The sequence below is a fragment of the Chenopodium quinoa genome, unplaced genomic scaffold (genome assembly GCF_001683475.1).
Source record: "Chenopodium quinoa cultivar QQ74 unplaced genomic scaffold, ASM168347v1, whole genome shotgun sequence".
NCBI classification, from domain to species: Eukaryota; Viridiplantae; Streptophyta; class Magnoliopsida; order Caryophyllales; family Amaranthaceae; genus Chenopodium; species Chenopodium quinoa.
Genome location: NW_018744996.1, coordinates 385,598 through 457,686, shown reverse-complemented (window position 1 = coordinate 457,686; position 72,089 = coordinate 385,598). Strand labels below are relative to the sequence as shown.

The 72,089-nt window shown below is 35.5% G+C and overlaps 2 protein-coding genes across 2 annotated transcripts; both read left to right on the top strand.

Annotated features, from left to right (window-relative positions):
* The first annotated feature begins 29,691 nt into the window (after nucleotides 1-29,691).
* On the top strand, nucleotides 29,692-36,233 carry LOC110707211 (transcription factor bHLH130-like). The gene is made up of 6 exons (XM_021885217.1): nucleotides 29,692-31,104; nucleotides 34,640-34,905; nucleotides 34,988-35,140; nucleotides 35,214-35,279; nucleotides 35,359-35,427; nucleotides 35,707-36,233. Exons 1-6 carry the CDS (start codon nucleotides 30,705-30,707, stop codon nucleotides 35,746-35,748), a joined length of 996 nt encoding a protein of 331 aa, XP_021740909.1. The 5' UTR covers nucleotides 29,692-30,704; the 3' UTR covers nucleotides 35,749-36,233.
* A 4,804-nt stretch (nucleotides 36,234-41,037) lies between these two features.
* Nucleotides 41,038-46,018, top strand: LOC110707210 (ras-related protein RABA4d-like). The gene is made up of 2 exons (XM_021885216.1): nucleotides 41,038-41,657; nucleotides 45,111-46,018. The coding sequence occupies exons 1-2, from the start codon at nucleotides 41,431-41,433 to the stop codon at nucleotides 45,559-45,561; spliced, it is 678 nt and encodes a 225-aa protein (XP_021740908.1). The 5' UTR covers nucleotides 41,038-41,430; the 3' UTR covers nucleotides 45,562-46,018.
* Nucleotides 46,019-72,089: the final 26,071 nt, after the last annotated feature.

Sequence of the window (72,089 nt, the reverse complement as noted above, 5' to 3'; positions counted from 1 at the left end):
AACCAGCAAACTTTTTGATATGGGGTTTAAATAAGTAGGCTTCTCACTTGAATTTCATGGGGAAACCTAAGTTTGATTAAATCAAACTCAAATTGAGAAGAATATGTCAAAATGGCACAAATATGAATTATATGATAAGGTAATGTATAACTTAGGAGTTAAGTATTGAAATAGAGACTAAATTTTGGGTAAAGTTACGGCCAAGGGACTAAAATTTGGTTACACAGTTTAGATGGAAGTTATTGATGACAATTTTTCTTTTTTTATTTTTCTTTTTCTTTTTATTTTTATCCATTTAGTTGTTAAAAAAAAATTAATAACACTTGCATACAATTTTCAGTAAGTTAGTTTCCACCTAAATTTTTGCTCCAATTCTAGTGAAACCTTAGATTGTGTGAAAGCTCAGGTTAAAATTAATCCTTGTAATAAACAAAAATTATTTATTACATGACATCTTGTTAAATAAATTAAAAATTTGATCCAGTCATTATTACAGTGGGGTTCGCTTTTAAGGAAAAAATTATTGATTTATTTACGAAAATGTCATTTCATTTACCATAGTGATAAACTTATATTTTCTCCTAGATTATTTCCCAAGACTAATCTTAATAATCATCACAAGTAAAACCCAAAAATAGAAAACAAGTTGAGACGAAAAGCGAAAACTAAAGCAAAGGGAAGGGAAGTTTTTGAGCAAACATTTTGGTACTTTTTTTTTTTTTTGGTAATACCATTATAAATTTCTCGTTTTCGTAGCATAAATGGGCACATGACCAATCGACCCTTCATTGGAAAGTTATTGAGATTTGAGACAACGTTTCACCTCCAACCAGAATCGCTTTAAAATCATTTGTAGATTGAGAAATATATATATGCACCTTCAATAATTTCAAGACACGATTAACAATTATGAATGAATAAAGTGCAATAAAATGACTTCATACATTAAGTATACGAATTTAATGAGTGTAAAAATATAGTACACTAGTTAACTTTATAACCAATTAAGTGTAGGCTCACTTGGTTAAATTCTTAACTTAGATACTAGAAGTTTGGATTCGAATTCTATCAAATGAGGGTATCTGGGGTAAATGAGGGTAAATTCTGGGAAAAAAAATAGAAATAAAAAAAAAAACCTACCGTAGTTAACTTTATGAAGTGTAAAAGTAATTGAAGACATCCAAAGCAATATCCATAGGAATACGTAACTGTAACAAAGGCGGCAATCAATGAGTGAGCTACCCATTTATTGAACATCAAAATATAGCCAACCCTTTTTTTTTTTTTTTTTTTTTATTTCTTTATTTTATTAGTATTGTTTTATCACGTATAAAAGAGAAATGGACTATCACGATTTTACAGTACAGATTGAAAACGACGCGTATCCGATACTAGTCTAGTATTGCTTGTGATCCGGTGTGTGCGCACATCTCTCTCAATGTCACGGGGGTTAATCTTGTAGCACCTCTATAACTCTATTTTATTATCGGGTTAATTTGTTAAAAATTTAAAATATACTTCATTCATTTTTAAATATTTGCTCTATTTTTCATGCGGTGAGATTTAGGAGAAATTGGAGAATGCAATAAAATATGGAGGTAGTGGAATAGGTAGAAGAATAAAAAAAATGTAAAAAACAAAAGTAGTTGAGAGAATTGGAGGAGAGAGAATATGAAATTAATAAAATATGATTTATGGTGGGTCCACTAGTTGAGAGAAATGAATTAAATATTGTAAAATCTTTCCAAATACGGAAATGGAGCAAGTATTTAAAAACGGCCGGAAATGAATAGTGGAACAATTATTTAAAAACGGAGGGAGCATGAAGTACTCCGTAGTTTTTTTTGTTTGTTTTTTTTTTTTTTTTTGACAATAGCAAAATCCTAACTATTACAAACTAAACGATCAACAACACACTAAAATGAGCTAAACTCGCTCTTACAAACCAACATAAACAATAGCAAATACTTAAAAACATCTTGTTTGAAGGAACTCGGTTGCTTGAAACCATAACCACGGTTCTTGGATCGTACTTCTTTCTAGTCGTCGTCACAAGAACTAGCACAACAATTGAGATAAGGACAGAGTAACTTTTGTTGTTGAAGAGCAAACCATCTATAGGCAAAATACTTGGTAAAAAGAGAGTGTCAAGGTCACACCGGGTGAGAATAGTCACAACTTGTGACTTAGTACCATAACCAGGTACTACTTTTTGTCCCTTTTCAAGAAGAGGGACAATAAATGACATGTTATGAACCCCCAAACTTTGTATCTGGGGAGCCGCCTTCAGGGCAATAATTAGAGAAACCATTGCAAATTTTAAATGAGAATTAGACAAAGTCAATTCTCCAAATAACTTCCGACCAAAGAAATCGGAAGTGAACACGAACAAAGACCACAAAATCTCAACCAAATTTTTACCGAAAACTACAACCAACAACTTAGAACCAAAAAAGGCATTAAAAATACCTAATAATCCTTTTGGCAGAGACTAACACAAACAATAGCTCCCACACCAGCACTCTTTTATCCTTTAGAAAACCAACTACCAAAAGAAACCTCCAAACAAGGCATGACCATTCCACCTTAAAGTGAGAAAAGCACCACGGGTCTACGTCAACCAACCCATAAGATACCAAACTTCCAAATAAAGTACTATTAACAAGGAAAATACAACTACCAAAGAAGAACAACAAAACCTAGAAAAGAAACTCCCACATCACAAGAGGAGTAGTTACAAAGCTTAAACCAAAGAGAAAGTTAAGAAAAACGAACCAGAGGAGCAGCCCAACGACCATTACCCAAAGCAAAGACCCCCAAAACCCTAACCCTAACTTCACCGATTCCGTCACAAAACATTCTTGACGGCGGCATTAGGCCTAGCCATCCAACGCAAGGAACCCGAAACCCTAACCCTAACTTCACCTTCCGTCACGATCAAAATCACCGATAACCACTGACGGCGGCGTTGGGCCTAGCCCTTTGTCCTTGTTTTGCTAAAGCACCCCCCCCCCTTCTTCTTAATCGGGATAAAAACCTACAAACACACCTTTAAAACAAATCTAAGAAGAAATTAAACTCTTAGAAATGGAAGGCTAGGGGCCAAAGGTTTGTTTGTGAGAGAAGAAGCAAAAATAAAGGAGAAAAACAGAGGAGAAAAGAAAGAGGAGACTCACCGGAGTACGGTTGCGGCTAGGGGTGTACAAAAAATAGACCAGATTTGAAACCCGACCTGAACCGACCTGAATCGGACCGGACCTGGACCGGACCTGCTGATTCAGGTCCGGTCCCGGTCCTTGAAAATAAGCGATTCCGGTTTTCCGTTCCGGTTCGGGTAAGACCCGGAAAACCCCGGTCTGGACCTGAAACCCTGAATTAATAATTAATTTTTTTTATATATATATAAAATAGCAACTCAGCAAAACCCTATAACTAATATCCTATATCAGAGTTTCTGATGGTCCAAATTCTCTCCTCTCCTCTCCTCTCTCTTCTCAAACCCTAGATCTAATCTCCTCTCCTTGCCCAACACCGACAACCACCACAAGAAAACCACCGGAGTAGACCAGCAACCATTATTGCAACTTCCGGCAATTTGGCGTCAACCACAGCAGCCGTTAGCCCGTTACCACCATTTAGCGTCGCAAGAAAACCACCGCAACAACCTCTCCTTCTCCTTCATCTCGGACCCAAGAAAACCACTGTGATGGGTGGTTTTTATTTTTTAATTTCAGATTTTTATTTTTTGTTCATTCGTTCGTCAATTTCCAGATTTTGATTTCTTATTCATTCATTCGTCAATTTCCAGAATTTTTTTTTTCGGATTTTAATTTTTCTGTTTTTGAATTTTTATTATTCAATTTTTATTATAGATACGTTTTTGTTCAATTTGTATATTAGATCTATTTTTTTTTTGTTAATTTGTGTATTCAATATTCTGATCTTCTTTTTAAAGTCGTGAATTCTTGACTTGTCTGCAAATTCAGACCACTTGTGTGGATCGTGTTTTGCCTGTGGATCGTGTTTTGCCTTTTGTATTCTTAGTTCTCGGAATATGATGAAATTAAGAGTGCATAAGTGAAATATTAGTGGGCTTTTGTGGTTGAATATCAGTATACCACTAAAGGCACTAGTCTTCATTTGTACATAATTGAAATGTAAGTTCTGTGTACAGATTATATTTTTTAGTTTTGAGTTACTCTCGATAATCAATATATATATACAAAACAGGTCCATTCAGGTCTAAACCCGGACCGGACCTGTTAAATCAGGTCCGGTCCCCGGTCCTTAAAATTACCTAATTCAGGTCCCCGGTCTAAACAGGTCCGGTCCAGGTCCGGTCCGGTTTTGGACCGACCCTAGTTGCGGCGCCGAAACTCCGACGAGTTCCTAAGGTTACTGGTTGTTGAGGCAAGAGAGAGAGAAGAGAGAAAAGGTTTTAGATAGAGAGATTTGTTTTTTTTTGGAGTGTGTTTCTCTGAAGTTAAAGTCTAACTATTTCATAGTTGTGAATCAAATAAATTTTATTTCCTATTAATTTTATTTCGTTTACAAAACAAATAAAATTATGAGCAGTAAAATGAGCATAAGATATTCTATCAATTTTATTCATTTACATAACTATGAAAACGAAAAAAAAACTACGAGTAATAAATTGAGCATAAAGGAAAACAAAACAAAACAAAACAAAACAAAAATAAAAAATAAAAAAATAAAAAAAAATCATGAAAACAGTCATACTCTCACTTTACCCGAACATCAATGTCTCAAAGATTTTGTATTAATGCTAATGTCAAGTACTTCATTTTTTGTATCACCATTTACTCTCTTCGTTTCATGATGTTGGTCTCGTATGGAATCAATCACATCAAATAAGAAAAGAAGAATATTTGAAATCTAACATTAAAGTACAAAATAATTCATAATTAGTTTACCTTATTTAAGTTAGTTTTTTTTTTTTTTTTTTTTTTTTTTTGGAAAAACATAAGTTATACTTTCTCCGTTCCACAAATATTGCAACAAGAATGAAATTACACATCGTAAAACATATTTTATATGTTAAATATCTATAATTATATAAGAGTAAAATTTTAAAAAGTTGATATTATGAAAGTATTTTACGAGACGAATCTAACAAGACTCCACATGACAATATTTTACTTTACTTATAAATCATAATTTGTGGTCAAACAAGCATGATGAATAGTGCAAAAGTCCAATTGTTGCAATATTACTAGAACGGAGGAAGTAATGCATAATTCAAGGTATAGATTTCCATACTTAGAGTCATGTCATCAATCCACAACCAATTAATTCCAAAAAAATTAAGTAAAAAATGGAACATATTTAATATGGGTAGATGTTTTTGAAACGCCCAAAATAGTATATGAGATTAACATTATGAAACGTAGGGAGTAGTATTCATGTGGTTAAATTCCTGTCAAAATTTTAATAATTTTTGCTTAGAAAAAAAATAAAAAAAATTCCTGTGAAAAAAAAAATTGTGATTAAATTTACACGGTTTTATAATATTAATTTTTTTTATAAAGTTTATTATTATAAAAATAGATACTCATATATTAATAACCAAAGTCATGGGGCAGGACCACGCCAAACACAAATAGGTAAATAGATACTCATATATTAGTATTATTTTTTTCTCATCATTAATTTACTGATGTGCGGCAGCACAATTACGAATGAGCGGTGGAACCTCGAATTTTATGCCTTGAACGAAGAATCTGTCTTCATTACATGACAATTTTCACACTTATTTATGCCTCAATTAATACTCAAAAGTCTTTTGTCAAACATAAAAAAATTAAAACACAAACCAAAATCTTTATAATCTCAATAAATTTATTTTGCTTCGCCAAAAATTCATGGCTTGTATTTCTCACAAGAAAAGATTTGAATTACGATTCTTTTTTTTACTATTAATACTCTGTAATTTTTTTTTAATATATATTTTGAAAAATAATAAACATAGGCTATGATTCAAATGAAAAGATTTGAATCTTTAATTTTTACTATTTATCCTGTCAATTTTTTTTTTCTCCTATTTATCAATGTATAACTTTAATTAAAACTCTTTTGTACATCCATTTACAGTAATATTAATGTAATTGTAACGCCCCGACTTTTCGTAATCTTAATTGGCGTTACTGGACCATACTTAACACGTTATTCGCAGCGAAATTAATCATAAATAACCATATAATAACCTGTGGATTATGGGCCCACAAAATAAACATTCCTCTTAATCAGAAACATTCCTTTTAAATAATACAACTCCAAGCTACATTACTGAAATAAAAATAATCTATCTCTCGATAAAACGTTATCTATAATACATAACCCTTGATTATGTAATTCCTCAACAGTATAAACTCTTATAATCACTTTGTCTTTGACTAACTCAAACTTCGTCATCATCATTCCTGTAAATATCCATAAAAATAGAAAACACAGAAAATTCCAAAAATGAGTGGAAAACACAGTGATATTACTCTAACTTGTAAAACAGTTTTTCTTTCAAAATCATTTGGACACATATCATACATACATAGTTGTTCAGAAATAATCTAGTATCATTATTTTTAAAGTTGCGGCAAGGATCATTCCCTTTACACAGGACCATATGTAAGTTGTTTTGGATATAACATAACTTTCATTCATGTGGGATTAATTCCCCATTTCATTAACATACTTTCCTCCACCTATGACTCACCCATTTACCTGGTTCAGTTCATTTTTTCAATACCGACAAAAATAAAATCTTATCATAAATAAATCATTTTAGAACAACTTCATACCTCATATAAATGCATAGCACATTGGTACATTTGATAATCATTCATTCATAACAATTAAATAAAGTCATCATGGTCATTAACATTTAACAGGGGTAGGACATCTCCGACTATCAGGGAGTCGTTGCTCAATCATAACAGATCATGTTTAGATTTCTATTAAAATAATAGAATAACAAGAAACACCCGTCATTCATAACACCTTGTAAAATGGTAAGACATTTTACAATCAATCACACATTTCAGCATATCGTAAAACTCATCAATACAACATCCTTATGAGTTCTCATAAGTCTTTTAATAGAATTCAAGTATTCATAACCTTTTTAATGGACATGTTAGTCGCTGGACAGTATGACATGGCGGAATGTCTTCCGCGATGGGCAGGTGCCCATAACATAGAATATTTGGGCTTATGCCCCATGGGTACATGCATTGCATGACCGAATAGTAACCTGTAAACATATACTGCCAGACGGACTAGGTTTTTCACCATTATTTATCATGTTGTGTAACTTTTAATGAGTTATTCATAGATTATTAACATACTTTCGTGAGATCCAAAGATTAATAGAACATCGTATATTCATAAAATCATTTATATATATCATAAGACTGAGACACGTCAATAAACATGCTTTCATACCAGATCATGTTTACGTTTATTTATAAGGGATCATATATCATGTCTTTGCACGTAACATGCTTTTAAATCAATAAATGCCAAGCATATCATATGGGACTAAACGCATCTGCTAGACATAATAGTCACCTCATTCGATCATTATTAATCATCTCACTTTCTCAATAATCGTCATCCGAACTCTTTACCCCGTTATTAATTCCTCATTGCCATGACTCATTCAATCATACCCAATAATAACTTATTAATTCAAAACCTTTGATAAAACAAGTATAAACTTATTTTCAAAGGATAAAACAAGTATTACATAATTGAGAGTAAAACAAACACTAGTTTGAAATAGGTACTACAACTATTCATATTATTAAAAAAAAGAGTTTAAAACTATAAATACTCTACTTAAAAGGTTTATTGAATACTATTTAGTGTCAAAACTCATTTCTAAATAGTTAATAATACGAAGTACAAGACCATCGTTTCTTATGCAAAATAATTTATAAAAAATGAACAAACGTAGCAATACACTTTTAAGAGTAACATATATACATAAGCACAAACATAAAAAATAGATATTGCTCTTATATTTTAACATCATTTTATAATCCCAAAAGTAATATACGTCATCATTTTTTTATAAAGATAGTAAGAGTTGTTTTCAAAGAATTTGATGTCAAACTTACTGCCAAATTAAAAGAAAAGGAACGGAGCTAACTTAGTTTGGGTATATTTAATTCAAGAACTTGGTCTTGTAAGAGTACTTTTGTCTCGATAAGTATAGACTACGAAAATGGAGGAAGAAGAAAGGTGGCCTGCACTCGTGGGTCGCGTCGGGGTGACTGGTCGACGGCAAGGGGTGGCACAGCCTTAAGCAAAGAGGGGTGGCAGTGGTCGTGATAGAGGTGGACGGTCATGGCGTTTTCTTTAGCTGTCGAAATGTATATGAACTGTTTATTGCTAAAGATTACAAGATAATAAGAAGGAAAAGATAGAATTTGCTAAGTAAATTGATAACTATCATGAGGTTTGGGGAAAGGATTAATCAACGAATAGCAAGACAACAAAAATGAGATTTGTTTCGGAGTTTTTGAAATCCCTCGGAATACAAGTCTTGAATATAGTCGGACGGTTGCGCACATCTGCAAAACAACGAATATTCCGTTTGACGGAATATTCGTCTTCGACGATCATGTTAGTGATCGGAAAACGAAGTAATTTTAGAGAGAAGTTGATACAATTTAATAATCTTGAATGATATGTCTCAATCCACCCCTCCCATCGTAAATGATTGGGGTATTTATAGGGTTAGGAGTGTGTGCCATCTAGGGTTTGGTGACCTAGATTGGTGTGCTTTGATTGGCGGCGCAATCAGGTAAGGACAAGTGTCCTTTGGGGGCACAGTTTTAGTGCCTTTCTCGGGATTTGGGCCTCCTGATGTAAGGAGGCCTTTCTCTTATTCAGGTGCTCTCCTGTTTGTCACGTGTCATCTTCCTATTGGGACACATGTCGCCTTGTTATTGGACCACATGTCTCTATAGGATTGGACCACGTGTCAGGGGTATTTTTACCCTAAACATTTGCTCCTCAGAGGGGGTGGCTCGTACCATATGGACCGTCTCCTCTGATCTTCACTCGTTTAGGATCGTTCGACTATCGGGTTGATGGAGCATTGTTATTAAAAAGAGGCGGACTGTACCGTCCGTCTTGACATGGGATTATCCCTTTGGGCTAAATCCATTAGTCGGTCTGCCTGATTTCACTGGTGGACTTAAGTCTTGAAATCAGTCGGACGAATGGTGCCGCCTGGTATCAGGTGGGAAACCTGTTCCATATTTCTCGGGCTAGTGGCTTGAAGTTGCTGACCTGGCCGTCTATTTTGACGAGCCGTTTGGGCAAATGTACGTCTTCCCCGTCTATATTGACGGAAAGGTTAAATTAATCGTTTAAGCTTCTAGATTATTTTTTTTTCAAAAAATAACCGTTTGAGCCTCTAGGCGGGAAAAGTGGTTTTACCATTTTGCCCTCATAAATTTGCCTATAAATAGGACTTGTTTGACTTCATTTTGTCACTTTGGAACTTTGCGAGTTTTAGAGAGAGGTCAGAGCTTTTTATAGAGAAAAAGTTTCCCTCACATGCATCATCAAGAGCTCCGCCGTGGATTTAGAAATTTCCATTCGAGTTTGTTGAGTTTTCCAGTCAACCTTCAAGATCTTTAAAGTCTTCCTAAGTTTTCTACTCGTACAAAAGTAACCGTCTGCTTTTCTTTACTTTTTTCTATTTTTATACTTGGTTTATTTTTTAAACACGAACTGGCACAATACTCGGCTTCGTCTTTTTCTCCTCATGAGGTTGGTCGTTCGCCTGAGACTGAGGAGTCTAGAGTGGACGGAGACGACTCCTCCTCTCTTTGGAGTGGGTCCATTTGTAGTGTATACCAACTCACCTCCACCTATTATTCTCTGTCCTTGCAGTTGAGCATGGCGCGTACGAGACAAACGTAGGAGCGGGGTGCTCCTAGAAATCCGAACGACGGTTTGGTGGACCCCTTAGTCCCTTTTGACCCAGGTTAGTGGTAGTGCCTATTCTGTGGTGGAGGTGACCGCCTCTTTTTCTGAGCGGCAAGCTCAGCAAGACACTTCTTCTCAAACCTCTTCTAGGGAGGCTTCCGAGCGAAATCCGGTATAACGCCTCTCCCAATATACAAGCTCGGTCCTAATGACGTCCGAGCTGCCATCTTCTAAAAGGCATCCTTTAACAAATCTGGCGGACGCTAGGTCTGGCTAAGGGGGATCGTTTGACCAAAATCTCCAATAACCCTCAATCTAAACTACCAAGTCGACCAGGCCTAAAACAAGAATACATATCTTTGAGTCGTCCATCCTGCCCCCTCGTAGTGCTCCTCCTTTAGGAAATCAGGCGGACACTGAGGGGAAGAATGATAAGGGTAAAAAACCCTTGGTGCCTGAGGGCACCATCGTTTCTGGAAGCCGGCCAAGGCTCCAAGAGAGGGAGCTCGACCGAGGCTGCTGCTTTGGACACAGTGTTGTCCTTTGAGTTCGGCTCGTTAAAGGCCCGTGAACCCCAAGCCGCCGAACAAGAAGCTGAGAATCCGGATGCTGATAAGATGGCCGAAGAAGCCAATGCTGAAAATTTCAAGGACCCATACGCCTGTACAGTCGGCGATGTTGCCTTTGGCTTCTTACACCATAAATTTGAGGAGTTTAACCTCCAACTTGGGGAAGGTTACTAAATTGTGGCGTCTAGCCGCTCATACTCGTTTGGGAAGGTAGGAGGCAACGGAGAAAATGCTTCAGCGTTTACTGTGCCGCCTTAGATGTGGGCCTTCGCTTCCCCTTACATCCATCTGTCCAGGCTTTGCTAGACGAATACAACATTGCAATTTTCCAGCTGGTGCCGAACAGATGGGTAAACATTTTTGGCTATCTGGTGACGTGCCTTTGGCAAGGCTTCAAGCGGGACGTCCCAGTTTCTTGTGAGATACACTCGATGGTCCGACTAGATTATGATCGAGATGGACAACTGTTTTATTCTGATCACCAAGAAAGAGTATCTGGTGGTTCTGCACAGGTCGTCCAAGTGGCGTGACTGGAAGCACTGATATTACCTCATCAGAACTAACATCGAAGAATTTAACTCGCGGATGAATAACTTCAATGCCGAGCCTATCCAGCTCGGACGTGGGATGCACAAACCCACTAAGCCGCCCGTCCACCCTAACCACACTTTTCAACTTGAGAATTTTAGGGTAAAAAAGGTGGTTAAGAATGGGAAGTCTGCGACTGTGCTGTCCAACTAGATCCCATTAGCCAACTGGCTTAGGAACCCGGTATTCATGTCGGCCTACGGCCTATACTGGAACTAGGGGTGAGCAAAGACTAAGGGTACCCGGTACCGGATCCGAAACCGATTAGGACCCGGAACCGGTGAGACAGATTCCGGGACCAGTTCCAAAATTCCGGACCCGGTTGATACCGTTTCCAATTTCGGATCTTGGAAATTCGGACCCGGTACCCACCGGGTACCCGGTTATTTAATATGTTCCAATTTTTTTTTGTAAAAAAACCTCTCTCTTTCTCTTTCCTCCCTTTCCTCTTCTTGCCCTCATCAATATTCACTAATCACTCACCGATTCACCGCCTCTCTCTTTCTCACTCCTCTCTTTCCTCTTCCTCCACTCCAATCTTCATTAAAATCCCCGCCTCTCGTTGCTCTTGATACTGGCAACCGCAGTTATCACCCAACATCCAGTCATCCACCGTCCTCACCTTCGTCCTCTCCCCGACACCGAAAAGTCCTACTTCTCTCAATTCTTATTTTTTTTAAGTACAAATTGTTTCAAATCTACTAGATGAATGGTTATCGGTTGGACCACAAGCCGTTTGCCCATCTTTTATTATTTTAAACTTACTGTACTTCAATTGAAGCAGTCTCACATGTCCATATATATATACAAATTCCTCTTTATCATATTCTGGATTCTTAATCCAATGATTGTTACTAGCAATGACTCAATGAGTTTGAAGGAGCTTTAGTTGCGAATGTAGTTGTGATTTAAGGTCTAAAATGGTGGAGTTATCTGACTTCCTGACTGCAATTCAGGCTCCATTTCTCTCTCTCTTCTTTGTCTTGCATTATAAGGGGTTTACCAAAAAATAAAAAAATAAAAAAAATTGAGAGAAGTAGATCTGAAACAATTTGGGGGTGGGTGGGATGAAGATTGAAGATCCGGGTACTCGGTCTTGGAACCGGTTCCAGCCAAATCCGGGATCAGTTCTGAAATTCCTGGACCCAATACAACCGGTTCCGGGACCAGGTCCAAGATCTGGATACCCGGTACAACCGGTTCCGGGACCGGGTCCTGTAAACTTAATCGGGTACCCGGTTCTGCTCACCCCTAACCGGAACTACCCCTAAGGTGGAATCTTGTGACTTGACTGTTCGAATGTTCTTTATAACATGAAAATGTTCTAACACTTCTTCCTTTTCCTTTTCTAGACGAAGCTCTTGCAATGTTGGACCTTGAACAGAAAGAACAGACCAACATGTCCGAGTTCGACATGGCGCGGTACAAATTCTGCCAGCAACAGTATAACCAGGTTAAGGTGGTACAAATAACTTTCCTTTTTTTTTTGGTATGTGGCCAAGCTGGTATGTTGGAAAGGATATCCTTTCCAATTTCGCTCGAACGCCACTTTTTTACTTCATCGCCTAGCTAATATGTTGGGAAGGGTATCCTTTCCAATTTCACTCGGACACAACTTTCTGTAACATGATGCCGAGTTGGTATGTTGGGAGTGTGTCCTTCTAAATTTTATTCGGACGCTGTTTTATTTAACATGATGCCGAGTTGGTATGTTGGAAGAGTGTCATTCTCAATTTTATTCGGACGTTGTTTCTTATTTTGGCTTTCTGTTCCTTTCAAGCATCCACTCCCATTCCTAGGGCAAAGAGGAAGCATTCGACTTATGCTTCCAAGGACGGGCAACCTTTGGAGTCTAAGAAGACAACAGCCTCAAAGGTTAAGTATTCCCCTTAAGCAGCCACGACCACGCTGCAGACTACTTTAAAGCAGTCAAAAGGAGAGTCCGTGGTAACGCAAACTAAGGCGGTCCATGATGAATCCGTCTGCATGGGAGAAGGGGGAAAGTCATCCCCATCCAAAACGATCGGCAACACAGCCTCGACTCTACATGTCGAGGTGGTTAAAATATCTAAGTGGCAAAAAGGATGCCACTCAGTCGGCCGAATAGCAGCTCAGTCGTACTCAAGAAGTAGGGGATCAACCGCTGCCCCCTCACTCGGCGATGTTCAATATTCCATCCTTCTCGGACGGTATATAAGACATAAGCATCCTTCTTAATTGTGTTTTGATAGATTGTTTTAACAATCTAACTTCTTTTCATGGTTGACACAGATAGAGGCGAGGAGATGAATATGAAGCTACCTGGTCAGTCGCTTACTGGCGCTGACCGGAAGGCCATCAGGGAGGCTATGCTCAAGGCTATCCCTAAGGAGCAGCGGAAGAAGTTTCGCGGGATTGACGAGGGCTTCCTCGGTCCCATGATCAATTGTAGCGCCGAGGTAACCGCACTTTGCCTAAGCTTCAACACTTGGCTTTATTTTTATACTTTGCTCTAACTCATTTCCGTCCGAATGTAGATATTCCTTAGGCTCAGTGCTTTCCTGGACTGGAAGGTCAAAGAGAATGAGAGGATCAGGGAGGCCTCGGCCGAAATAAAACGTATCTCCATTGCAAATATCGGAACAATTGCTATGCAAGAAATTTGACACCGGTCGGCCATCAACGCGCTATCAAAGAAGTCAGCTCGGAAAAATGAGGACATATTCAAAATGGGCGATGCCCTTGAGCGAGAGCGACTGGCTCGGGAGGCTTTTCAGAAAAAGAAGGAAGAGGCAGAGGCCAATGCTTCTCAGTGGAAAGAGGGCTTTAAAGCCTCTAAGAAGCTTAAGACTAAGTTGGACGCTACCCTTTAGGTTCTCGAGGCGGTCCTGGACCAAGTGGACTCCCTTAAGCTTGAGGTTGAACATGTCCAGAAGCAATTAAAGGCGCCGCAGCCGATAGATCCTAAAGAGGTCGTCCAAATTGAGCATAAGGCCGAGAAACGTCTGAAAAGCTACTTCTATAAGGCGTTTTCTATGATGGTTGATGCCGATGAAGTGGCTTATTATCAGGAGCGCTTTGCCCGCTGACTAGAGCACGTCTCCTTCAAAGAGGAGGCCTAGGCTATCGGCTTGCCCCCACCTGAGTTCGTCGAAACTATTTCTGGCTCTAAGGACGACAAAGATGATGATGAAGGTGATGGGGAGGAGGAGAAGAATTCGGCTGAGGAAGAAGAGCCGGGTAAGGGAGAGGAGCTGGCAGAGACCGACAATGCCGCCAACACCAATGCTGATGAGGCGCCGTTTGAATGAGGAGCCTGGGTCCCCTTGCTGCAGGGATCAAGCTTTTAGTACTTTGTTTTTATTTCCTTAACTTGAACAATTTCAACTTTTCTGCCGCCTGTTTGTGCGGTCTTGTATTATACTTAGCATATGCAAGATTTCTTCTTTCTTCATTCATACTTAGCATTTTTTGAGCAATTTTTCATGCCTTTGTGTTTTTTGCGTACGAATGATTATATACTGGGGGGTATTGCCCTTTATTCGACATTTTTTCTAGTCCATATTCCTAGAGGTTTGATTAATTTAATAGGTTTTATACCTTAAAGGGTATGAGAACTAGTAAGTTAGTCAAATCATAACAATGATTGCCCTTGGATTAGGAAAATGCAGAATGAATTATTCGGCCGTTTAATTGGCTTTTGCCGAGTTGTCCTTTGACATTATGTCTCGAACGTACTCATGAAATTTCAAATATTATCACAACCTGGAATTTCTAAGTGTTTATAGGGATTGATAACCTAGGTATGCCCTTGCCCTTGAGGTTGAATTGCCTCAGACAAATTTTAGGCTACCTTAGTTCTTAATCGTTCGACCAGGTCTTAGTCGAATGGTCTTACAGACAACCTGGCCATTGTGGCCGAGTTGCTTTGCTTGGAGAAACCTTGGTTAGTTATTTTTTCCCGGCCATTCAACCCTGCCCTTGTTAAGGGCCGAGCTGCTATGTTGCAAACAACCCTTGTTCCCGTTTTTAGGCGGCAACACAGTATATATGCGAAAAGTTTAATATCAATGTTTGGCTTTTTCATTAATATTGTCATAATTACTCTTTGGCCGTACGACTTTAATTACATAGATCGGTCATCAAACCTAGTTGTATATACAACTTTAAGGCTAAGTACAAAAAAATTTATACATCGTATTTCTTGAGATTGTCCGTATTCCACCTACGAGGAATAGGACGGGCATCCAAGGCTTCGAGACTGTAGGTACCATCTCGTACTTTTTCTTCAATTTGATAGGGCCCTTCCCAAATTAGGGGTTAACTTGCTGTCTTTTCGCTCGGCCTACCGCTTCCATTTTTCTTAGAACTAAGTCTCCTAACTTCAGCGGCCGCTTTGACACTTTACGATTATTCACCCTTGTCATTATTAGATGATATATTTAGTGTCTAAGCTCCGCATTGCCCTTAGATTCTGGAAGGAAGTCTAGAGCGGTCTTCATGGCCTCCCAATTGGCCAATTCATCATATAGCATCACTCGCAAAGTGGGCTCGTACATTTCAAATCGGGAGCATGGCTTCAGAACCATAGACCAGAAAGAATGGGGTTTCCCCTGTTGAACTCTTTAATGTTGTTCGAATGGACCATAGCACATTAACCAACTCATCAGCCCAAAGGCCGCCTGCTTTCTCAAGCTTTCGCTTGATGCTATTGGAGATCAACTTGTTATATCCTTATACTTGGCCTTTGGGCGTCCGACCAAGGAAAAGCAATGTGCTATGCCCTGGTCACTCAACCAATTTCTAAGATGGTCGATCTCAAATTATGGTCCATTATCAAACACCATTGACTGAGGCACACCAGAACATTATGTTTTTCCAAATGAAGGCAGATACATCTTTCCACTTAATTCCTCGGATGGTCTCAGCCTCCATCCACTTTGTGAAGTAGTCAACAGCTACTAACACGTACTGTCGCTGCCCTGATGCAGGAGTATACGACCCCAAGATGTACAGGCCCCATTTTGCAAAAGGAAGTGGACTATTTATGGCTGACAAGATGTTTGTCGGACGATGAATGAGGGTTGCAAATCTCTGGGACTTGTCACATTTTTTCACCATCTCTATAGTGTCCAAATTCAAACTCGCCCAGTAGTACCCCAGGTGGGTTACCTTTCTAACTAATGTTCGTCTGCCTACATGTGATCCGCAATGCCCTTGGTGGAGGTCGTCCAATACTTCATGCCCCCTCTCGGACGTAACACACTTCAAGTATGGATTTACAAATGATTTCTTGAACAAGCTGTCACCCTTCATCTTAAACCAAACAACCTTTATTTTTTCATCACCCAACTCTCCTTTGGATTGTCCGGGAGAACTCCATCCTTGAGATAAGAGATTATTCCGTCCATCCATGTGGAGCTTCGATCAATGACTTGAACAGGCTTGACATCAATGAATCGCTTCTCTTTAACTTCCCAAAACACAGATCTTAAGGGTATCACATGATGCAGAGGAGGCTAGCTTGGAAAGAGCGTCCGCTTGATGATTCTCGGACCGAGTAACTTGCTGCAGCATGAAATGCTCTAGGCCCTTGGCCTCATCCTTCACCATTTGTAAATATTTCATCTTTGTCGACTCTCTAGTCTTGTAGTCCACCATTCACTTGGCTGACTATCAGCTGAGAGTCCGAGCAAGCATCAATTTTTGTTGCTCCAGCCGCTTTACACATTCTAAGGCCAGCCATGAGGGCTTCATACTCGACCTCATTGTTGGAGGCTTGAAACTGAAATCTCAATCCATATTCAAACTTATCTCCTTTCGGAGATAGACAAATAATATCAGCGCCACAACCGGTCGCTTTTGTACTTCCATCAACAAAAACTTTCCAAATCAAATCCCTGCCGGCTGTAGGTTCGGCTATGTCATTTCAGCCAAAAAAATCTGTGAAGGCTTAACCCTTGATCGTTTTCCTGGGTTCGAATGTAATATCGAATCCCCTTAATTCCAAGGCCCATTTTAGCATTCGGTCGTCGGCCTCTAATGTTGTGAACGACTTCTTCAACTGTTGGTCCGTGTAGACCACAATCAAATGAGCAAGAAAATATGGCCTTAGCCTTTTTGATGCCATGAACAATTCCAGGCCGAACTTTTTAATGGGTGGATAATTAAGCTCAGCATTATGAAGAACATGGCTGATGAAATACACAGGGATCTGATGGTCGTCCCTTTCAACAAGCAGGACGACATTTAAGGAATGATCATAAATAGCCAAATACATGTATAGCTTCTCATCTTTGAGCGGACTGACGAGCCAAGGAAGTGTATGAAAATGATTCTTCAGTTGTACATTGCTTTTTTCTTAATTGTCTGGAAAAAATAGAGGTACTTATCCCCAGATCTTGACAGAAATCGTCCGAGTGCAGCTAAGTAAACGGTCAGTCTCTGAACTTCTATTATGGTTCTAGGCGATTTCATTTCTAAGACCGCCTGGATCTTTTCAGGATTGACCTCAATGTCGCGCTAATAAATCAAATCCGAGAAATTTGCTGGACTCAACACCAAAGACACATTTCTTTGGATTTAACATCATCTTATGCTGCCTGAGTTCGGTAAATGATTCTAGGAGGTCACTCAGATGATCGGTCGACTTCTTTGATTTAACAATCTTGTCATCAATATAAGCCTCCATATTCCGGCCGATCTGATTTCTAAAGACCGTATTCACAAGTTGTAATACCCTGGAAATTTATTTTCTTGCAAATACTCCATTTATCCTAACTAAAACCCTTTTTAGGAAATAACCAAAATATTACCGCCACCGTGATAACGGCTAAGGCAAATTTTAAAATCTTACAGCATAAGTTTAAAACAAAAACCAACTTTTAAAAATATAGCTTGAGTTCACAACCTCAAAACAAAAGCAAAATAAAACATCCACAAGTTGAAACCAATTCAAACATATGACCCTTCTTAAAACCAATTAAAAACAAACATAGTAACGTTAGTCCATATACAATAACCAATAATTCAAAAACATAAAACTAAGAAACATAACAAGTAACTCTCCGCACTCTATCCCATCATGCTCTTCATGCTTCAAGTATCTGTTACTTCCTCTTTATTTCAACTCTCTACTCACCATATAAAAATGGGTCATATTAGGGCCAATCCTAAGGAAAGCCAAATACAAACACAAAAGTACGAAGCAACAAAGCTCAGTACATATGCACCACACTAACATGAATATCCTAGCATCAAAATAAAAATAATAATTAAAACATGCTCGCCACACAATCACAAGTCAACTTACCTTTTGACTCATATTTAGCAATATTAATTATTAATAATAATTTTGGATTATGCATCGAATGGGTTTCCTTCCTTGAAAAAGCCCATATAAATATTGAGCTTATAATCAGGGAGCTACCCCAATTGGCACCTACTATGTCACACTTGGTGACAGAATTCCAGCGCATTAATAATAAAAGAAAGTACAGTGTCTTGTACCCCTGCAGAAGCTATGGTTAAATATAAAACCCCATAACTCCCCCCATATGTTCATACTCAAGGTATATACTTTCCAAGAGTTTTAGTGCGTATCCTCTTACACTTTACGTGATTTACCAATTTAACTTGTGATGACTCAAACCAATCAATCAAGAACAAACATAACAACATTCAACACATACTTCCAATTCATTCTTGAATTAATTAGTGAGCACATACTATTTATTTTAATTAAAGTTCCTTGCCTAGTTTTGTGCACAAAGTTGCACGATTACTACCTTGGTGCATAGAATGCACTACTAAACTTCCTTGACTCAAACTCAACTTACTTAAGTGAGTAAATAAATAAACTAACTTCTTGACTCAACACCAATAATAAATGGGTGAGAAATAAATTCATGAATCATGATCAATAATTCTAACTATAGCTCTTAACTCATATATAAGCCTTCTTATTAAATACATGCTTTCTTGATACTTGAAAATAAAACATACTTCCATGATTCATACATACTCAACTTGTATCATGCCTCAAATAACATATTCACATGCTTGCATAGTAATTCGTGCGCAACCAACATCAATTCCAAGCATATAATCAACCAAACATGCTACTAATTCATCATTTAAATCATACTTTACAAATCCTAGCATGATACTACGCATACACAAATATTCTTGTGCACATACGTACCTTGAATAATGACTAAACTCGGCCACACTCGCTAAAAATCACCTAGCTCAAAGCTTCCTACAAATAAGAACACATAACTCTAATTAATCCACTATTCTCACAAATTTCCAGCAACTATTATACTCTGTAAACCTTACTAATTAACCCTATTTAATGACATAAAAGCCATAAAACCTTTTCTTTAAGTGGGTACTTCAAATCCTTTCAAAAAGACTTAATTTTTATGACTTAAATAAAATTCTAGCATACTTATTTAATATAAAACATCACTAATAGACTAGAAAATCATATTTAAATCATTAAAACCTTTTTCCCTTTTATGGGTAATCAAACCCTAACTCTAATTAAAAAGTAGTGTGCATAGATAAATTTCAGCATTAATTTGAGGGCTTAAAACTCATTAAAAACATGTTTAAACCATTAATTAAACAACAACATCAACCTAGAATCAAACTCTAACCATAAACATTTAATTCCCAAATTTTAGGGTTTGTAAATTGGGGTTTTTGATCGAATAAAAATCTAAAAATAATATAAATAATTTAACAACATCAAATACCCAAAATCAATACCAAAACATAATCAAAATCATGCTTTAAATTAATAAAAACAATAGAATTAAATTAGGAAGAGAAAAATAATATATATTTTTTTAATTATACCAAACCAACCGAAAAAACCAAAGGAGAGAGAAGGAAAATCATGTTGTCGGCTGCTACTGCTGCCGCCGGTGGTGGTGGTGGCGCCAGTGGCTGCCGCCATGAGGGGAAAAGAAGAGGGAGAGAGAGGTGTGGGGAAGAGAGGGAAAAAGAAGAGGAAAATAAAGAGAAAAAGGAGAGAGAAAATAAAGAGAAAACCTTTGAAATTTTTGTGAAATCTAACATATATTATTTTAGAGTGAAAAATCATAAGGCTTTGAAGTATTTATACCCCCCTTTTAAAAAAAAAAATCATAATTACAAAACTGTCATTACTAAATCCTACTCCCCCTTGACTTCTTCTTTTGGGGCCAACTTGTTGGGCTTTTAAGTTCCTGAATTCCCTAACAAGTTGATCCAACTATAAAAATAAATATAACCCAATTCAAAACACTTTTATTGCTTCAATTAATGACCCATGTTATTTTATGCACACTTACATAATATTTAAATAATCAATTTTTTTTAAAAATGAAATGAATCATTTTAATTTATAAAATAATTTATATAAATAAAACTAGTATAAAAATACGGAGTATTACACAAGTCTCTGAAATGTGGCAGGGGCATTCTTTAGGCCGAATGGCATGACTTTGTAATAGTACAACCCCTGCTTGGTAACAAACGTTGTTTTTTCTTGATCTTCTTCCCACAAAGGGATTTGATGGAAACCAGAGTATGCGTCCGGAAAGCTCTTCAGGGCATGCCCGGCCGTTGAATCAACTAGGCGGTCAATTTTAGGCAAGGGAAAGCTATCCTTAGGGCATGCATTGTTGAGATTAGTGTAATCTACACACATCCGCCAAGGTCCATTCGGCTTCTTAACCAGATCTACATTGGCCACCCAGTCAGGGTAATAACATTGTCGAATGAAACCAGCATCCAGCAGTTTCTTCACCTTGGCCGCGACCGCCTGATTTCTTTCTTCAACATGATTTCTCTTTTTCTTCCCTACAGGCTTTACAGCCGGATTCACAGCCAGCTTATGGACTGCTAAGTCTGGGCATATACCCGACATCTCATGAACTTCAAATGCAAACACATCTCTTTATTCCCTTAATAAATTCATCAAGTCACCTCCAAGCAAACCCATGGCCATAGTACCCACTTTGACCGTCCGATCAGGCTGGTCTGGGTCGAGCATTATGTCGGTATGATCGCCGGCCAGCTATGGCCTCAACTTTTCTGGTCGGACGACGGTCATTAACTGCTATGCTTATTCTTTCTTGATCGACTTTCGTTTCTTGCCGACCTGGTATGCTTGGAGAGACCCTTCTTCGGAGTTTTGCTCCGACGTTTTTCCATGTCCGTGTGATGTTGGCTTCATGGCCAGTTGATTACATTCTTTTGCCATCTTTTGGTTTCCCTAGATGGAACCTATCTTTCCATCTGATCGCTCAAACTTCATCAGCATTAAGTGAATCAGCATCAAGTGAGGGACGATTACAACCTTTGCTGAGTTCAAAGTAGGGCGGCTGATGATGACATTATAGCCAGTGAGCTCTTTAACAACTAGGAATCGAACGACCATGTCCCTTCTTTCTTCCTTCTGCCCAAATCGGACGAGCAAGACTATTCGTCCGACCGGGTGGATAATGCTCCCACTGAACCCAACCAACAGGTGGGAGATATCTTTCAAGACATCTTTTGGAAACTTCAGATTCTTTAGACAAGCTAAACTGATTATGGTGAACGAGCTACCTGTGTCTATCAACACTCGTCCAACCTTCAAATTGGCGACTTTGAGAATGAACACCATGGGGTCATTGTGGGGGGCTTTAATTTTGCCTTGGTCTTCCTCGCAGATTGTCACCTCAGGAAAAGGCTCAGCCTTGACCCCTTCCCACTACTAAAAAACAACCCATTTTCGACGGAAAAATTCCATCAGAAACACCCTGTTTTCCGTCGGAAAACCCGTTTCCGACGGAATTTCCGTCACAATTTGTTGTCGGAAACGTTTTTTTTGGAAAACGACCTTTATTGATGGAAATTCCGTCAGAAATACAGTCGTCGGAAGAGATTTTACGGCACCTGAAAAGTCCGTCGAAAATTTCTGACGGACACAATTCCGCTGGAAAGTTCTGACGGAATTTTTGTCAGAAAATGTTATAAAAAAATAAAAAATAAACCACAGCACCACCTCTACCAGCCCCCACCGCCACTACGCGACCAACTAACCGCCTTAACCCAACAGACCCACCACCGTAACCCACCACCTTAACCCACTTAGCCTTTAACCCAATAGACCCACCACCTCAAACCACCAGACCCCACCAACCGTAACCCACCTCACCACCTACCAAAACCCCCACCTAAACCAAATCCCAACCCTTATCACCAAAACATCACCAGCCCCTAACCAATATCACCACCACCACCTCTAACCCACCATTATAAACAAAAAAACGTGTCCCCTCACCACAAAAAAAAATCAAAACATATAAAAAAAAGCAATTATTAAAAAAAAAAGATCTAAAATCAACACCAAATTGGAAATTTAACCAAAAAATTATACTATACAATTATCTCAAATATTATACCTTAAATATATAATCATGTTAAAAAAAAGTATACACATAAAATCTGACCAAAATAAAATTATATCTAATTCTAACCAAAATTAAAAGTAGATCTAGAATGACAGGCTAAAGGTGTGGCTGACGATGATGCGCGACTGGAGGTGACAGTGTTGTTGATGTTGTTGTTGAGCAGTTGTTGATGTGTTGTTGATGTCGGTGGTGGTTTTTGCGGTTGTGGTGGTGTTTTTATGATGTTGGTGGTTGTAAGTAGTGTGAGAAAGAAAAAAGGCAAAGAAAAGGAGAGAATAAAGAGGTGAGAAAGATCTAGAAAGAAAAGACAAAGGGGAAAAATAAAATGAGAGAGAGAGAGAAAGAGAAGGGTAAATGAGAAGAGGCGGAGAAGGAAAGAGAATATGAGAGAGAAAGAGAAGAGGAGAGATATAAGGGTCTGGCATTAAAAGAATTTTTTAAATTAATATTTCGACGGAAATGAAGTCCAACGGAAATGTTAATTTCCGACGGAATATTCCGACGGAAAGTTCATAAATTCCGACGGAATCAAAATCCGTCGAAAATTTCGACTTTTCCGACGGAAAAAATGTGTCCGTCTAAACTTGTCCGTCAAAATTAGGTTGTTTTCTTGTAGTGTCCGCGTGCATTACATTCCCCAAATTTCCAAGCGTCTTGCTTGATTCCCTTCATGGTTGGGTCGCTGCAGTAAAGCCGACTGATATGACGGCCATAAACCTTGAGTCCATGTTGTTTCCATCATAGTCTTTTCCTTTCTCCTTATTCTTCTCAGAATTGTTGTCTGTTCGAGAGTAGGTAAACTTGGACTTCAGAACGTACGAATTGAGCATGCCCTTCTTGGCCAGCTTATCCAGCAACCTTTTCAAATTGTTACAGAAGTTCGTATCATGCCCCACATCCTTGTGGTAATAGCAGTACTTGTTCTTTTTTCTATACTAGGCCGGCCCGCTCAAAGGTTGTGGCTTCTGAAACTTGAACTTATCTTTGATTTCCATCAAAATTAAGTAACAATCCTTGTTGTATTCGTACTGTGGCTCGTACGTCTTGTCTTTATTCGACTTGGTCTGTTGGCAATTAGCCACCCAGACTTCTTTTCCTTTGTTGTTTCCTTCTTTCTTTTTGTCGACCGAGTCTTGCTAAGAAGGTGATTTCTTCTCGGCGCCCTTGGCCGGCTCTTTTGACTTTGTCAGCAAACAGAAGTCAGCTACCTCAATATATGATTCGGCCTCCCGCAAAACACGTGCGTATGTCCGAATCTTTTTTCTGATCAAATCAAACTTGAAGCCATTATTCCTTAGACCTCGAAGAAACTCTGAGTAGGCCATTTCATCCGGCAGATTCTAAATATGTGCTTTTTCTAGGTTGAACCTCTAAACGTACCAGTCCAACCCTTCCTTCTTTCCTTGGACAATGGTCACCGAGTTAAGACTAGTCTTCCGGGGTGGAATATTATAGGAGAAGTTTCTAACAGGCTAAGAGTAGTAAAGCAATTTATGCATTTGGCCGACAGACAGTTAAACCAGTCTTGAGCCACACCCTTGAGAGTGGCTGGGAAGCATTTACACCAGGTGGCATCATCCACACTTTGCAAGTACATCAAATTTCTGTACGAGGTAACATGCTCTTTTGGATTGCCGCCCGTACCATCATAAGCACCCACAAGTACACTTTTCACTTTAGCTGGATGAGGAGAGTTGAGAATTTCTTGAGAAAATGGAGGCGGCTTGTCACCAAGATTTAACAAGCGTATTTGCCAATCAATAGGCTAAGGTAGGGCAGCCGGTCCGACCAGGTAAGCTGCCCGATCCAGCCCAAATACAAGGGGAGTAGGCGGCAAAATTGCACCATAGTTATGGGGCGTTTGAAACTAAAGAGGTTGAGTTAAAGGAACTAGAGTTAGAGTACGGTGAGCTTGACTCCTGCTGGTCCTGGCCAAGCTGGTATGCTTGGAGGGGGTGTGGTTGGAGAAATCATCCGACATGGTAGGAGTGGAGGCAGTGTCCGAGTAGTAGGATTGTGCTCGCTCCTGCCGCTTGTGCCGGAGATGGTCTCTAGTATCCTTCCAGCGTCGGGACGGCTCGTTTGGCTGCCTCAAAGGCTGCTTGGTCTACCCCCCAGCTGACTGCGTTTTCCCAAGTAGCATGGACCAGTTCATCCGAGGCACCCTTTGGGACCTCTTATGTCTTTTGAACGGGGTATTCCTTGTATCCTCAGTGTTAGTTGTCTTGTTTTTGGTTTTTTTTTTTTTTTTTTTTTTTTTTTTTTTTTTTTTTTTCTGATACCCTCTTCTTCTCTTCTAGACGGCTGTCTACAAGAAGAAGGTATCTTACCCTTAAAATATTTTCGAAGCTTGTTCAAGGCGGCCTGCAAGGAGCCGACAATTACTGGGGGGGTCCTCGGCCTCATGGAATGAGGTAATCAGAGGATCACTGGTGTTGATTAGCGACTATGTTTTCTACGTAGCCGTCCTGACATGACCAGGTGTCTGACCATCTTTTGCCATTTTAGACATGTATCCCAACAGACGGCGCCAAATATTTTAAGGTTTTCTGGAATTCCTCGGGATACAGGTATTGAATATAGCCGGACGGTCGTGAACACCTGTAAAACAACGAATATTCCGTTTGACGGAATATTCGCCTCCAATGATCAAGCTAGTGATCGGAAAACGAAGTAATTTAGAGAGAGAAAGTAGAGAGAAGTTGGAGCAATTTAATACTCTTGAATGATATTGTCTCAATCCACCCCTCCCACATAAATGATTGGGGTATTTATAGGGGTGGGAGTGTGAGCCATTTAAGATTTTGTGACCTAAGATGGTGTGCTCTGATTGGCGGCGCAATCAAGTAACGACAAGTGTCCTTTGGGGGGCGTCGTTTTAGTGCATTTCTCATGATTTGGGCCTCCTGATGTTAAGGAGGCCTTTCCCTCATTCGGGTGCTCTCCTGTTTTCCACGTGTCATCTTCCTATTGAGACACGTGTTGCCCTGTTATTGGGCCACATATCTTTATATGATTGGATCACGTGTCAGAGGTATTTTTACCCCAAACAAGATTGTTATGCCATCACTTAACCGTGAAGGGACAAACAAGGAAGAGGTGGGTTTTGTTTGCTAGTTGGATGAAGCAAAGTCTATCTTTTCTTAATCATTTCTTAACTGTGAAGTAGTAGGATAAGCTCTAGGTTGAGCTAAGCTTATTCAATCAACTTTGATTGGTTTGGTAAAATTAGGCAACAAGTAAAAGAATTAAGCAAAACCAATATGGCCTTTAATACTTAGCCGTGAAGAAGAAGAGGTAAATGGAAGAGGTGGATTTTGTCTCTAGGCAAGGGCATTTCAGTCATTTCACTATCTCGGGTAAAAATACAGATTTTGATGTAAATCTTTGAACATTATTTGATACAACATAAAAATATTACTTAACCAACATACATTTTAAAATAAGTTGCTTTCCTTTGTAAAATTAGCTTCCAAAATAATATAACCTTAAAATATAACCTTAAAATAAAATTAAGAATAAAATTAAAAATACAGATTTTGATGTAAATCTTTGAACACTATTTGATACAACATAAAAATACTACTTAACCAACATACATTTTAAAATAAGTTGCTTTCCTTTGTAAAATTAGCTTCCAAAATAATATAACCTTAAAATATAACCTTAAAATAAAATTAAGAATAAAACATTCGTTCTTGGTAAAATAGGAATTGAAATTTAATTAAGCTAATAACATTAAAATTAGAAAATAATAAATCAACTTTTAAAATCTCGCGTATTACAGTAATTCAAACAATATTCTGAAATTGGACCTGAACTTATTTGAACATAACTTAACTTATCTGAATTTATTAGACCTTATTAAACTTATTCGAACCTATTTTAACTTATTGAACTTATTGGAACTTATTACATCTTATTGAACTTATTGGACATTATTAAAACTTATTGGACCTTATTATTAGACTTGATTAGAATTTATATGGAACTTATTAGACTTTTTTTTTTAACTTATTGAAACTTGTTAGGCCTTATTTAACTTATTGGAACTTATCAGATCTTATTGAACTTATTAGACTATATTAAACTTATTAGACCTTATTGTAACTTATCTGAACTTATTAGACCTGAAACTTACTTTAATGAGATGTAATTTATTTGTGTTATAATTTATACGAAATATATATATAATCCTAACTTTATTCATTTTAAAATTAGTTTTTGATCATTTAATTTAGGACAACTTCATAACCGATGTACAATATTTATTAAAAGTTAGTGTAACTTTTATCATACACTTTCTTCGTATTGTCGGTATTATTATTTTAAATAATTTATAAGTTTAAATTATCTAATCTAATATATCTTTATTAAACTGGTGCTATTGTGGTGTGGATAAGTAAATAAAAATGGAGGAAGAAGTTTTTACTACGGAGTAATAATAGAGCTATTAATGATTAAACAAATGCATTAAATTGGAGACCACGGAATAAATGGCGCAACTATATATTAATGAACTGAGTATGTCTAAATTATTTCCTTTCTCTTTAGCTTGAGCAGCACAATTTACATAATGATGTTAAAATTAATAGAGGCTCAGTGGCAGATTCTAAACAAAAATGTAAAGGGTTTAAACCTCCAACCTCTACTTTAAAATATCTGATAACGTATAAAAAAACAAGGTATACTCCTATCTAATACTCCCCTTAAAAATTACAAGGAGTTGAGCCCTTATTATGAGTTGAAAATCCTCCCTTTAAGGGCCTAAGGGCTAAGGCAATGAACTAACCAAATGATATTAATGACCAAGAGGTTAAAATTATTATTATAATAAGAAACTAGAGATTTGACACATTCTCCAGAAAGTTCACAGTTGAACGCCAAAACCTAATCGAAGTCAAACGTAAGCGATTGGCTCTTTCACCTGACTTATGTACTCCCTTCATTTCATATTTTTTGCAACAAAAAAGGGGAACACGGTTGTTAAGCCAAAAGTTTTGAAGCATAATTATATAAAATTAAGGGCATGTAAATGATGTAATTAAGGAGGAGAGAGGGTGAATAATTAACTAAACAACCAAAAGTCCAGCACCACAATCAATGAATGCGCACGCAACCCAGAAACCATCCAGAACCACCCGAAACCACCCAACGAAACCACTTCTACCCGAAACCACCCAGATCTAGAATCCACGCCACCCACAACCACCACCCAGACCCACGCCACCAAACCCACGAAACCACCAAAACCCCTCCTCCACCCCTGTGAAACCACCGACACTACCAGATTTCGACCCTTCGACATCACCAACACCACTAAAAACCACAGATCAACACCCACGAAACCACCAAAACCACCTAGACCTACACCACCAAACAAAAACCCCTCCTCCACCCCTGCGAAACCACAAAAACCACCAAAGCTAACAAAACAACCAAAACCGCAAAACCCCACCGACGACCCACCAGAACCACCCACGACACCACCAAAATCACCGACGAACCACCAAACTCACCAACAACCAGATGTGAGACCCACTAAAAGGGTGGTTTGGAATTTGATTATGAGAGATGAGAGATGAAGATGATGAAATGAGAGATGAAGGACGAGAGAGAGAGATAATGGGTCTGATTATTTGGGTGGGATTTCATAGATAATTAATTTAGATTAGGGTAATAATGGGTTGTAATTATGTGGTAAAAAATTTTAAATAAGTGTATATTGGTCATTTTGACATAAAAAAGTTTTTAAATAAGAAAAAAAAAAATTTGTTGCAAGTAATGTGAAGCAACCAAAATAAAACTTTGAACTTATATACTACTATTTTTTTATAAACTTTTGTGTTATTATGAGACTTATGGGAAGAAATTGTGAGGTTAGTATTTAAATATCATCATAGTTATAGTTTGCATGTATTGATAATTATGAAAAAGAAATTTACTTCTTCACATAAAGAAGAAGTGCCATGTTTTTTTGAGCTTCTAATTATAGCAGAGCAGACATAACATAACAAACAGAGGTAGAAGGAGGGAGGAATAATAGAGGACACCCTCCCCCCCAAAAAAAAAAAAAAAAAAAAACTTTAACAACAACAAAACTTTGTATTCAAACCCAATTTTCTTTTTTTTTTTTTTTTTTTTTTTTTTTTTTTTTTTATTGTTGATTGTTTAAATCCTAATGTTAGGGTTGTTAAGCTGTTAGCTTGGTAAATATGTTAAATTGTTTGATAATTTTGTACGTATGATATGTTAATTAAATTATTATTGGTTCATAATTTTCAGTTTAATTAAGACATATCAAATAATTCACCTAATTCAAATAATTCCAAGACAACAAAGCAACCTGATCTTCTGCAATTCATGTTTAACTCCTTCATTTAGCTCCCTCAAACTCAAGAAAATAATGATAAAATAGGTGATTCAAGAACTAGTAATGTACCACAAGAGGAGGATGAATTGGTATACGATGTTGAACTTTTCTTCATGATCTAGGGAAAAAAATGAACATAAAATATTATCCTCAAAACCAAATAAAGAAACTTAAGAAAACTTTATGTAATTTTTTTCATCTTCTTTTAATTGTATGACTAAGTATATATATTTTGGGTTTTTGAGTAGTAAAACTTTAACTATTAAACTATCTATGTGTTCACTTTTTTAATATTTTTTTTTTGTCAAACTATGCAATGTTTGGTTGTCGTCCCCCTGGTCAAACATCGCTATGGTTTTTCGTTTTCTGGTTTTTTGTTTTTCAAAATCATATGATATATATCATATAATGAATCAAAAATTAGTCAAACTCATTAAAATCATGAAAATTTTGAAAACTGTCAATAGAAAAGTGAAAACATCTTTTTTTTTTCTTGTTTCTGGTTTTTTGTTTTCAAAAAAAAAAAAAAAAAAAAAAACTGAAAGACATAAAACGATGCCAAACAAGCCCTTATTTTTCTGTTTTAGGGTTGAATTTCAGTGTTTTGGTTTTTTGCACACCCCTACGTCAACTACCTTTCTTACTTAGATATATAACATAGAGCTGAGTACTCCTCTATTTTTCTATACTTCGACTTTTTGCAATTGTGATAGTTGTGAAGTAGTGAATTTGGCTTGAATTTTTGACAAAACAAATGATATAATGCAATAAATGGTTAGAATAGTTACACTAAAAAAACCAAGGGAAGTATATGATATTGGCTTTTATAGCCTTAGCTTTACCCGTCCGGCCGTTCCATAAAATATAAAAAACATTAAAAAAAAAAAATGGTTCCTAATTTATTTTAAAAGAAAAAGAAAAAGAAAAGAGTGGTGAAGGGTGGCGGCGGGATGAGCAAGACATGGAGACAACCAAAGGAAATAGGAATAAATGAAAGATATGCTTCGCATTTGTGGAAACTACTTCCTCTTTAGGAAATACATTTTCAAACTCTCATTATTTTCTACAATCAATTAAATAAAAACCCACAATTTCTCCTTTTATTTCCATTTTTTTTCCTTTAATATTTTTTAATTTTCTGTGGCTGTCTTCTTCATTGTTATCACTTTCATCAACCCACCCACCACCTCCGCAGCCTTCGCTTTCTCCTACCGCCTCTCTCTTTCTCCCTTCCCTTTGCTTTTACTGCTGCTCTCATTTCGCAACGTTAATCGATTATAGGAAAATGATATACACAGCGCTAACAATCTAACATATTATTACTATCTTGTATTTGTATGTACCTCTCATTATCTCCCAAATCTAGCGATTAGATTCGGTGTAGACAAAATCTAGGCCCCCTTTGTCCCCTCCTACTTTTATTCCTCTCTCCCTTACACCCTTTCAATCCTAAACTTACCCCAAACTATGACAAATCTTGTAAGACATAGTAAGGTATCGCAGCTATTCTGAAACGGAGGGAGTACAATATCTCGTTGACCCGTGTCAACTTTGTCCTTCTTTTCCTCTTTTGAAGTTTGTTCCAATTCATATTCTTAGATCCATCACCACTCATTTGTATCAGTGGTGATTATTATTAGCTAAAGTCAACACTTAGTTGTAGAATTTTTCCGATTATAGAAACCTTTGATTATTTCTTATTGTTCAGTTTTTTTTTCAATCATCTAAAAATAGTAAAGAAAATCTTTGCAACAATATATACTTTCCTCTTTTAGCTTTTGTGTTATGGATTCTTATATTGAACCCCAATTCCTTAGTCATAATCATCATCAACAACAGCAGAATAATTCCGGGTTATTGCGATTTCGCTCTGCTCCAAGTTCTTTATTCAATGAATTAACCCAGAATTCCAGTGATTCTGAGAAGTTTAATGGCAGAATTACAGATGATTTTTTTGAATCATATGAAAGAAAGCCTCAGAATCTAATGGTAGGCGGTGGCGGCGGCGGCAACGAACAGAGTAGTCAGTTACCTCCTCAATATCCGAAGTTAAATACTTCAAGTTCAATGGATCGATCAACAATCAATCTCTCGACGACGAGACAGGGGAATTGTGGTTTGAATCTTAATCGCCAGAGTAGCTCCCCTGCTGGATTTTTCAATCATCTTAATAACACCCAAAATGGTAATTTTTATTTTTGCAATATTAGTTTAAGTTTCCAGATTGAGTATTGGTGTTATGTTACTCCGTATGCACTATATTTGTTCAGATTTAGTTGTCATGTTGCTTGGTAGATTTTCAATGCAAAGAGAGATTAAAAAATTATTCATTCCATATTACATTATCAACTAGATAATTAATTCCAAAAGTTAAGAGTGATTAGCAATGATGTTGTGAATGCTAGCTAGCTTAATTGTGTTAGTTAAATTTAGTTGATTAAAGTCTTAAGGAGTGGTTTACAACTGAGATCAAGTCTCGTCTACATGACTATTTTTGGAGACTCGTTCTAAAAAAAACAATAATAATAATAATAGGGAGTAGTGGGTAAGGTCACTAAGATGTACAGTACATAGTACACCATAGTTATTATATGGCTATTTCATCAAATGACACTAAACACTTTAATAATTCACCAAATGTCATCAAGGTTTTCAAAATTCACCAAATGTCACCGACTTTTTAAAAAATTCACTGAGTGCCATTAATGACTAACTACTGTTAACTCCGTTAGTCATTAGGATTAAATCATGACACATGTCATAATATGATTAGTTCATTTTAATCATTTATTTTAACTAATAAAAATAACATTTTTTTTTCTCAATTTTCGTGACGAAAATTGTTCAGGTTAAGTTTTGGGGGTTATTTTGACCCTTTATGGATTCAAATTAAGCTTGGAATTGGCAAAAAAAAAAAAAAAAACGTAAATGTCCCGTTTTGTGTGTTGAAAAATATCTCGATTAGCGAGTCATTATTTTTTAACCCGGACAATTGATCGGGTAAGGTTTTGGAGGTTGTTTTGATTCTTTATGGTTTCAAACTAAGCTCGGAATTGGCAAAAAAATAACGTAAATGCCCCATTTTGTGTGTCAAGAAATATCTCGATTAGCGTATCCTTTTTTTAACCATTATAATTGAACGGGTAAGGTTTTGGGGGTCATTTTGACTGTTTATGGGTCTAATTTAAGCTCATATTTTGCAAAAATTAACATAAACATCCCGTTTTGCAATTTTAACGGTAAAAAAATTACGATCTTAATACGCAAAACAGGGCATTTACATTATTTTTTTTGCCAATTCCAAGCTTATTAATGACTGCCAAAACCCTACTTGGACAATTTACATAGTTCAAAAAACCGACACGAAAATTGAGATATTTCTTGACACACAAAACGAGGCATTTATGTTATTTTTTTGCTAATTCCGAGCTTAATTTGAATCCATAAAGGATCAAAATGACCTCCAAAACCTTGTCCGATCAATTTTCATGGTTAAAAAATAATGACTCGCTAATCGAGATATTTTTTGACACACAAAACAGCGCATTAACATTTTTTTTCCCAATTCCAAGCTTAATTTGAACCCATAAAGGGTCCAAATGACCTCTAAAACCTTACCCGATCAATTTTCATGGTTAAAAAATAATGACTCGCTAATCGAGATATTTTTCGACACACAAAACATGACATTTATGTTATTCTTTTGTCAATTCCGAGCTTAATTTGAATACATATAGGGTCAAAATAACCACCAAACTTTATCCGAACAATTTTTGTCACGAAAATCGAGAAAAAAAATGTTATTTTTATTAATTAAAATAAATGATTGAAATGAACCAATCATATCATGACATGTGTCATGATTTATTTCTAATGACTAACGGAGTTAACGGTCGTTAATCATTAATGACACTCGGTGAATTTTTTAAAAAGTCGGTGACATTCGGAGAATTTTGAAAACCTTGATAACATTTGGTGAATTATTAAAATGCTCATTGGCTTTTGGTAAAATAGCCGTTAATTATATATCCTTATCATGCCACCTTAAGATAGGGGCTTAATTTTATTTTATTATTATTTTTTTTTATTTACTCAAAAGGTAATTGATGTTTATGAGATTTATTTTTAAGTCTTGGATGTCGCCTTTTAAGAATTTAACCCATTGCCAATTTTACATAGTGTGGACCGTAAATTATAATCTTTTTCAATGGGCAGGAAAAAGCAAAAAATCAATTAACAAATCAGAAGGAAAAAAAAAAAAAAACAAACCTTATCTAAATGTGAATAACCAACTCCGCTTGCCCATTTTCTATGTTATTAGTTACACAACATCCTTAAAATTTTGTGGGCTTGGGTGGACCATGACCCTAATAGGCCCGCTCTTGAATCCGCCTATGTTTTAACCAACTAAAGTAATTAACATCACACATATTGCCCTTAATGCAATCATTATTGCATAATTCTTCTAATTTAGATTAAACTTAAAACAAAATAATTTCTTATTTAAGTATTTTATAGGGCAGTTTTATTTTGTGGAGTAGGAGGCTAGTTTTTGGTGGTGTTCAATAGAGGGTCCACTAAAATCTGTTTAGATCGACTTGCTATATAATTTTGTACTTTTCTTAAAATTTTTAGATGTAATCTATACAATATTGATTTGACATGTTTACCAATACCAATGCACAAGTTTGCCTATTTATATTTATAATCACCTATATGTAAAATTTAATAAAGTTTGATATTATAAAAGTACTCCGTATATATTAAAGTGAATATAATGAGATCTCAAATCAAACAAAGGTGTTTAAAGTGGAGGACGTGAACAGTAAAAAATTGTCATAGTAAAACTGAAAAATTAAAGGAAGTACTACACTACTACTGTGGGTAGGAGGGAGCAATTGGAGAAGAGTTTAGGCTAATTGCAGAGCAATGTATAGAATTTAGATCTTGAGGCAAAAATAAGGAAAGCTGCTAGGTTAATCTTAAGTTAAAGAAGGCCTGAAAAGGCGTAACTCAAGCCGTTACTATTAATCGACAAGAGGCAAAAAAAAAAAAAAAAACGTAGAAATGGCTTTTTATAGCAACATCAAGGGAGTTCAATAAATTATTAGGCAGATTTCTTTTTCTATCCTTGTTTTGAACCTTTGTTTATGGACCATATATCTTTAGCAATTAATCCCATTTCATGCAATATCTTAAGTTGGTCACGTTAGCAAATCTTGGTGGTATCCATTCTTGGTGTTACCGGTTCTTGTGTTTCTTGTGATTACTAGAATTACAGATGAAAACTGCTTTCAAAACATAATTATCTAGGTAGATTGCTCAATCTTGGCCGCTTGATAAGTGTGCATTGATTGTTCAATCTAGAGATGTCACCGGCTTTTTAGGATGAGTAGCTCCAAGGCTTCATGTATGTGTAACAAACTTGTAGGTTATTATGCTTCTATAGTTTTGACATGTATTGGGCGTTTGGTTAGAGAATGAATTTTGATTAGCAGTTTGGGCTTATCTGAAATCGTACTTAATGGCAGTGCTTGGATGATGTTGAGAATATTCCATATAAGCATCGTGTGAATATAATTTACTAATATGAGTAATTTCTCGACACATCTGCCTCTAATCTGTGGCTTTTTACCGAAGTTCTGCACTATATGTGTAAATGTAAACGTCAAGTAGTATTTGGCTTAAGATAATTCTTACCTCTTCATAACAACTTTTAGGGTACACAATCATGAGGGGTATCGGGAACTTCAGAGTAGGGAATGGTACTAGTGGTGAATCTAGTCCTCGTGCAAGTAGGCTGAATATGGGCCTTTTGCCACGAATTCCTGAGCTCGGAAATGAAATTGTAAAGGAAACAAGTCCAGATGAGGTGAAGTTCAGAAACCATGAAAATGATGCAGGGTTTGACAGTACTAGTCCCACAGGATACCCTTATGTTCCTTGGAATGATTCTACTTCAGATGCATCTTTTCATCTTTCTGAGGTAAACATCTTAACAGAGGAATGTACCCTTCTCGCACTTAATTCATATAGCTCTCTAATATTGATGCTCAAATGATTACTAGAATGGTGGGATCACAAGCCGCTCTGCTGGATTGACACATCATTCGGCTGAGATGGCTGCTGTCGAGAAGTTGCTGCATTTCCAGGAAGTGGTTCCTTGTAAGGTCAGAGCAAAAAGAGGTTGTGCAACACACCCTAGAAGTATCGCTGAAAGGGTAAGCTTGATACGACCATTGTTAATGAAATTAATCATGTAACAGATACTGACAATTGTATGTCTGATTTCAGATGAGAAGAAACAGGATCAGTGAACGAATGAGGAAATTACAAGATCTCGTTCCAAACATGGACAAGGTTGGTTCATGTAGAATATGCTTCCAAATTAACATGTTTCTGCTGTAAATGCCTAATAACGTTTTTGTTTCTGATATAGCAAACCAATACATCGGACATGCTGGATTTAGCTGTTGATTATATAAAAAATCTTCAAAATCAGTATAAGGTAAGAGGAGCTTGTTCTCCTAGTTTTTTTTTTCTTGTAATCATACGCACAATGAATTTGTATTCTCTTTCAATTATTAGGAAAATATCTGGCTAGCTAATAGAGGGCGAAATGCCAATAGTGCCGTAGCAATTTGCTCATCAAGTGTGTTAAAGACATCGCTCCCTTCTAGAAGCCTAATCACTAGCTCTGCAAATGGATAGTTTTTTTGTAAAAAAACAACCAAAACGGTCTTGGGGTGTTATCCAACTTATAATGACAGTGTCCGTCTGTTTGCAGGTTTTAAGTGACAGTCGAGCCAAGTGCAAGTGTGTTATCTAAATCAGCAGTTCTCAACAGCATAGCATAGTAATAATCTTATTCCCTTGCAAATTGATGCGCTTAGATGGGTGATCAAGAGAAAGCAGTAGCAGCATGGAAGCATATATACATACACTCCGTAATATGTAGGGTATTTTCGACTGTACTTCAGGTTCTTTCTGCTCTCGTCCAAAGGATGTAGAGGATCTTTGTACGTTGTTAGCAGTTTAGGGTTTGTTGAATTATTATTGCTAAATCTCCATGTATTTGGAAGAAAAAATAAAGGATCAAAAGTATGCAATTAATTTGTATAGAAACTAGCAATTTCCTTACTAGAGATTCACGTATCTCAATAATAGGAGTTTTTTTTTTTATTTTTTTTTATTAGACTTTCCAATCTTGATATCTTTGAGGCACAATCAACTTGCTTAGATTTTGTAACTAACTTGATGATTGACTGATTGTAGCAATGAAAGTTTAAGAAAACAAGAGCCTTGGTAAGTGCATAGTTTGATTGCTGTCTGGTTGGTGAACTAACATGACATCATGGTATGAAAGACTAGAACAACAAATTGTTACTCCCCTTGGTCCCTTATCGCACCATTTAATTTGCTTTTCACGATCTCTGTAAATATGATTAACTCATACACTCATGGGAATTCAACTATCAGCTTAAGATATGATTGTATTTATACTCTATTATTGACCAATAATGTCTTTAATTGTATATCACTAAAATTATACAAAGTTGATACTTTTAAAATATATGTTTATGTTAAGCTAACAAGATTCCATATTTTTTTCCCTTAATATATCAAAGGGAATGTGCAATCAAAGTTGAGGAAGTTTGACTCAGTAAAAGAAAATAAATTAAAGCAAACTATTATGGATGGAGAGAGTAGGATTAGGGGCTTACAAATTAATTAAGCATAGCATTTAAATTGTCAATTGATTTAAGGACAAACATTTGGATTGGATTATTTTCAGGTTCGAATTTATTTGGGTGGTCATTTCGAAATATAGGTCAAAAAGTCCTTGAAATTAATCTAGAAAAACAAGTTTGGGTCTACTCATTGGGTTTTAGTGCTTATTCATTTTATATTGATTCCCTTGGTCATTGTAAAGTTGACTTTTCAATAACGCTATTTTCTTGAAGTTTTGATCTACAAAAATTATTCAGGAGAAATAGTTGCCAGCTACTAAAGCTCACTCGCCAAGTAACATCAGGTCAATTGATCAATTTAGCTGAACTAGGGGTGGGACTTTTCAAACCGAACCGTGAAACCGTTCGTTACCGAACCGAACCATCACGGACCGAACCGTTTATAACCCGCTAATTTTAAACCGAAAACCGAACTGAACCGTATAATGTCAAACCGAAACCGAACCAAACCAATTAATGTTAACCCGTTACGAACCGTAAACCAATAACAAACCAAACCGTTTATAAACCGAAGCCGTTTGAACCGATTAATGTTAACCCGCTAACTGTTTAAACCGAACCGTTTATAAACCGAAACCGTTTAAACCGTAGGAAAAAACCGTTTAAATAGAACCATTTACAACCCGCTAACCGTTTAAACCGAACTGTTATAACCCATTAAACCGTTTAAACCGAACTATTTTCAAACCGCAACCCGTTTAAACCGATCCGATTACAAACTATTTAAACCGAACCGTTTACAACCCGTTCCATTCAAATTGAACTATTTACAGCCTTTAACAATTTGTTAGAATTCCACGAAATATATTTGATGTTTAATGTAATTTAACAGTACAATTTTTTTTACATATAATTATTGATTTAAATTAAATTTTTTTGCTATTATAAATTTAAAATTATATTCTTGTATAACTAAATTAGGAGTTATAAATTAAATAAAAAAATGAAAAAATTTGGCCACCCACCCAATCCAACCACCCTCCACCCACCCACCACTGTAACCCACCCTAACACCACCCCCGCCGTCACCCCAGACCCACCCTAACACTACCCCCCACCCACCACCGTTACCGTAACCCACCCCCACCCCACCAACGTCAACCCAGACCCACCCTAACACCACCCCCGCACCCACCATAATTACCGTAACCCACCCCACCCCACCCCACCACCCACCGTAAATAAAAAAACCCAGACCCAAACCTTACCCCACCCCATCCACCACCGTCACCGTAAATAATAAAAACCCAGACCCATACCCCACCCCACCTACCACCATCACCGTAACGTACCCCACCCCACCCCCTTAACAAACCCCACCCCACCCCACCCACCACCGTCACTGTAAAAAAAAAAAAAAAAAAATACCAGACCCAACCCAACCACACCCACCACCGTCACCGTAACACACCCCACCCCACCCCATACAAAAAAATCGAAAAAAACCCAAACCCACCGTAACCCCACCCCACCCATCCCCACGAAACCCAACATCCTCGAAACCCCCCAACTCACTCTAATTTCTCACCCACCATAAAACTCCCTCCCTCCCTCGAAAAATCCTCCCTCCCCACCCACCTGAACCCAGTCTAACCGCCGCCGCACCCACCCTAACTCGGCCCCCTCCGTTGCCCACAACTTGAAAAAAAATTAAAAAGAAAAACAAAAAATAAAAAAAGGAAGAACGAAAACACCTTATATATTAATCCTGAATTTGGCCTCGAATTTAGTTTTAAAAGGCCAAATTCGATCATGAAACAACTAGATCAAGAGTTTCGTGGTCGAATTTGACCATAAAAACCGTCGTGCGTGGTGCCGGTGGACGGAGACGGAGAAACGAGATGGAAGAAAGGAGAACATAGACGGAAGAAGGGAGAAGAAGGAAGAAGAAGAAAGGAAGAAGGAAGAGGAGATGAGAGAGAAAACGAGATAGCAGTGAGCATATTAGCAGCCATGGCTTCAAAAAATTGATAATATTACAGAAGAGGATTAAGAAAACGAAAGAGAAATAAAAAAGAGTACTAAAGAGACGATGGTAAGAGTGATCTGATTGGTGGAAAAGAAAACACACGGATCGTGAATTGGAATGTGTGCGATGATAGGCCGTTAGATGACATGCAAATCAATGGCTGATATTTAATATAAGACGGTGACACGGATCATGGGATAATGGATTTGGATAGTATGTTTTTTTTTTTATTCATAGCTACATACTAATAAAAACACTATTGTACTCTTAACTTTATGTAACTTATAAATTGTAAGAAACACAAATATTTGGAAATTGGAATTGATTCAATATGACATATTTAATGTATATTAGTTATATGTATATCAGTATATGTAATAAATAATAATGTATGGTACGATTGGTATCATACTATCATTGGTATGTATAGATAATCGATAAATGTATCTGATTATTAAAACTTAAAACAGTTGATGATCGATCTAATTGAATACTTCTACTTCCCCACCCGTTTTCTTTAACTTGCAAGTTGCAACATATATATGTTGCAGCCTTGTAGGCACGTAATCTTAAAAGGTGATTAGAGAGGGTAAGACAACAAAGTAATTCAGCAATATAACTTTACACCAAAATTATGGAATAGTTACAAACAATTGTCAATCATTACTTTATTAGACTAATGGGAAATTGAATAATCGTGATTTTAATTAAACATCCAAATATAGTTCCGTAACATTAAATTATTAGTTTATTACAATATCAATTATCGATTTATCGTATTCAAAGTACCAATTCATCAAATCATGGTTATGACGCGATCTTTAAAACAATTAAAACAAGAAGCTGATAGCCTGATAATATTTGATAATGAAACAATAATACATTAATACCTTATAAATTTGTAATAGACTAATATTTAATAAACAACAACAAGACTATAACCAAATTTGAAACATAAACATTAACATGATATAGAATGAATGAGAATTTCTGTAATTCTATATAATCTGATATCTGAATCGATTTATCGTATTCAAAGTAGCAATTCATCAAAACATGGTCATGACACGATATCTAAAACAATCCAACAAGAAGCTGATAACCTAATAATATATATTTAATAATGAAACAATAATACATTAATACATCATAAATTTGTAATAGACTAATATGATAATATCGAATAAACAACAACAAGAGTATAACCAAACTTGAAACATAACATATTAACATGATATAGAATAATTGAATAAATGAAGATTTGTGTAATTGTATATAATCCGAGTCTGAAAATAAAGTGACGAAGTCCCAACTTTATATAAAACGAAAATAGCTAACCGGTCAAAAATCTCTTAAAACCCAATTTCTACTCGATCCATTATTTTTTTCACCAACCTATGCCGACCCGCTAATGAAATGGAAATACTAGTCCCAACTTGATATAAAACAAAACGCGCTAACTGGTCAAAACCACTTTTAAGAACTCGATTTCAACCCGATCCTATTTAACTGATTACCAAACTAACCCGAACGATTTTAGCACCAAACCGAGTATAAACCGAACCGATATGAATCGAACTAGCATTAACCCGGGTAAACCCGCCCCTGAACCGACCCATTTCAAAATAATCCGTTCATGACCCGAACCTATATGAACCCGGACCGACGTTGACCCGGTAAAACCGCCCCTGAACCGATCCGTTTCAAACCGGTCAGATCATGACCCGAACCGTTTATAAACCGAACGGGCATTGACCCGGGTAAACCCGCCCCTGAACCGACCTGTTTCAAACCGACCCGATTATTAACCGAACCGTTTAAAAACCGAACCGACATTGACCCGAGTGAATCCGCCCCTGAAGCGACCCATTTCTAACCGATCCGATTATGACCCGAACTGTTTATAAACCAAACCGTTTATGACCCGAACCGAATTTAAATCGTACAAAAATAAACCGAAACCGAACCGACCTGTGACTAATCAAAACCGAACTGAACCGACCCGCCGTCTAAATGAAACCGTTTTAACCCAAAACGTTTCAAACCGAAACCGTTTCAAACTGAGGTCAAAACCGAACTGCCAGACCGAAGTCCCACCCCTAAGCTGAACGCATAAGTCACGCCATGCCTGACACCAAAAATCATGCACAATCAAAACAAACCAACTAGGGCAACATGATACTTTATTCCGTAAAAAAAACCTACAATTAAACCCGCATTCAGATATGATCAAGTTTGAATCCAAATTCCAAATTTCTAAATGAAGTCAAGCTTGGATCACAATATCAAAACCTTGAATATTGGCCATGTTGGCCTATAAGCCGTTAAAAGAGAAGTCAAAATACAAATTGGGCTTCACATTTTAATTAATTAAAAAAATTAATTAAATTAATTTAGAATTACGCCAATGTAATGACCTCCACTCTAAAAATGTTCCTAGGAAAAAGCCGTTAATGGGTCCCGCTTCAGCCGTTGCTCGCTCTCTTTCTCTCTCCTCTTTTCCAGTTTTCAATTGATCATCATCTCTCAAAATTTCTCAATTTTTATTTGATCTATCCTCAAACCCTAACCCTATTCTATCGATCGAACCATCTACCAATTTTTTTTTTTTTTAATTACTTTTGATCATAATTTTACCCAGAAATTTTGGTGGTTTGATTTTTGATCTTGGTGTACGAATTGATTGTGTACAATTATAAGATCTGCGATCAATTTATTAGCGAATTTGAAAGCAAATATTTAAGGGGATTGGGTTAAAGTTTTGAAGATTATAATTTGATTGGAAAAAAGAATGTCGAATTTGTATGGAGATTTTAATCAGAAAATCGATTATGTGTTTAAGGTGGTATTAATTGGGGATTCAGCTGTTGGGAAATCCCAGCTTTTAGCTCGATTTGCGAGAAATGAATTTAGTGTTGATTCGAAAGCAACAATTGGGGTTGAATTTCAGACAAAAACCCTTGTGATTGATCAGAAGACCGTCAAGGCTCAGATATGGGATACTGCTGGCCAAGAAAGGTTTGCAATTTTCTTTTTCTAGCTTAATATTTGTTAATATTTTTCATGTTGAAAAAAATTCATTTTATGATCAATTGTAAATGCCCATTTTGTAGGTTGATCATCATTTTGTTGCCTTTTCGTTTTGATATGATCTTTGTTGTTGTTGTTGTTGTTGCTGCTGCTGCTGCTGCTGCTGTTGTATGTATGTGGTGTGGAACTTATATGATGTTTGGGTCGCGACAAAAGTTTGGTGTAGAATTGCAGTAATTGTGGCCCTGTTAGCTTCTCAGGGATTGTTTTTAGGTGATGATTTAAGGAATTGGAATCGGTCATTTACTTTCATCTTGGGTGTGTGATTCTCATATGTTATTAGAACATTTAAGTTTCAATATTTACTTGATTTGATATATATGGGTTTGTTGAGTTGGAACGAAGTGCTCCAGTTAATTGAATATTTACTTGATTCGATATATGTGGGTTTGTTGAGTTGGAACGAAGTGCTCAAGTTAATTGAATATTTACTTGATTCGATATATGTGGGTTTATTATTAGAATGTCTTAGTTCTTCCCTTAATACTGCTGATTTTATTAGATTGCCAGTCGAACGATGTTATCATCCTTTTGCTTTACTCCGCATGTGTTTAAAGTTCGTGATAGAATTAGAGATGAAAACATACTTAACGCTGAAAGAGAAGTTAGGTGAAGGATAGTTGGATAACAATGTGACCTTTGGGTGGAAAGTGGATATCCATCATAATTATTTATTATGTTGAATTGTAAATTTATACTTGCCATAATATTAGCAATATAGTTCTCATTCTATCAACTTTTTCGCTATCCGTAATGAGGTACCCTTTATGTGTGACGTTGATAAACAAAATGTGCTTTATGTGGGGAAAACAGATTATGATTAGAGAAAGCTGGATACGGCTATCTGTGTTTTTGTAGGAAAGTGAAGTGCCACCATATCCTGTATCTATCTGTTAAATAGATTTTGTTGGTAGCTAGAAATATGGTCCTGGTTTATCTGTTTGTCTTCAATTCTCGTTTGGCTACATATGGCCTTCATTTTTCCCTTGATATGTGCACATGTTTTATGTGCCTTCTTTAAGTTGTTATCAGTATTCTTTATTCTTTGAAATAATAGCTTCTTTCGTTACGGTAGTCTTAAGAAAATGTATGTAGTAATAATGTACCAGAAAAAGAGAAAATTACTTACAGGTCGTTTGTCTACACTAGTATGGGGCCACGACCTAAGGATTTTGTTTGGACATTCTTTAGAGGATCAACATGTTGATGGCTGTATATTATTGCGTCTTTTTGTGCCTCTCTTCATTTGTGACTCTTCATCTTACTTGCTAATGTTCTCTAGCTCTCTTGAGGAGGATTCTGAGAATTTTTTCTCTTTTGTGGGTTGTGGACTTGTGGTTGGGGGGTTAGCTGGGTAGTGATGACGCTTTTAGCTGTGATTCATCTCATTCTCAGTATCAACAGCTTGTCTATATGTTTAAAACAATTAAAATTGTTTCCATCAGAGCAAGATGCTGACAGTTATTGTTCCAAGGGTGCTGTATGCAAACACCAATTAGGTCTTGTAGTCTTATTCCATTTAGTGGAAAATTAATTGCCAACATTAAAATCTCCTGAAACTTTCTAAAGCAGGGTAATGAATACTGGGATTTTTTCTTTAAACAGCTGTAGACATCTAGTTACCACAATTTCTTTCTCTGCCATTTGCTGGACATCTGTCATTCCTCAGTGTTTCCTAAATTGCTTACTCCTTTCTTGTCTATGACAACCATTTTTGTTCTTCCTATTACTGAATTTAAAAATCCAATCTTTTTATTTTGTATGTCAATCAGTATTTCCTATTTTGCTCATTCCTTTCTTATCTACTCACCATGTTCTGGAATGTGCATACAAAATACAAAGGTTGATACCATTGATCTTAGAAAAAGGTTAACAAAAGTGAATTAGATTTGCATAATTGTTTCGAGTACCAGAATAGCAGAACGTTTTGCTATCCAGTTAACACTAGTGTCGCTTAACTCAGTCTTAGATCTGGACATTAGATTGACATTATTAGTCATTAAAGATGCAGACAGCATCACAGTGAAAGAGCAGGATGCTTGAAACGACTGAAACAAGGATGAAAACATTTTGTGGTTTAGTGTAGTGTAAGATGAAGCTTCAAATTGAGTAAACGTTGATGAAAATCATCTTCTAGGATATTTACCTTTTACTCTTCCATCCCTCCAAATTCCATCATCCAAACACATTGTAAAAGATTCAGTCAAAACATAGTTTAATGTAGTTGATGAAAACATAATACGTATTCTAGGATGCTTTGTCTCTCTATCCAATGACACTTTATGGGAGTTCGTGAGCACCAACCAGCAAGGAAGCAACTCAGGAAAAATTTAAAAATTCAAAGGATAACATGTTTTGATCTCAAGTTCTCAAGACTAGTTTTAGTTGAGAGCTTTCAGGTGAAAATACGGATTATTTGCTTTTTTTTTTTTTTTTTTTTTTGGTACATTTTTAAGAGTGATCATCTGAAGTTAATTGGTGTAAAGTTTATCCTTTTGTATCATCTTTATTACCGTATTTTCATTCTAGAATTTATTCTTTGGATGTATTAGAGGGTTATTCTGATGGTTGTGATGATGATGGTATGGAATTATTCACAATCTCCATAAGAACTTAGTTTGTTATTTATCAATGTTCAAACAAATACTTGTTCCTCTAATTGCTCTTTCTAGAGCTTTTGATGGCCATATTTTAGTAAAGCTTTTAATGGTTGATCTTAGCAACAGTCTGCCTTTCTTTTTTTTTATAAAGGCTCATATGTAGCTATGTCTGGTGTGGTGCTTACTTAGGCAACGTAATTAAACAAACAAAATCCTTAGCAGGGTTCTAAATTGCAGTTTTGGATACAATTACAGTCAGTCACTATTACACACCGTGGAAAAATACTTTGTGGTGACATGTAAAGGATCATGCTGTTGTGTCATAGATTATATGTCAGTTGTATCAGCTTTTTCGGTCTGTATTGGCCACCACGCTCTGTATCGACTATCGACTGTATTAGCTGATTTGAAAGAGTCTTTCACAACTTGAGAAGTTTTGATTCAGCAAGTTTAATTGATACATATTGGCCTATATCCCATGTTTCAATTAAGATTGAAAGCGGTCTATAGCTTGTCGAATGACACAATGTTCCCATGATTCAATTGTGCTTGCTGATGCCCTTTAGCTATCTCATCTGCTTTTTGTATATGCTTTAATAATCATCTTAGCCTATACCCCATGTATCAAAAAGATTCAAACCCATTATACGCTTTTAAGTAATGTATGCTGTGGAAAATGAAAGAAAGAGGATGCCATCACAGTTTGTGAATGACGCTGGATGTTTCTATTTCATGCTGATTTTTTTAGCGTTCTCTTCTGCTAAACACCTCCCCCATTCAGGTATCGAGCTGTTACAAGTGCATATTACAGAGGAGCAGTTGGAGCAATGTTAGTATATGACATGACCAAGCGCCAATCATTTGACCACATTGCAAGATGGCTAGATGAACTGAGGGGGCATGCCGATAAAAATATCGTGATCATGCTTATTGGCAACAAGTGTGACTTGGCTTCTCTTCGGGCAGTGCCGGTTGAAGATGCGAAGGAGTTTGCTGAGAGAGAGAATCTTTTCTTTATGGAGACATCTGCTCTAGATTCCACCAATGTTGAGACGGCTTTCTTAACCGTTCTGACTGAGATATACAGAACAGTCAGTAAGAAGACTCTTACTGTCAACGGTGATCATGATGCGAGCAGTAATGCAGCTCTTCTTAAGGGAACCCAGATTATTGTGCCAGGCCCTGAGATAAATAACCAAGGGAAAGGAAGAGGAGGAGGATGTTGTACTTAAACTGTCACTTGGATTCTTTTTTTTCTTTTCAAAATTTTTTTTGGCGTAAAAAAGGGTTGTGACAGGGAGATTCTATAGCAAATAGTGATGAGCAATCGAATGAATTTAGGATGTTATGCTGTATAGATCTTTAAAATCTTCGTACAAGGATATATCTTCTTCAGAAGATAACTGGTATGTATTTCAGGATTCTCATTATAGAAGTTGTTAAAAAAAAAAACTTCAGGTCTTTTTAGTGGATTCTAGGAAATGAGAAATATAGTTTAAAGTTTATACTTTTCTTCCCTGAATTATGTCTTTGGGGTTATTTTCATTAGTTTCCTTTTGAATGTAGGGGCTGTTAGCCTGCTACACTTCTGGATCATTTTGAGTTCACATTATGTATTATTGACTTATATAAAATGCATCTGATATTGCTCAGTTTCAACGGCTAATTCTCAAATTTTATTTTATTTTATTATTTTTTTATTTTTTACGATTGTTTCTAGTTTGTTCAGCTGCAGAACTGCTGGCTACTGCTTCTGAATAATGATTCCTGTATGACATGAGAAAGAAATATCTACATACTACCGAACCATCACTATATTGTGTACAATTGTATTGCTGTCTGAATCAAACCCTTGTAGTTTAATATCTCATTTGGTGTAAAATTTATAATTGTTGGGGATGGAGCAACAGATAAACACAATATCAGGAAGAATAATAAAACACGGAACAACAAAAACAACACACAAGATTTTTACGTGGAAAACCCCTCCTCGACAATAAGGGGAAAAACCACGGTCCGGATCTTCACGGACGAAAACAACTTTACTAGCAATAATTTCGGGAGTATAATGACCACTATTACAATTACAATATTAGATACAAAGTATTTTAGGATAGTCTACACTAAATACCCTTAACATTGGTACTTATACTAAACCTGAAATGCCCCCTCACACTAATATTGTGTTTGCCTCTCGTCACTTCCTCCCTCACAACTACAGCTATATATCTCCTTCTCTTTGAGATTATTGCTGCTCTACTTTTGTTGCTAGTAGCTTCTTCTACTCCACCTCTCAATACTCACGGCACATATTATACATTTGCTCACAAACAAAGCTAGCTTCTTCATCAAGCTTGCCACCTAGCTACATGCATCATTACATTTACCCCAAAGTCAATACTTATAGTCTAGCACTAGTACATTAAGCTTATCATGACACTATCATAATCATTTCACTACCACTTGTGACATCATCTTTCAATTTTTGTTTATTTTCTTTTCTTTTACTACATAATTATTATTACTAACAATAATAATAAAACTACTTAACTAATTGGGATTTGGGGAGATTAACCCAACACATTCCTCCCTCGACCCAAATCACCAAATACTTCTACTTCATCACAAAAACGGACCCTTTTCTCAAGATTTTTCACGGTCTTGATTTTGTGGTCTTGAACTACTCGACCCTCCAAATAACAAATATTGTTATTGGCCTTCTTGCCTAGCAACACCAAGCGATTGCCTCGGTACACCTTACACCACCTTCCAATACCAACGTACCTATGTCTGTGCTTTGTCAACTCTCCTAACGATATCAAGTTGGCACGTGCACTAGGTACAAACCTCACATTTTGAATGGTCCGAACTACACCATCATGGAACCTCAACCACACACTACCCATGCCTTCAACTTTGAGGTTATGTCCCATATTGATGTTCCCGAACTCACCTTCTTGTTGTAAGGTGTCAAACATCGCCTTGTCTCGACACACATTTATCGAAGCGCCCGAATCTAGCACCCACTTATCTTGACTCACACTCTCCTTATCAATGTGAGTCAACAACAACTCCTCAAAATCACCACATACAACATTAGAGGAACCACCTTCATCATCCACCATCATTTTGCTCATCTTCCCTTGCAACTGGCTCAAGGTCTTCAAATCTTCCTTCACCTTTGGACAATTAAATTGTAGATGACCCTTCTCATGACATTAATAGCACTCAACATTTCTATAATCTCTCGGCCGAGATTTCGATCTACTCCTTTGGTCATCTCTCCTTGACTTGTTCCTCCCTCTCTCGGAACCCTCCACTGCTAGTGCTTGATCATGGTTGTATGAGACACCTCCATCAATTTGTGTCATCATACGCTCATTCTCCCTCACAATTGTTATTGCTTTATCTAGAGTAATCTTCTCCCTTCCTACAAGCAATGTCTGCACAATCGGCCTGCATGACTTCGGTAGCGAAGCCAATAACAAGAGGGCTTGCTCTTGATCCGGAATTTTCTCATCGGCATTCTGCAACTGGCACACTAACTGAGTAAAATTGTTGATGTGGTTTTGCAAATTTGTACCATTCTCCATCTTCAACTGTTACAACTCCCACCGTAAACACAATCGGTTGGTTAATGACTTTGAAGCATAAATGCTATGCAACTTTTCTAACAAGACCTTTGGATCTGTCTCAGTTAGAAAATTATACTTAATCTTCGAAGCAATCTCCAACCGGATCGTACTCACCGCCTTCTTCTTCTTGGATTCCCACGCTCATCATTCAAGTTTGCGGGCTTCTCCATCTCCAAAGCTTCATCCAAATTCTGTTGCACCGACATGTCTTCAATGGTGCTCTTCCATACCAAAAAATTGATTTTCCCGTCAAACAAGGGAATTTCAAATTTTGGTGCACTCCTGGCCATCGTACTTTATCAGTTCTTCCCCTACGCGTTGCTCTTCCCCCTACGACGGATCTTCTAACCTCGGCTCTAATACTAGTTGTTGGGGATGGAACAACAGATAAACACAATATCGGGAAGAATAATAAAACACAGAACAACAAAAACAACACACAAGATTTTTACGTGGAAAACCCCTCCTCAAAAATAAGGGGAAAAACTACGATCCAAATCTCCACGGACGAAAACAACTTTACTAGCAATAATTTTGGGAGTACAAATGACCACTACTACCATTACAATATTAGATACAAAGTATTTTAGGATAGTATACACTAAATACCCTTAACATTGGTACTTATACTAAACCTAAAATGCCCCCTCACTCTAATATTGTGTTTGCCTCTCATCACTTTCTCCCTCACAACTACAACTATATATCTCCTTCTCTTTGAGATTATAGTTGCTCTACTTCTGTTGCTAGTAGCTTCTTCTACTCCATCTCTCAATACCCACGGCACATATTATATATATGCCTACAAACAAAGCTAGCTTTTTCATCAAGCTTGCCACCTAACTACATGCATCATTAGATTTACCCCAAAGTCAATACCTATGGTCTAGCACTAGTACACTAGGATTATCATGACACTATCATAATCATTTCACTACCACTTATGACATCATCTTTCAATTTTTGTTTATTTTTTTTTCTTTTACTACATAATTATTATTACTAACAATAATAATAAAATTACTTAATTAATTAGGATTTGGGGAGATTAACCCAACAATAATACATTCATTTGGTTATGCTTATCTATCCTTTACATGTGTTACATACTTCTTCTTCTCCAACCTAACCATCTATTCCACCACCCACACCACTATTGACTGCAACACACAACCACCTTCTCCTCTTAATGAATTACACTTACCTCAGCCACCTGCACCAACCACCCCACGAATCCCTCTCGTAGCTCTTCATTGTGTCAGCCAACTCTTTCGTTCTCCCTCACTTTAGACTACTAGCCACTTGCAAGTAGGCTTGGCGCCTAAAGCCGCCCCTCTGCTCAGGCTGGCGCTTGCAAAACCCCTTTTTCCTTTAAAAACTTCCTCGCTAAACCCTCATAGGAGCTTCAATTTCCAGGAATTATGTTGGTGATAAGGAGAGCAGCGTGAGGAGGTTTGTGGAAGATGAAGTTGGAGTAGTGTAGGATAAGACAATGGTGTGGTGTAGGATAGAGTAGGGAGGTGTTGTCAGCAAGAAGGTGGTCGTGCTCGTCTTGGCTGTTGCTTTAGGGAGGTTGGTGCTGCTGCTATGAGAATTTGTGGGGTGTTGTTGGCTGTGGGAGAGTGGTGTAGGTTAGAGAAATGATGTGGTGGAGGGTTAAGTTAACCATGGATAGCATATTAATGAAAACTAGCTCATTAAAATCTCATTAATATCATATGTGGAATAAAAACTTAATTAGGGTCATTTTTTTAATTTTAAAAAAAGGAATTACCATTTATGAGTATCAAAATTTAGGGGCTACCATTGAAATTTTCTGAATCATAAATTTTTTGCTTTGCATCTCCCATCAGCAAATCTAGTATATATCCAACATTGCCTTCTTGTTTGGATCGATGCTATAGGTTTGTGTGAGGTTTAGTTGGTGCCTTATTAGTCATTTGGTGAATCGCACTCTTTCATAACTTAAGCATAAATCCAAGTCTCTTACTTATAAAATTTCTCCTATACTAAATTTTGGGATATCATCATTTGACACTGGATTCTCTTTCTCTTAGAGTTGTGAGCTTTATTGCACAAATCATATCTTTGCATTACAACCTTTTTCCTTTTACTATGCTCCATATGATATAATCAGATCTCTCTCCTCTATCCTCTTCTCTTCCTCTCTTCTAGGATTTTTTAAAAAAATTTTGTCGTTTAGGCCGGAAATAGTCTAATTTCCGAAGAAATTAGACTATTTCCGACCCTTTTCCCCTTATTTTTCTTTAGTTTTGCATTTTAGATTTCAACAAATCTACACGAGTAGTGCATATGTTCGTCTGTCTCCCTATGGTGGAGTCGTTAGTTTTTGTTAGTGTAGTTGTTTGTTTTTGTTTAGGGTTTTTTTTTTGTGTTAGGGTTTATTAAAAAGGTAATCATCTTTTGCCCTATTATTAGCTCGTTGGTAAAGAGTTGTCCGGGATCGCAACGGTTGTCAGAATCTTCAAAGGCGTTGAAGTGAATCAGATGAAAATCATCCTTACGGCTACAACAAATCGTTAGACTGTCTCTTCGAAAAGGCTGTATATTCCAGCAATGTATCTGAGAGATGTACCACAATTCAAGATCTATTCTACGATCGTAGCTTTGATGAAGGAAATTAAACCCTTATTTGATTCAATTTATGTATTTGTTGATTTAGATTTCATTTGTAGATGTCGTATGGCTTTTGATTAATGAATTGATTTGTTTCAAAAAAAAAAAAACTCCGCATGATACTTATTGTAATTTGCGGATCCACAATGGGTTCAGAACCCACCAATTTTTAGAAAAAAAAAAGAAAAAAACCTAAAAACATAGATTGTGGATTTTATTTCCCCCATGAAAAATTTAGAGTTTTAATTATACTATTCTGAACCCACACTTTGGATTTCCTGGATACGCCACTTATTCCTTATTAATACATTGAATTTATGGAACCTTATTGATGCGATTAGTGGAATTTCATGAAACACTTTCCAATCATCTAAACAAACGTAATCTCATGCACAAATTACTATGAATCATACAAGTAGTAAGATTTACTTTTGAAGCGGATTTTCTCAAAGCTTTTAATCCTTTTTGTCCTCCTTTAAAGATCTAGAACTTCATTTGTAGTTCCTCAATTCGGTCTACAAGCACGGGTTTGCATAACGGTTCAGGGTTTTCTCTCAAGTTGTTAGTAGACAAAATGTTAAGAAGAAAATTATGAGAGATTGAGATCCAAATACCATGTTACAATCACATAAACATAAGTACATAACCTCTATTTATAAGATGAATTAGGTTACTTGTAGAGAAATTTCCTATTTTAATAGGACTCCATATAACTGGCCACTACAACACTTATTGGGTTTTTGTCTACTATGATCCAATTCAATACTTATTTGTGTGATACATGGCTCAGATTTCATTATTGGTTTCTAGCAAAACACTATGACCCCTAAAATAACCAAATTAATTACTCTTATTATCCTATACGTAGTATTTATAAATGTAATCACATACCTGATCAAAGGACATTTTCTTCATGGTAGCCATCATCAAACCAAATTGAAGCTTTCTTTATGCTGCTCTATTTCATTATCAAACCGTATTTGAAATTATACATCCTATGTTCTTGTGTATTTTGTTGCTCTATTTCTAGATGTGTTGGTGACTGTGTTTCTTGTTGCTCTAATCTTCCATGTTCCATGTTGAGATCAAAGGGAAAACATGGAAGTATAAGAGTAAGTTAATTTAAGCATGTTCCCCATTTTAATTTAAGCACTAATAACCATATTTTAGTAGGCAATGATCATCCCATTCCAATTACTGGTTATGGTCATACAACCCTTCCAAATAATTCCCTTAGGCTCAATAATGTTCTTCTTGCACCACAAATCATCAAAAATCTTATTTATGTGTGTAAATTCACCTCTGATAATTTCGTGTCCATTGAATTTTACCCTAATGATTTTTCTGTGAAGGATCTTTGCACGGGGAGGGTAATAACGAGATGCAATAGTATCGGGGAGCTCTACCCAGTCACCACCCAAACTCCAAGAACGTGTCTAGCCACATCTCTCACTGCAGTCACCCCGTGGCATGATCGACAAGGACATCCTGGGGCATCTTCTTTACAGTTTCTTAGGAGCAATAAATTTATTTCTTGTAATAAGGGGCACGACTCCCCCTTTTGTAATTCATGTCAGATAGGGAAACATGTTAAACTTCCGTTTATGATTCAAATAATAATACTTCTTTTGCTTTTGACATCATTCATGCTGACTTATGGACATCTCCCATTCGGAGCATTAATGGTCATAAATATTATTTGGTTCTTCTTAATGATTTCACTCACAATGTATGGGCTATCCCTCTTGCTTACAAATATCAAGCTTTCTAAAGCTTTATAAATTTTAAACAATATGTGCAAACCCAATTTGAACATCATGTTAAATCCTTTCAAAGTGACCACGATCATGAATTTGACAACGACCCATTCAAAAAGTTTTGCATTGATAATGGAATGGTTTTTAGATTCCTTTTTCCTAACACTTCTTCTCAAAATGGGAAAGCCGAACGCATGATTAGAACCATTTACAATGTCAAACGCACATTATTATTTCATGCCTCATTACCCCCGTCCTATTGATCACATGCTCTTGAGACGGCCACATCTCAATATTTTGCCAACAAAATCTCTTATGCAAATGACCCCGGCTCAGGCTTTGTTTTGTAAAAACCCTTCTTATGATCACTTACGGATTTTGGGAGTCTTTGTTTCTTGAATCTCTCCGCTACAGCTCCTAATAAACTCGCACCTAGATACACTCCTTGTGTCTTTTAGGGGTATCCTTCCAACCATCGTGGTTACAAATGTCTAGATCTCATAACTCGCAAAGCCATTATTTCAAGGCATGTAACCTTCAATGATTCTATTTTTCCTTTTAAAAACTTGGAGAGTTTCACATTAAAGGATTATGAGTTTTTGGGTTTTGATGACAGATCTCCGCTCCTCACTCATGTTCTATTGCAGCAACCCATGTCATTCCCTCAAGCTTAAGCTCAAAATAGAACTCAAGGCCACCAAAAAGACCCGCCATCACCATTGGGCGCTGGATTCCCAGCGGCCCAACTAGAGACCGCACGGCCTGTTCCAGCTGGCGCTAGATCTCCAGCGACTGGCTCACCAGTCCCCCCTAACGCTGGGCCGAGCTCTCCTCCTTCAGCCCATTAGCCACATAGTGCCTCAAGTCCACAAGCATACACCCCTTCTAATTGCCAATATGCTATCTTTTCAAGACCCAATCCGCTATTTTCACCCCAAATGCAGACGAGGTCTCGTCGTGGCATTATTAAGCCAAATCCCAAATATGCTAATTTGACCATTAAGCACTCTCCTTTACCAAAAAATCACAAACAAGCTTTACAAGACCATAATTGGAATGCCGCAATGTTTGATGAATATAGTGCTTTAATTAAAACGGGGACTTGGGATTTGGTACCTAGGCCTACGGGGGTGAATATTGTCAATTGTATGTGGATCTTTAAACATAAATACAAGTATAATAGTGACCTTGAAAGGCACAAAGCTTGTCTTGTATGTGATGGCAGGTCGCAGGAGGTTGGAGTTGATTGTGATGAGACATTTAGTCCGGTGGTCAAACTGACAACTATTCGCAAAGTGCTCAGCATAACTATGGCTAAAAAGTGGTCCATTCATCAATTAGATGTCAAAAATTATTTTCTACATGGTGACTTGCAGGAAACAATATACATGCATCAACCTTGGGGGTTTGTTGATCGGAGAAAACTTGACTACGTCTGTCGACTTCGCAAAACACACTATGGTTTGAAACAAGCTCCACGGGCTTGGTATGAATGGTTTGCAAATTATTTACTCAAGTTGAGTTTCGTCATTGCCAAGAGGGATACTTCTCTCTTCACGTTTCAGCAAGGTGATGATATGGCATATTTACTGCTTTATGTTGATTATATTATTTTAGCTACATCTTCTGACAGGTTGCGCATAGGAATCATCTCTCGGCTGCAAAAAGAGTTTCATATGTTGGATTTGGGGCCATTGAGTTATTTCTTGAGCATTGCGGTTACCCGCACTCCCTCTTACATGCTCTTATATCAGCAAAAATATGCTCAAGACATCGTAGAGCGTGCAGGTATGAGCTCTTGTAAACCTACGGCAAATCTAGTTGACAATAAATCCAAGCTTAGTGAAAATTTGGGACCACCCTTTCGGGATCTTACTTTGTATCGTAGCCTTGCAAGTGCACTTCAGTACCTCACCTTTACCCAACCTGATATTGCTTATGCGGTACAATAGGTGTGTTTATTTATGCACGATACCAAGGAATTGCATTTTGATGCTTTGAAACGCATTCTGCGTTATATCTACGGTACCATTGATCCTGGCTTACATTTATATCCGTCCGCTTCTACTTGTTTGATTACTTATACTGACGCTAACTGGGGAGGTTGTCCCGACACCAGTCGTTCCACATCGGGTTATTGCTGCTTTCTCGGGGACAACCTCGTTTTTTGGTCATCTAAGCGTCAACCTACTTTATCTAAATTGAGTGCCGAAGCAGAATATCGGAGTTGCACAAAGGTTGACTCTGAGGCTTGTTGGTTTCGTAATCTTTTATTGGAGCTACGTTGTCCTCTCCGTTAGGCCACATTGTTTATTGTGACAATGTCAGCGCTATCTACCTTTCTAGCAACCCGGTTCAACATCAACGCACCAAACACGTGGAGATGGATATTCATTTTGTTTGAGAAAAAGTTGCTATGGGTAAGGTTCAGGTTCTTCATATTCCTTCTAGATATCAGTTCGCAGACATCTTCACCAAGGGCCTTCCACGAGACCTGTTTTTAGACTTCAGATCCAGTCTTAGCGTACGGCCTCCTCCCGCTATGACTGCGGGGGTGTGATAGATATTATATTTAGATAATATTTGTCGTAGTTGTCGGATATATTTGTATATATTTTGTATCCTTATCAAACTAGATCTCCTAACGTGATTAGGTTTAGTCTTGTAACACTATATATATTGATCAATGGTACACACTCCAATTTGAGGAGTTTTCCCAAAATCTAACAAATATAATATTAGAAAATTCAAATATAAGTTCAGACAAAATTAAATAAAATAACATCAGATACATAAAATAAATTCATATTAAATAAAATAAGTTAAATTCAAATAAAATAAGATTAGATAAAATAGAATAAAATAAATTAAAATAATTGCAGATAAAATCAAATGAACTAAACAATGCTTTAAAATGGAACATAATAATAATTAATGAAAGTGTTGCAAGTAATTTTAGACAAGGGGAGCATATATATTTTTAGCTCCAATGCTTTAGCTAGTAGCTGGGTTGGGGTTTTTTAAAAATTGCATGCAAATTTCTAGCTACTACAACCATTGAAAATGCTCTAAACAATTAAGGCATGATTGTTGTATCCTATTATAAAGGCATTGAATTTATACTTGGGATTTAAGAGTTTTGTATATAGAATTATGAATTTTTAAAAGGAAATTATGAAAAAGGAAAGGAAAATGGAAAAAACTATATTCCCGAATCTCGATGAAAAATTGGTCTCATTTGAAGAGAAATTTGGGATCTGTAGTAGGATGAAAAAAAAACTTTATGGCCTTTACACGTATTTCATCCATTTCCAAATAAAAGTCGTATTTGTCTTTTTCACACATCTTGGGTAAGGCGGATAAAAAAGTAGTTATGATAGTGGGGATTGATTGATTAATGGTGAATTATAGACTTGTAAACAACATTGTGGAATTTGGTTGATTGTGGATTATTAGTGAATTATTGCAACCAATTCCGTATATTTGTTACTCCCTCCGTTTTTCAAATAAGTGTTCTATTAGCACAATTTGCACTATTCAATATAATACTTTGACTAATGTTTGTGATTAGACATAAGAAAAAATATAGTCTTGTACGTAGTTGTTGGAATTATCTCAATGAATAAAATATAAATGTTCAATTGTTATAATTTATATTTGTTTATAATTAAAGTTATTATTGATCAAAAATTTGCATTGCCAAGAGAAATGAACCACTTATTATAATTTGAGGAACTATTATTAATAATTAAAAATCATGAAATCTTGATATAATGAAAATATAAATCAAGATGAACTAATAAAAAACAAAGGAAGCTTCAAATCTATATTTATATTACTTCCTCCGCCCTTATCTACATGCCTATTTTCAATTTTTCATGGGAATTAAGGAACTTAGATATTCCTTAAAATCTATGGTTGGGAAGTACAAATGTGCATGTGGGGTTAGAGAGAGATAGAGAGAAAGAAAAAGTAGTTGGTAATTATTGAAGAGATAGAGAGAGAAAGTGTTAGGAAATGATGTCAAAAGTAGGGGTGAGCAAAGATCCAGGGTACCCGATACCGGACCCAGAACCGGTTAGGACCCGCCGGGTCCGGACCCAGAACTGGTCTCATATACCGGTTACCCAACATATATTGTACAAAATATATTTTAAAAAAACAAAAATATGTTGAACGTAACTAATTAGTAAAATAAAAAATATATATTAATATTTAATATAATTAAAATAGCTTAATGTATATAAAAATATAAGTATTAAACGCTAAAAGTAAAAATACACCAAAAAAAAAATTATGATTTTTATTATATTTCAACACTTATATATATAAGTGGGTACCCAGAATCGGAACCGGTACCAAGTGGAACCAATTCCAATTCCTAAATTTTAGGACCCGGTTGTACCGGTTCCAATTCTGGTTCCAAATTTTAGGACCCGGTCCCAACCAATTCCGGGTCCGGATCCTAAAATTTTGACCGGGTACTCGGTGTGCTCACCCCTAGTCAAAAGTATAAAAATAAAATAAAAGAAAATTGATAACAACTCATCAAAATGAGGGAATATTATTGTCAAAAAGTTAATTCTTTAAATAGAAATAGGTATGTAATTTTGAAACCCTAAAAAAGGAATACAGGCATATAGATAAGGGACGGAGGGAGTACTATTTTAAATTAAGAAGTTTAAAGGACACTTGTCCTTTTCCTGCTTTTCAATTATTTTTTTTCAAGTGTAAAAAATAAAAAATAAAATCTTTTTTCTATTATCCCAAACGCTTTCAATCCCCTCAAAAATAAAATGATTAATTTTTATTTGTCTCTTAGTTCCTCTAAATTTCGTTATGTTACTGTTCAATTACACAAAAAAGTAGTTTATTTTCCCTTTCTCTCACTTTTATCTCTTTCTCTTATTTTCCATCTCTCTCACTTTTTACTCTTTCTCTATCTTTCCTTTCTTTATTATTCCTCTCATTCACCCTATATCTTTAATTTATCTCAAGTATTTTCTTTTATTAATGTCAAGATTTATATAAATTTCATAATAGTGGTATGGAATTTAAGGAAGCATTCAATCTGAACTTTATTTACAATTCGTTTTAATTTCAAATTTCTTTCTGAAATTCATTTTTGACTTTTTTCATTGTTTTATTTTTTTCAAGAATATATTGCATTACATTACGTGGTATTTCATTTTACTAATAGAATGCAGTTTATATTTACACATGTTTTAATTAAAATAAAAAAAATAAAAAAAAATCTAAAAACAATCAAAATTCACAATAATAAAATTCTTGAATATATTTAGCCAAAGAGATTAACTCGTGCATCGCACGAGCTTAATACTAATTTGTATATATAACAATTATCCTATACTTCCTCCGTTTCTTTATACTTGCAATACACACTTTTTCACGGTATTTAAGAAAAGTGGGGCTCATATGATTTAATACACTTAAAATGAGGATGAAAGATGGTTAGGAGTATAATTTAGTGGGTCATGAGAGTAAAATAAGGGTAATAATCTATTGCAAGTATTGTGACATTTTCATTTAAGAAAAGTGTTGCAAGTTTGAATTAAAGATACGGAAGAAGTATATAAAGCAAAGAGGGGTTTTGGGCGATAAATTTCACTTTCCCAAATTACCCCTCTCAACTTTTTTCTTAAGCAAAAATTTACCATCCTAAAAAAAATTGAAAAAAAAACCATCATTCTATTTTAATTTTCATTTTTTTGATAACCCTTTCTTAACTTTTTCTAAGATCATACAGATTACAATTATACAAGTACTTATTAACCTTTTTTGAATTACTCAGTAAAAAACAATCACAATTTATTGGGTACCCAATAGTTCGTGCGGCAGCCCAGTACCTTTTCTTATCACAAACTCCTCCTACCATGACTGCAACTCCCATAATCTTCTCTCTCCTCGTGGTCTCCTCCTACCATGGCTGCAACTCCCACCGAAGCTCCATACCCCCACGAAACCTAGGCCACCACCCTTACAAATTTCCCACGCCTACAGATCTGACCACCCTCACGAGAAACCCACATATTCAACCACGAAAACCCTCAAAAATTCGACCACCTTCACGAACCAGTCTCGCGAAAACCCTCATATTTGTTGGCTGATATGATTTGGTGGCTATTTTGTGGCGATTGGTGGCTCAATTGCGAGCTGAAGGTGGAACGGTGGTGGCGATTTGGTGCGAATTAAATATTGGTGGTGCGATTTGGTGTTGGTGAATTGGGGGAACAGGGGAGTTCACTTGGTGGTGGTGGGTTGTGGTGGCAGCAAGTGCGGAGGAAGGTGAGTGAACTTTGTTGTGATGGTGGTGAAGGTGGTAAGGGGTGGCGGCAGGGGGTTGTGATGGTGGTGATAATCAAAATTATCGTTTACGAATGCATAAGCTGTAAATTTCAGAGAGCATGGTTGTGGTTGTATTGGTGGTGGGTGGGGGCAGCATAGGATTCGAAGAGAGAGAAAGAATGCAAGGGGAAGAAAGATATTGCTATTTTGTGAAGAAGACAACATTATATCAGCCAACAATAATTGTTAATTATATAAGACAACACATTATCAGCTAATAAAATAACATATAAGTCAATTGATGTTTATATCAGTTAACATTAGAGACATATTAGCCAACAAAAGAAATTTATGAGCCAACAAAAGATGTATATCAGCCAACAAGAGGAATATAGTCGCCAACAAAATGTACAAATAAGTCAACCAAGGAACATATCAGCCAACAAATGAAGCATATCAGCCAACAAAAGGATGAAGTCAGCAAACAAAAGCAACAGGTAAGTCAACAAAATTAACATATCAACCAACAAAATAAAACATATAAGCCAACAATTAAAATATATATATATATATATATATCAGCCAACTAAAGAAACATATAAGCTAAATGATGTCTGATATCAGCCAACAAAAAGAAAAAAAAAATATATCAAACAACAAAAAGAATATATTAGCCAACACAAAAACCATATCAGCCAATAAATGAAACATATCAACCAACACATAAAACATATCGGCCAACAAGTAAAATATATCAGTTAACCCTCCCGCACCAAATTTGCGTGCGGACGTCCGCACCCAATACCTTCTAAAAAAAACTCTAACTTCATTAGATTTTTTTTTAATAACAATTTTTAATTTTATATGTAGCTTTTTTTTTAACTAATTTTCATATGTGGCTGGCAACACAGCCGGCGGTATGGTCGGGTTATTCGGTCAGGGGTTACTCAGTTGGGGGTTGTGTGACCAGGTTTACTCAGTCGATTAGGGTTACTCGGTCGGTTAGGGATTACCTGGTCAGAGTTTTAGTATGTCTCAGCTTACCGCACGGTGTGGTTAGCCACACCAAAAAAGCGCTAATATAATTTTTTTAATCAAAAGTTTTTAAATTTGCACCTATTAATATTTATTATTTTTTTAAAATTAAAATAAAGAGGAGAATGGAGCTTTATAAATATTGCGCGCACACAGACAAGCACGTGTGTTCTTAGCTTGTATATTTAAACCGGCACCCAAAATCAAAATTGGTATCTACGATTTCAAGTTTGAATTCAATACTAGTTTTGTGTCAGGACGATGCTCAGATGGTTGATAAAATTCTAAGAAAACATGTTTACTTGCGATGCCCAGGTGGTTGATAAAGTTTTAAGAAAATATTTTTACTTGAATGTTAAATACGATCAAATAATTCGTTTTGATGATGTAGGATATTTAGACATACGATATCATATGGCTTATATTTATATAATAGTGTACTTTTTGTATTTTTGTTTGTAAATAGATATCTATGTTATTATTGACTTGAAATTATTTTTATTAAACTTAAATTATTTTTACTGAACTGAAAGTATTTTTACTGATTAAAACTTATTTTTACCGATTCTCTAATATCTTTTTAAATAAATTAAATAACAATGTATTTTGTATGCGGCTAGCCATACCATCTGGCCAGACAAAGTAACTCCTATAAAACTGACCGAGTGTAGACACCTGATTGTGTCTCCCCAAAAAACCAAACCCAGTGATGAGTACCTTTCACGTCTTTGATTATCGAGTTAGGTGAAGAGTTGAAGAGTCTCGTGAATTTCCCTTTAACCTTGACCATTTATAACCTTCCTTAAATGTTTTAATCCAAAGTCATTTATTTTGTGTCTTTGAAAATCGTTCATTTCGTGTCCTCTTTATAAAAACGTTCAAACCAATCAATTTTGGTCCATGGATCTTGGTCCAATTATTGTTTAAATAGATGGGGTTTGAAAAAAGCTTTCCGACGATATATTATAAGCCCAAATCCGACTTATAATGAAGAAGTTATGGTCAAAATACTAAATCAAGCCCAAACCAAGCCTTACTTGTGACCCAATGATCATATGAAGGGTCCATTTATCTTAATCCCATTCCTAAATCGATTTATTACAAGCTTCTAGAGTCTTCTAAAATGTTGTTTTCAATCCTAAATCCATTCGGATTTATTGTGAGCTTCTGGAATCCTCTAGAAGGTTCTAATTTATCCAGTTTTCGAAAATATAAAGATTTAAGAATTTTACATCGGATAAAACATCTGATTTTCAATGATCCTAATCCCGGTCAAAATAGTATACGTACGAAAATTTGGTTAACCCAATCCGATTGGAAATAGGATTCTGTACGAATTCTATCTTTCCAAAACCATTGTTGAGCGACAGCATCATCACGGAGCGACAAGTTTGTCGCGCCGCGATGAGAAGCGTTTTACTCCGAGTCGGATTCTGACTCTTTCTGATCCTTTGACCCCTTTTTTTCCTTATAAATTGAGGTTGTTTCACTAGTTTTCATTCACCAACAATCATCATCTAATCCCTTCTTTGATACTTTCTCTTCCTCTCTTGATTCTTATCTTAGCCTAGCCTAAACACGTCTTAATACACATCCTTGATACTTTTCCCAAGCAAACACCATAGCTCTCTCACGACGAGATTTGAATACTCCTAGCCAACTTCAAAGTTGCCTTCGACCTCGACGTGAAAGGTTGATAGATTTGAGGGTTTGGTTCCAATATTTCAATTCTTATTTGATTTAATCTTTCTTGAAATTTATTAACGTGTGTATTGTTTTGATAGAAAGAGATACGAGACATCAAAGTAAGTAGTTCAATTACTTAATTGTTCTTTTGATAGAAATCATGCTTAGAATATTATATTAATTCCTAGTATCATGTTAGGATGTTGGTTTTGATTCCTAGTATCATGTTTAGGGTGTTAATTAATATTTCTAATATCATGTTGATTCCTACTATCATGTTTAGGTTAATGTTTTTATTATGATTTTTATTAGTGACATACTAGGGTTATTAATCAGTTTAGTATCATGCCTAGAATGTTGCTAATCATGTTCTAATGATGTTTTGATTATGATGATGATTGTTGTGTCAATTATTATACATTGCTTGATTATTCATGATTTATTGTTATTGCTTGATCACGCCCCTTCTTGCAGGTTTAAAGGGAATTTATATTGAAATCACACTTAATAAGATAATTAATAATTTGATTTAGGTTAATATGATTTTGATTCAAGTGATCACCAATAATAGATTTGATTGTGCATTAATAACCAACTAACGTAGATTAAACAGGTTTAGGGCTAACTTGATGTATGTATGTTGATTGGAAAGCACACACGAATATCATAAGAATTAAGTAGATGCCGATTTAAGGCGGGTTCAATCTCTTTTAGGTTGGATTCGTACCATCATTCCCGAATATCCTGTCATGGTTCCGGACCACTATGGAGTTAGCGAGATCCGTGATCGTGAATGGGGTGTAACCTTCACACGTGTGAACGGTTTACAAGTTCCTAAAACTTGTTGGCGACTCTTTTATCTCTAGCTTCCTTCCCTTTGGACGCCACCATGCCTAAAAGCATGATCACAGTGAGGCTCAAAGTTGAGTTTGAAAAATTCCCTACACCGAGTAACCCCTGTAATACTAACTGAGTAACCTCTAACACTAACTAGGTAACCCCTATCTATAACACTGATAGAGTAACCACTATAACACTAGCCAAGTAACCCCTATAACACTAACAAAGTAACTCTTGTATAGTTGGTGACACGGTTTGGCCAGCTACGTATAAAAGTTTGTGATTAAATATATTATAAATGGATCTTATTTTAAAGAATTTTTTAAAACGAATTTGATGATGGAAATAGAATTGAGTTATAGGAAATTTATTAAAAGTTATGATTAATTTTGTATATATGAAATATTAGAATTCTATTGATATTAAACTTTATACAACAATTTTATCTTAGAGAATCTATCTAAAAATCATTTACTTAGCATCATATGTGTCACAATAATACCTATTTATCTTCTACATGGCGCGACACTTGACGAAAAACTGAAATGCCAAGTGTCGTTGTCTCGTATCATGGCTATGAGACCGACTTTATTTATTAGTGACTAGTTTTTGCCCCGGGCGATGCCCAGATTTTTTTTTATTGAATTTTAGGACAAACCTTTTGGCTTGAATTTTAAACATGGTCATATAATCACTTATGATAATGCAGGATATTTATACATGCGATATCATACTTAAATTATTTTTACTAAACTAAAAGTTTTTTTACCGATTAAACATTTTTTTTTTAACTAATTCTCTATTATTTTAAATATAGTATAAATGGATCTTATTTTAAAGAATTTTTTAAAACGAATTTTATGATGGAAATAGAATCGAATTATTAGATTTTTATTAAAAGTTATGATTAATTTTGTATATATGAAATATTAGTAGTGTACCGATAATAAAACTCTATACAACATTTTTATCATCAAAAATCTATCCAAAATTTGATTATATAGCATCCTATTTGTCACCTACGTGGCACGACACTTAGCTAAAAAACTGGAATGCCAAGTGTCATTATCTCGTGACCTGACTGCGAGACTGACTTTATTAATTAGTGACTAGTACGTGCCCCAGACGGTGCCATGAATACCCATTTTAAAGAGTGTACTTATTTGTGGACATATTTTGTATTATTATTATTATTATTATTATTATTATTATTATTAGTATTTATATTTTTTTTTAATTGTTAGATACAAAAGGAGAGTAGAAACACTACCTATTATTCTTTTTTAATTTCACGTTTGTTATTATTTTCTGTTTTTGTAAGTTGCACTATTTTCACTTGATCTACTATGACCAATGTTTGTGAATTATATATATATATATATAGAAAAGATATTGTTTATCAAATTTTTATGTTGACATATGTGCTAAATTTCAATGGGAAGGTATAATTTGTGAAAAGAATAGTGCATTGGACCATATTATATTATTGATCCAATTGGACCATTTGTAATAATATATGGCTGGTAAATGGGCTACGAAGGCTTTGTAGAACCTGTAAAGTTCTAAGACCTTGCTAACATTGATTTGAATTAACTTCAAGATTCTCTTGTATTATACAGTTTCTGTTGTGTCCAATTTTAGTAGTTTTTTACTTCTTCAATTTCATTAACAAAATCACAAACATACACAAATATTACAACCGAATATGAAGAATACCTTATTAAAAAGCTTTGATGGTAAATCAATGGTAGACTAAAAACAAATTTAATGATACATGGACATATTTATAATTATAATTACGTGGTTATTCGTATAGGAGTAAAATTCTATTGTTAATTGGATATTCATATTAATTGTAATATTTAGTGTGTTGTTATATGTAAATTCTATTGTCAATAAATTTTTTCAAAAGAATTATAAATTATTTCATGTATACCTTTTTTATCCTAAACAAATCTATCCAATATAATCTAACGTGGCACCTAATCTAATCACAATAATATATCTATTAGTCGCCTACGTGGCTTGACACTTGGCAAAAAACTGGAATGCCAAGTGTTGTTGTCGCATAGCTTGGCTGCGAGACAGGTATTATTTATTAGTGATATGATGGCTGAAATATTTTTTATATCTTGGCTTAAGCGCTCTTGATTTTTTTTTTTTTTGGAATATTTGAAAAACCAATATGACATAAAATATTAAATTAATAATATTATTTTTTGAAGAAATTTATGAGATAATTATTGAAAGTTATAATTCAATTTATACATAAAAATTGGAAATTTATCGAAAAAAGTTTTCTGAACCTACAATTTTATCCTAACAATTTATCAAAATTTTATTGAAAACAAAATCTTAAACTAACTTTTTTTATCCTAAAAAATCTATCTAAATGTATCCAACTTTTTTATCCTACAAAAATATATCAAAATAAAATCATATATCATACTAATAATTAATTATTGTCTACATGGCGCGACACTTGGAGAAAAGTTGCAACGCCTAGTGTCGCTGTATCGTGGCCTAACTAAAAGTTTAGCTTTATATACTAATTATATGATAGTGTACATTTTTTTAAAAAAAATATACTTAATTTATCAAAAAGGATTATTCAAATAGTATACAATAAGACATTTATATTATTATTGACTTGAAATTATTTTTATTGAACTTAAATAATTTTACTGAACTGAAATTATTTTTACCAAACTAAAATAATTTTTATTGATTAAAAATTATTTTTACTAATCCTCTATTAAATTTTTAAATAAATTAAATATATTATAAATGGATTTGTTTTTAAAAAGTTTTTAAAACGAATTTTATGATGGAAATAAAATTGAGTTATAGGATATTTATCAAAAGTTATGATTAATTTGTATATATGAAATATTAGAAATATATCGATAATAAAAATCTATACAACAATTTTATCTTAAAAAAATTCTCCAAAATTTGCGTACTTAGCATCCTATATGTCACCATAAAACATGTTTGTCGCCTACATGGCTCGACACTTGGCGAAAAACTGAAATGCCAAGTGTCGTTGTCTCATAGCCTGGCTGCAAGACCGACTTTATTTATTAGGGACTAGTTTTGCGCCCCGGGAGATGCCCATGTTATTTATTAAATTTTAGGATAAACCTTTTGGCTTGAATGTTAAATACGGTCAAATAATTACTTTTGATAATGCAGGATATATATTTAGACATGCGATATCATACTTAAATTATTTTTACTAAACTGAAAGTATTTTTTACTGATTAAAACTTATTTTTACTAATTCTCTATTATTTTAAATATATTATAAATGGATTTTATTTTAAAGAACTTTTTAAAATGAATTTTAGGATGGAAATAGAACCGGGATATTAGATTTTAATTAAGAGTTAGGATTAATTTTTTATATATGAAATATTAGTAATGTATCGATAATAAAACTCTATACAACATTTTTATCTTCAAAAATCTATTCAGAATTTGATTATTTAGCATCATATGTGTCACAATAATACCTATTTGTTGCCTACGTAGCACGACACTTAGCAAAAAACTGAAATGCCAAGTGTCGCTGTCTCGTGACCTGGCTGTGAGACCGGCTTTATTTATTAGTGATATAATATAATATGATATCACGGAATAAGAACCAATTTGATTCTAATTCCAATTCCAAAACTTATAGATTATTCCTTGCTAATTTCATAATTGGTTTCTAAAATTTTGACCGTATACCCAATTTAATTTGTTCATCCCTTAGTTGGTTACAAGTGCTGCTCGTGGCCGTCTTTTTTGCGAATGCCAGCGATTACTCGTATACGTAATAATCAGGCACGCCTGCGCGGTTTTACTTATGGAATAAACGAGATTTTCTCTTATTTATCAGATATTGTTGTAATTGTTGGAAACGGAAATCAATAACGACTATAGCAGGATTCAGCAAGTCAGGAACAATAATCAATACGGATCTCCCAAAGGATACGATATTGATATTCATGTCTTAGTACTGATTTTTCTCAAACTAATGCATGATTTATGATATCTCTCTCTAAGAGTTCATTGATTGAATTAAAAGATACGAGTAATGTGAGTGATTAAAATAATGAGACGGATTACATTAAAAGTATTTTATTGTTCATAGAGAACGTAGGAGTTGTGAACAACAAAATATCTAGTATTATGAATTTTAAATTGAAGATATATTTGAATGCACATGGGTATCAGCAACTACACATTTAAAAAAAAAAAAAATTGGGATATTAAGATTAAAAATAATGTAAGGGAAATTTTTCAATTGTAGCCATATAATATAAGAAATTTGATTTCTATTGTTACAACAATGGTGCAATTGATCAATCAAATGAGCCAAGGCCACATTACAAGTCCAATCATATAATGGAAAGAATCATCGATCTCATTCGAGAGATCGTTGGCAGGCGGGATGTCAAAATCTGCAAAGTTCATATGGATGAGAAATCATTGATCAGCTTACTAAACCACTTCCACAGCCTAAGCATGAGAGTCACACTAAGGTTGTAGGATTGAAGCAAGTGCTCGAATGGAATTAAAGTTGTAAAGGTTTATTTTGAGAAGCTTAGCTTGTTACAAATGTAATACATTGACTTGCAGTTTATGTTTAATATGCAATTTTCTATTTCACTTATTTATTTGTGGTGTGATATTAAATAAAATGTCCAAAATAATTATGAATTGTTGGGATCATCAAATACGTGATTTGGTGAATGAAACCCCATAGGTGAACTAAATTCATAAATTATTTTAAATTTCCTAGTTCGAAATCATTAAATTGGACATAAATGATTTCAATAAATAAACTAGCTTGTATGATTGATTTATAGCGTAATTTCATGGGCTATAGGGACATAGAGATGTTCATTCAATTACATGGATATGTATGAATGATACATGATCGAACTTTAACCTACTTTGAAGTTCAAGTATAGAACTTTCGAATATATTAGTGGATTCCTTTGACATGAGTGAAACACTATTCTTGCTTAATGATTAGTTTAACTGTGATTGTACCCCACCGTCATGCCGTGAAAGGGGACTATACAGGGTACTTTTTAGTTACTCTAAAAGTTGAGTGGGGGTTTTGGTTGCCACAAGATTGGATTGAGTCATCCTTTTAAAAGGTTAAGTGTCATGGCCCCTTAAAGAGGGAGAATTTGAAATTGCATGGGCGTGCTCAAGTGAATTAATCAGTAATCATTTATTTTGCAATTCTAACTCAGTTTCAAGAAAGATTTGTAGATTAATATGATCTCGACATGCGATGAAATCATATTATCAAATCAAACACTAATTGACTTAAGGAATTTGAATATTGCATACTTGTCTCAGACAAGTGGGAGATTGAAAGATTTATGTCTTTGTCAAGTGAAATTACTAAATATATCATGGATCAATATTATGGAGATAATAAGTTCAATCTTTTGGATCGTCATTGTCTGTTGCTATATATGATAAATGATCTTTGGGCTAGTCGAAAAGTCTAAAGCCCAATAGAAAGGAACCTATGAGGTCACACATAAGGGTGATGGATTGAACAAAGTAAGAGGCCCACTTATTGGGCCTCACATGGATATGGCCGGCCACATGGAGAAATAAGGAGGGAGTAGCTAGTTTGGGTTGGATTAGGAGTTTGAGCATCACTAGGATTCATGTATAAATAAATATCATGCTTAGGTTAAGCATACAAGTCACAAAACACTAGAGCAGTGAATTGTGAAGCAAGCAACCAAACCCTTATCCCTCTCTCTCACACACCTCTCCTTCCCCTCTCCTCTCCCATCCGTACATCCGTACGGACCACCAACGCAAGGTGGTTGACGGTGGTGGTTCGTGAATCGGTCTTTTCCTCCACTCTCCGTAAAAGATGGTTTGAATCGTTCGCGCCCAACTAACTAGCATTAGTAGAGGTTCAATCCTAACCTGTGGACCAAGTAGAGGAATCGCATTTGAGGTAGTTCTTGTTCTCCTAATCGTTCGTGGTAAATTGCTTGTGGAATTACGCTTCAAAGGTATAATTATGTATTTCTTTATGTGTTATGCATGCGATCCTGTTTTAGGTGCTTATGAATATGATTCTTGAAATTCTGCTTAGAGTACCTATTTCCCTACACCTTCCTTCTCCCAGAAAACACCTAGCCGCCCGTCTCCTTCTCCTTGCCGCCTCTCCCACCACTACTGAAACACCCTATCGCCCCTCCCCTCCCCTCAAACCACCAACGCACCTCCCTTCTCCCTAAACTACCCAGTCGAATCAATTGACAAAAAATCATGAGGACGTAAAGTCATAAATCACAATTACAGAGGAAGAACCCAAAAATCAAGGTTGTCGTTGTGATTGGAAAGGTTGATTCCGGTAATGTTGTGTTTGAGGTGACCCATATGAGTAAAGCCGAATTTATAGATGGATATAGTAGGTCGGTTATAACTAATAGGTTAGATCCCGTACCATGCACGTTGATCTATAGTTATATGAGTAAAGCCGAATTTATAGATGGATAGTAAAGCCGAATTAGTCAAGGAATAATAAAAGCATGTGATAGGTTGATTTTGTATTTGCTTTAGCTTCTAATGCACAACTAAAACAAAAGTAGGCAAAAACTGAGCAATATTTTTTCTTGTTAGTAAAATAGGTCACAAATTATTTAAAGAATATTTTTTTGGTTTATAGTTCCCTAAATTTCTTAAGAAAGATTTGTGAAATCTTATTATTTTAAATATAATAATTGCTAAATTAATATGGAATATGTATAAAAAAAATATATTATTTTTGTAAATAATTTGTTTTCTTAATTAATAGGATTTTCAATAAAAAAAAATAAAGAAAAATAAAGGACACACCAAGAGATAATACGTGTCATTGTTGGAGTGTCTTTTAGTATATATTATTGATTAATGATTGAATGATGATTATTGATACATTGTAATAAATCTAAAAACATTTCACATGAATTTATTTTTTTGTAAATATTATGAGAAAGTTTTGTCAAAGCTTTGTTTGAGCATAAAAAAATGAAAACAAGCACTTATACATTTATATTTTGAATAGAAATGAGCACTATATTCTGACTTGGAGGGAATATTCTATATATGATTGGTAATTGTTTTATATAAATAGGCCTGTAATATGTTGAAATTGATTCTTTAATTTATTCTGTAATTGAGACATGTAGTTAAATTATATGCCAAAGTGATTCCCTCGATTTCAATACAAAATATTCCCAACAAATTCTACTGGAAAATTGTACGACATAAAAATGAAATAAACTCATCGAAGGAGTAAAAGTTGTTTCTTAAAATTGAGCTGCTGATATTATCTGTATTTTGGTTTTATATATAGTCACAAAAGTAAAAAAAAAAAAAAAAAAAATTATATACATTCGGATGTAAGGTGCATTTAAGGGTAGGTTTTTTTTTTTTTGGCTCAATTGATAAATTTTTTATTTCTTTTACTTCATTTTAAGTTAAAGTAATACAAAAATATAAATTGCGAAACTACTATTGGGTGCACATACCTCTATGTACATCCGGGTGTATATAAAAGGTATTGCAAAATGTATTGATATAACTAAAAAATACCATCAAGTTAACCTTTGGCTAATTTTCACCCAAAAAGATGGGTATAAATATCTTTTTTAATTTAATATTTGTATTACAAAGTTTTTTTTTGGGTGTTTCACCTGGTTCATCCTTTAAGTTAATCCGGATTCGGGACTCAATTCTGAGTGGTTATGTACCACTCCCCTCTCAATTGTTGTTGCGTGAGATCGAACACGCGATCCTCCCTACTACCACTGCCCCGACAGCTAATTGGCTGATATTTGTATTTATTAATTGCTTTAGAAACATGTATGTGACAAAATCATGAATGTCGATGTAAGTAATGATATTATATTCATCCCTAAGAGATGTGTATATCATTTTCCACAAATAATTACTTTGATTATTGTCTTCCATAAATTCATGATAAAAAATAGCAATGGTATCCTTTAAGCTATCTTCACTTCCATAATATTGCTGCCAATTCAGATGTGTTGTCAATTGCGTTTTGGAACCAAATCAACCAATACATGTTCTACCTCAAATTTAGATTCGAAATTCGAATATTTCATTAATGTCAACTATAACTAGCAAGTGGCAACTCTTTATACAAAATCATTGTTATAATTTGCTCGAAACAGCGTGTAAGTGTGTAACGTTGCATGTAAGCAACCAATTACAAATCCCTACATAAGTATTAATATATATGAAGAATAATTTTCACATTTCAGCACAAGTTGCTAGCTAGTGAATCGTTCATTTGCTACATACATCAATTTTACAAAAACTTAAAAAATCTAATGCTAATGGATTCTTACATCATCCCACAATAATCCTATGAATAAGCCACTACTATTTGATTATAATCCCAAAAGAATATAGTAAAATAATAACTAATAAGTAAAGGTACATACCAAATAAAGAAGGCTCACTTTTGGGTGGAAAAATAAAATTAAAGGGTGAAAAAATGAAAGAAAATATTGGCTGACCTTTTGGAACCATGGATATGGCTCTGGATTTGTGCAATTTCTTGTATACATTCAGGGTTAGCTAGAGATAGTTACAAGCTCAAGGCAAAAATTATTTTTCTTTTTGCTCAATTGCACCCTTCTAGCAAAGTACAGTAATGAACAAAACTTTTCCTTGGATGTATCTATTTCAAGTACTTTCAAATGTATAATTTGCAATTTTACAATCATCAATTTTTGAAAAAATGAGGAATTTCTCATAAATCGCACCCAATAACAAATCCAAGGGTCAAATTTATGCCTCCAAAACGAAGCCCTTTGTTTTTTTTTTAACATCATTTAAATATCATCAGTCATATAAAATGTGTCTTCTTAGGGCGTCGTTGTGACCTAATTGAAACTTGTACCCCACATTCGACCTTGGAAATCCAAGCATTGCTCAAAAGATGGGTTAATTGAGTGAATTGCAAAAGCACTAAAACTTGTTCTAGTGATATAGTGGCCTTGATGAAGCAATTGAGGCTTGCCAACACTATTATTTTGGCTTTTTAGAAAAATAGAAAGAATAGAGATGAACCAAATGAAGAAAATGAGCAAATAAATTCCAGGGTTGATGGGATTTTCCATATCTATGTATATGTAAAATACCAACAATATTGTGTTTATTTGTTTGGCTATATTATGTTGTAGCTCTATCATATGTTTCGTTGCCCTTGCTTTATACTATATATATATATAAGTAACATAACACGGCCATACAGGACAATTTATTTAAGTTAATATAGTAGATATAATTAACAATTATTTGAGAATAGTCCAAATTAAACCAACTTCTATTTTATTAATAATGTTCTTAAAATGTGTCTAAATGATTTTGGTAAGCATGCACCTCGTGGCTCCTAACTCTTGTGGATCTCACTGTCTCACATCTCACCTAAAAACTGGGAATTTTAAAATTAAAAAAAAATAAAAAATGATTTATATGGACCAAAATCATGTGATACATGCAATGAAGTGTTCGGTGTGGGCATATTTTTTAATTAATTATTTTTGTATGTATTTACATTAAGGAGAAGTATTTTGATATCATTACCAAGCCCCTAATTAATAACATTCAAATCTTTAATTTCGAAGATTTATGGTAAACTTTCCATCAAAGGAGTCAAATATTACTTGGCGTCGTCAATATGAGTATATGGCCATCCAAAAAAAGTTTTCAACATGATATTACAGACAAGTATATTGTAAGTAGTTCCTAATATTATACTTCCGTTATCTTCTTAGTTTATTTTCACTTATTTGAAATTTAATAAGATTTTATTACACG

Coding starts and splice junctions, on each gene's coding strand:
- LOC110707211 (XM_021885217.1), top strand. CDS start 30,705: ATGGATTCTTATATTGAACCCCAATTCCTTAGTCATAATCATCATCAA. Junction 31,105..34,639: donor TCTTAATAACACCCAAAATG/GTAATTTTTATT, acceptor AACAACTTTTAG/GGTACACAATCATGAGGGGT. Junction 35,280..35,358: donor TCGTTCCAAACATGGACAAG/GTTGGTTCATGT, acceptor TTTCTGATATAG/CAAACCAATACATCGGACAT.
- LOC110707210 (XM_021885216.1), top strand. CDS start 41,431: ATGTCGAATTTGTATGGAGATTTTAATCAGAAAATCGATTATGTGTTT. Junction 41,658..45,110: donor GATACTGCTGGCCAAGAAAG/GTTTGCAATTTT, acceptor TCCCCCATTCAG/GTATCGAGCTGTTACAAGTG.